Genomic DNA, 72089 nt, shown 5'->3' with positions numbered 1-72089 from the left:
ATAGATGGATAGGGCAAGATATGGGAGAAAGTAGGGAGAAGAGAGCGTTCATGCCCTTTCTGAGTGCGCTGCCCTCCTGGCACACCAATGTGTTCACTGATCTGGAAACTCTCAAAATCCCATTGTTCAAGAGTTTCTAGAGAGGTTTATCCTTGTAGGGATGATTGATTAAATCACCATTGATGATTGAATTCAATTTCCAGCCTCTTTCCCCTCGCTGGAGGTTGTGGGTAGGGGAAGCCAAAAGTTAACTCTCTAATTTCACCATTGTTTTTTCTATTGATCAGCCCCCATTAAAGCTGTCTAACCCCTACCACCATGGATCATATTGTGATGTGGAAGACAGAAAATTCCAAATTTTGGTGAGCTCTGTGCCAGGAACTGGGGACAAAGACCAAATGTTTATTTTTATTATACCATATAAGAGTTTATAAAAACAGAGACACCTGGGTGGCTCAGTGATTGAATGTCTGTCTTTGGCTCATGTCATGATCCCAGGGTTCTGGTATCAAGTCCTACATTGGGCTTCCCACAGGGAACCTGCTTCTCCCTCTGCCTATGTCTCTGCTTCTCTGTGTGTCTCTCATGAATAAATAAATAAAATCTTTAAAGAAAAAAATTGATAAAAACAAACATTGTCTCTTCTGGAGATTTCTACAGGTAGGTTGGGTCTCTGAGAAGTTTAGCTGGGATCATTTGATCTCGGTCTAGGTTTTGCTTTGAGTTGAGATGTATACTCCATGTATTTCTCTCATTGGGGCCCCCAGTTAACCAGTGTGTGTTTTGTCACGAACAGAAGAGGTGGATGGTTAAAACATAAGAAGTTTTAACAGAAATGGGCAATGTTTCTTTATGCTTCATCTTAGGAGTGGTACATGCTCTTGCTGCCCCCTTGTTTTGCTTGGCCAAAGGAAGACACATGGTCACACCCAAAGTTAAGGAGACAGGGAAGTAAATCTGCTTATATGGCATTAGTTGCAGGGAAGGTGTAGTACAGGAAGAAATTCTGACAAATAACACAATGCACTAGAGGCCTGCAAATTTTTATTTAAAAGGTCAGATAGTGAAAAGCATCACAAAATGTACAGCTATGATCTAGCCAGCATTTGCTGCCCCCTGCAATATAACATAGTCTTCCCTATTACTACGATTTCCCCTTCCAAATGAAAATTATGGATACCCCAAGAATCATATTCAATCAGGGTAATATTCAGTATCTCACGACAATATCTGGCATCAGAATCTCATGCCAGAATGTGGCAACTCATGATCCAGAGACTTGTGAATTAAAATGTCAAGCCATCTGCTTTACATATATATATATATATATATATATATATATATATATATATATACACACACACACACACACACACATACACAAAGACGAAAAGAGGCAGGATAACTATAGTTAACATCCTCATTTGGAAAAGAAAAGAATGGAGCCACATAGGAGTCACCAAAAATCCCACTGATGGTAGTAAATACGTCCTAATTAATTAGGCCCCAGATCCAATTCCTGGGAATAACTTTGTAGTCCATTGTTCTCCATGGCTCTTGGATCCACCCTCTGTGATATCTTCTCTTTTGTTATCATTGACCACATTTGAAAAGACCATCAGAGAATACGCCTTTCTTTCTCAGCCTGTTTCTTGCCTGTATAAAGTTGGAATCCCTATGTTTGCTTTTATTGCTCATTCTTAAATCCAGGGTAATGTACTTTTGTCAATAACATATCTCTGAACCCCTTCTCCCATTTTTTATCTATGAGTTTTATCAGTCAGCCATATATGCCAAAGTCACACCCATAATTTTTTTTTGGGGGGGGGGCATGTCTCTTTCTCTCTCTTGACTTAATTTCATCTCCTTTGACCATATCTTCCTTCACTGAAATTATACTCTTAGTCCCCTTGTAAAAGTTATTTTGCCCAACTGTAATGATCTATTGAGCTATATCTTAAGCTGTGCAGAGTTCTTAACCAAAGGTGTTATAGCCACATTCATATTTTGTCTTTGCTCTGAGGCTGTGTCTTTAGACACAAACTCAATTTGGACTTTTCCATGAGTCTGAGTCTTAGAAGGCCTTTTTAATTCAAAATGTTTTATAATCTTATCTGCAACTGGTGAGGACTTGAAATATTTTATTTCACAACCTGAAAATTTCTAGATTTTCTTAGCATTCTATATTCCTTTTCAATTATTTTTTTCCTGAGCTCTTCTTTTCCTTTCACCACCATTTCAAATAAAACCAACAATCAGCTCTTCCTATCAACAATCTGCCTCACAGCTTCCAAACCCAATGCTACAAATTCATTAGAAGAAAGATTAACCAAAGATTACTAAAATATCATAGGTTGCTATTCCCAGGCTACTTAAAACCATTTCCTTACTCTGAAGGCAATGCTCCATATTTTAGGTTGATGTCTTGGCTGTATTTCATTCTTACTAACAATTTTTACATAATGTGTGGTTTTGTTTTGTTTTTTTTGTATAGCTGACACACAATGTTATACACATTAGTTTCAGATATATAGATTAGTGATTTGACAAGTTTATACATTATGTGATCTTCACCACAAGCATAGATACCATCTGTCCCATTACATCACCATTACAATACCACTGACTGTATTCCTCATGCCATGCCTTTTATTCCCATGACTTATTCATTTCATAACTGGAAGCCTATAACTCCCTGTCTCCTTTGCCGCCCATTTAGCCCAAGCCTTCATCCCTTCCCCTCTGGCAACCATTAGTTTTGTTCTCTGTATTTATAGGTCTGATTCTGCTTTTTCTTTGTGTATTCATTTGTTGTTTTTTAAGATTCTATGAGTGAAATCATGTGGTTTTTGTCTTTCTCAGTCTGATTTCACTTAGCATAATATCCTGTAGGTCCATCCATGTTGTCTCAAATGGCACAATCTCACCCTTTAATTGGCTAAGTAGTAGTCCAGTGCGTATGTGTGTGTGTGTGCATGCTTATGTGTACACCACAACTTCCTTATCCAGTCATCTATTGATTGACACTTAGATTACTTCTACCTCTTAACAGATATTCCTAAAATTTGGTGCTTTACAATAATAAATATTTGTTTCTTACTGAATATATGAAGCTGAAGGAGTTTGTTCCTAACATACCTTTCCTATAAACAATGCTAATGGGGGTCTTCAGTTTGAAATATAAGAATATTAGATAGTAAGTTGAAGCTATATGAAGAAAGAGTTTTGGTAAAGGTAAGTTCATAGCTAAACATAAGAGTTAGTAATATTTTTACTTCAGAATTCCTTTTTTTTTGTTTCCTACAATTTAAAAGACAAATGCATAAAACAGCAATTATAAATCTATGTTGATGTGCCCAAGTATAAGGTTGCAACTTGTGACAATAACAATTTAAAGGATGGGAAAATGAAGGTGCAAAGGAGCAGAGTTTTTGTATGCTAATGAAGCAAAATTGGTATCAGTTCAACTTATATTATTTAAATTTAGGATATTAATTAAATTCCGAAGGTAACCACTTGAAAAACAACTAACGAATACACATAAAAGAAAGTAAGAAAGGAATCAAAGTGACAGACTAGAAAAAATTAACCAAACACAAAAAAAGACAGTATTGGAGGAATTGAAGAACAAAAAAAGATAGAGCTTATAAAAACAAATAGTAAAATGGTGAAAGAAAGCCTTAATAGCAGTAATCACTTTAAATGTAAATGTATTAAATTCACCAATTAAAAAATAGAGGTTGGCAGAATGAATACTAAAACATGATCCAACAATCATGGATTTTATCAATATATGACTCTCTAAGTGTCCTATATCAATTTTCACTTGAAGTTGAAGTGCATGCTGTCTGTGAGAGACTCAATTTTGACCCAAAGACAAAAATAGGTTGAATGCAAAAGAATGGTAAAGATATTCCATAGCAGGAACCAAAAGAAAGCTGGAGAGTCTATATTATTGCCAGACAAAATCAACTTCAAGTGAAAATTGATATAGGACACTTACAGAGGGATTCCTGGGTGGCGCAGCGGTTTAGCGCCTGCCTTTGGCCCAGGGCGCGATCCTGGAGACCTGGGATCGAATCCCACGTCGGGCTCCCGGTACATGGAGCCTGCTTCTCCCTCTACCTGTGCGCCCCCCCCTCTCTGTGTGACTATCATAAATAAATAAAAATTTTAAAAAAGGACACTTAGAGAGTCATATATTGATAAAAGGGTCAAAACATAAAGAAGATATAAAAATTATGATCATGTACACCAAAAATAGAAAATACATGAAGCAAACATTGACAGAGTGCAAATCAAAACCACAATGAAACACTCCTTCACATCTATTACAAAGGTAAAAATTCTTAAAAAGAAAACAATTTTGAAAAAAGATGGAGAAATTGAAATCCTATTACATTGCTTATAGGAATATAAAGTTGGAACACAAAGTATGGAAAAATTTGGTGGTTCTTAAGTAAGTTAAATAAAATTGCCATAAGACAGCATTTCTACTTTTAGGTATATACCTGAAAGAACTGAAAACAGGTCCTCAAACAAATACTTGTACATGAACATTTATTGCAGTATGGTTCACATATCCCCAAAGTAAAATTAACCGAAATGTTCAACAACAGATAAATGGATAAATATATAATGGAGTATTATTCAGCCATAGAAAGGAGTAAAATACTGATACATCTGTAACATAGATGAATCCAAACTGAAAGAAGCTAGACACAAAACGTCACATGTTTTAATGATTCAATTTATATGAAATAGCTGGATGACTTAAACCCAGAGAGACAGAAAGCAGGTGGGTGGTTACTAGGGGTTGAGTTAATGGGGAGTGACTCAAGAATAATATGGAGCGATGAAAATATTCTGGAACTGGTTGGAGCTTGTGGTTGCATAGTATTCTCAATGTACTAAATGCCTCTGACTTGCTTACTTTAAAATGGTTAATTTTGTATTATGTGAATTTCACCTCAATTTTTAAAAATCCTTACGACCAAAAAAGACAAAAAGAAAATTGATGCAAGCCCAAGTCTTACATATTAACTCAAGGGAATTGAAAAAAAAATCTTTATTATTCACAAATACTTATACATGAATGTTCACAGCAGCTTTATTCATCTAATCCCAACCTGGAAGCAATCCAAAGTCCATCAACTACTGAATATATTAAAAAAACTGCTGTATATCCATACAATGGAAACGTATCCAGCAGGAAAAAAAAAAAAAGACAAACAACAACATGGATGCCTCTCAAAAACATTTTGTTTTGTGAAAGCCAGATTCAAAAGACTGCATACGGTATAATATCTATTTATATAAAATTCTAGAAAAGGTAAAAAAGCCATAGTGACAGAAAACACTTCACTTGGTTGACAGGGGCTAAAGTTATGAGAGGGAATTGACTGGAAAGGGGAAAAAGAGAACTTGGGATAATAGAACTGTTCCATATTTTTACTTGAGCAGTGGTTACATGACTACACACTTGTCAAAATTCATTTAAATTGAAATATCTAAAATTAGTGAATTTTATTATATGTAACATATACCTCAATAAGTTGATTTTTAAGAGAAGGGAAAAGGTATTTATGCTAGACTTTCTCTGTGGTTGGTTTTTCAAAATGCCCAACTCCAATCTTTTTTTTAGATGTGAAATAGTAAAGTTCTTTCAATGATGGCCATAGAAATCTCCTAGAATCAAGGGAAATCTTTTACCCTCTTTACCCAGGTGCTAAAGGGGAATATTAAGATGGATATGCCGTCTGTGCCAATGGAAGATTGAACCAAACAATATATTCAACCATATGTTCTCATCTCAGCCTGACCATCTGCTGGCTGTGCACTTAAATATATCATCTAGTTCACTGATTCCCATTTGAAGGAAAACTATGGGGTAAAAAAATAAAAATAAAATAAAACGATATATCCAGTAAAATAGTTAGCTAATAGCTATGTTGAAGAAACCTAAGTACACTGTTTTCACAGAATAAACTGTGCACCCTAGGGTAAATAAATTCATTCAAAGTGTCAAGGTAAGGGGTTTGGAGGGGAAAAAATGCTTTCAATCTATAGAAAAGAAATGGAACTGGAGCTGTGTCTCAAAATCTTGACCTAAGACACTCAATGGGGCAAATCTATTCATTTGATATCTCTAGATTGTCCTTAAAAAGATATTAGATTCAAATTAGAGTTATAGCTATGGTTCTATTGCAACCCTGATGCCTATATTTCTGTCCTAAAAATTTTTGTGGTTGGAGTAAGTAGCCAGTATATACGTGTTTCTGACAACTGTGGAAAATCCCATTCCTACATTTTCTTGGTACAAACTACGATATTATTCCCTTAGCACTTAAAGAAGGATCTTGATTCTGATTTTCTTCTTTCTCCACAGACAGAATTAAGTAGTTAAAACATAAACACACACACACAAAGTGGTAAATAACTGTTTTTATTGTTTGCCAACCTAGAAAAGCATATTAGCTCCCATTGTTAAGACTCCTAAATTCATATCCATGAGCATGTTAGTCTTTAACTAAAACTACAATTACAAAGAGAGGCATTATAATTCAGTCTCTTCGTTCACTCCAAAAACATTACCATCAAAGTAAAGGTTCTGACATTTGCAAAGGTAAATACAAGACTGCTTTTTGAGAGGTTTTCCCATCTTCAGCCTCTTGCATATTTCATCTCCCAAGTTCCTCAGACCCCCTTCTTTCCCCTGCAATTGGCAATTGGCGCTCTTCAGCTGGTATCCTTTTCCCAAACCAGCACTTAGTACATTGCAGCCACTGTCAGAAAAGCAGCCTGTCAAAGACTAAATCAGAAAGGATGGACCCTGCTGTTCCCTTCACATCAGAGAGAGAATCCCCTGGGGTGACTTTAAGACACAGTGTTCACCTGTCATTTCTAGCTCATTGGCAGAATGCACTTGGGGTGCTTTTCACATTGTCAGGTAGTCACATTTCTTTCCTTGTGCCTTTTATTGATGAAAAAAGAAATACCCCACACAGAAGGCCAAATCAGGACTCTTTCTGAAAAGAAAATTCGGTGAGGTACAGGTAGTAAATGAATAATCTGCTTGCACTGTACTGCTTTCAAGCAGGCTTAAACCAAAGTGTTTTTATAAGACCAAACTGGAATTACTGTATTGGAGACTCAAAATCTCTTTTTAGGCTGGGTGGTCAAAAGAGTTGTGAGTTGAGCTGGCTTAAGGGTCCCCAAATACAAATTAAGCGTTTTCAGTACCTCCTTCTACCTCCATCACTACCTCTTAGGTTCTCTGGCTTATTATCATCCAGGGAACCTCAGATCTGAGACTGATTACTAGGCACAGGGTTTGAGGAGTGTACATCTTAGTCTGAGAGGGAAGATTTAAATTATTTTCCAGAAGTGCACTCAAATCTGCCTAGTGCAAGTGAACATAATTCTTTAAGCTCATGATTGCCTAAACTGCTAAGTGCCCACTCTAGCCCTCAGAGTTCCTTCCAAATGAGCTAAGTGCTTTCTGCATGCAAATTTCATGATTGGGGATAGGCATTTAATGGAACAATTCTGTAGCTCTATGGTACATAAAAACACTGGAGGAGAGGGGACTACCTTTGATAACTGGAACTGTTGAAAGGTCCCCAAACTCTTTAGTAGGAAAAAGGTTTGATAGGGAATACCTCCAAAATGCTAAGAGAAATAGACCTACTAGCAGTCACCTGCCTGATGCACCAAATATTCCCTCTCTGCTTCAAAGCTCCCCTGCCAGGCCAGGCCCTGCTTAGATCCTCAGAAGTTATTCAGCTTATAAATGAAAGTTTGTACCCTTTGACTTATGCCTCCTCATTTCCTTGACCCTCCAGCCCCTGGCAACTATCTTATCATTCTGTGTTTCTGTGAGTTTTGCTTTTTTCCCCCATCTCTTTTTGGAGATTGCACATATAAGTGATATCATATAATATTTGTCTTTCCCTCAATTTAAGCCACCTAATTAGTCCTACGCATTTTGAGCCCTCCTATTCCATCCACTCTGTGTGCCACTGCAAGATAAACCTTTATAAACTACGACTTTTCGTGAAGATGCTCTCATACTTCATGCTTTCATGAAGATTCTCTCATATTGTATCTAGGCCCTGCTTCTTTAATTTTCTTTCATTTATTCATTTAAGAAATATTTATTGAGTGCCTGCTATGTGCTAGGCACTAAGTCTGTGGTCATAGAAGTTAACATTTTAGGGAGAGGAGACATAATAAACAGACAAATCAGGGAGAAACAAAAAACATAACAAAAGAACAGGGTGATCAGCAGATGCTATTTCAGATAGAGGGGCCAAAGAAGGACTCTCAAATACAGGGACGCTTGAAGCAATACTAAATGAAGTGAAGGTGTAAGCCATGCTAATAAGAGAAGAGCATTCTAGGCAAAGGATTGAGAATTATAAAAGCCCCAGTTGCAGAGGATGCCTGGTGAGTTCTAGAGACATTCAAGAGGCCATTGTGGCGAAAATAGAGTGAGTGCTAGGCAGAGTAGTAGGGAGTAATTTTAGAGGAGGCTATTATCATTATCCTATCCATCCTTGCAGTCAATACTAAGGCCTTTCTGTTTTACTGTGTACAAATGGAAAATTATTGTAAGCTCTGAATTCATGAGGTTTCATTTCCACTCTTATCTCATTATTGGCCCTTTGGTTTTTATCACCCATGCATCATTACTCAATCTTCTTTTCATCCAATCATAAAGTATATTGACTATCAACCTCATGTTGATACTGATCTGGGTGCTGGGCATACAAAGGTGAAGGCCTTAAACAAACAAATAGAATATGTAATGTAAATGTTACCATAGAAGCATGTATGGAAAACTCTGGAAGCACTCAGAAGTCTCAATCCAACCTGTAGGGCAAGAGACTTGGGATGGGAGGAGGTCAGAGAAGTCTTTGCAAGGGAGACTGAGCAATACTATTCTTTTAGCAGGCATTTCCATGCTGTTTTTCACCTTGGAAATCTTCCCCCCCCACCCTTCTTGTCTGTTTATTTGAATCCTGCCCACACCTCAATACCCTACTTGGATGTCATGCAGCTTCTTCTGAATTATCCAATCTTACTGATTGTACTTTAAATTCCTATTCCAGTATCTGGCAGGTCCCTGTTCCTCAGCACTTTTGCCCTGGATTTACTGAGGAGTGACTGACAAATAAAACTGTATGTATATAAAGTATACACCATGAAATGATGACCACATTCAAGTTAATTAATACATCCGTCAGCTTTCATAGTGATTTTTCTCTCTCTTTTTTTATTGTGAGAACACTTATGATCTACTCTCAGCAAACATCAGGTATATAATACCATATCATTATTAGCTATAGTCACCATACTGTACATTAGATACTCAAACTTATTCATCTTATAACTTAAAGTTTGTACCTTTTGACTTATATCTTCCCATTTCTCTGATCCCTAGCCCCTGACAATCATCCTTCTACTCTCTGTTTCTATGAGATTGGCATTCCTCTGTCTCTCTGTCTCTGTCTCTGTCTCTCTCTTTTTAAAAGATTCCACATATTAAGTGATACCATATAATATTTGTGTTTCTTTATCTGGCTTATTTCACTTAACGTAACGACCTTCAAGTTCATCTATGTTGTTGCAAATGGCAGGATTTTCTTCTTTTAATGACTGAATAATATTCCATGTTTGTATATACACATTTTCTTTATCCATTCATCCATTGGTAAACACTTAGGTTGTTTCCATATCTTGGCTATTGTGAATAATGCTGCAATAAATATGGGAGTGCAGGTATCTCTTCAAGACACTCAATTTCATTTTTTTTTCAGTTAGATACCTAGAAGTGGGATTGCTGGATCGTATGATAACTCCATTTTTAACTTTTTGAACAATCTCCATAGTATTTTTCATAATGGCTGTACCTATTTACATTCCCATCAACAGTGTACAGAGTTCCCTTTTTAAATCTCTTTTCTTTTTGATAATAGCCATCCTAACAAATGTGAAGTACTATTTCATTGTGGTTTTGATTTGCATTTCCCTGCTGGTTAGAGAGATGTCGAGCACATTTCCATGTACATATTGGCCATTTGTATGTCATCTTTGGAAAAATGTCTGTTTGGGTCCTTTGCCCATTTTTGATGAGATTATTTTATTTTTAATCATATAAACTCTGTTTTTTGCTATTGAGTTCCTTCTATAGTTTAGATATTAACATCTTGTCAGATATATGGTTTGCAAACATTTTCTCCTTTTCCATAGGTTGCTTTTCATATTCTTGATTGTTTCCTTTGCTGTACAAAAGCTTTTTAGTTTGATATGATTTCACATGTTTATTTTTGTTTGTATTATCTGTGTTTTTGGTGTGATATCCAAAAAATCATTACCAAGACCAATGTCAAGGGGTTTTTTCTTTGTTTTCTTCTAGGAGTTTTACTAGAAGAGTTTTATTTGTTTCAGGTCTCAAATTTAAGATTTTAATCCTTTTGAATTAAGTTTTTGAGAGGTATAAAATAAGGGTCCAGTTTCATTCTTTAGCATATGGATATCAGGTTTTCTCAGTATCACTTATTGAAGAGACTCTTCTTTCCATACTTATGTTCTTGACACTCTTGTCAAAAGTTAGATGCCCATGTATGCACAGGTTTATATCTGGGCTCTCTATTCTGTTCCATTGATCTATGGGCCTGCTTTTATGCCACTACCACATTGTTTTAATTGTTATAGCTTTGTAATATCACTGAAATCAGGAGGTATGATGCTTAAAGCTTTGTTTTCATTGCTTTGTTATATAAGGTTTGCTTTCCTGACAGATTATAAATATCCTGAACGCTGACAAGATCACAGTTTAGACTATTTCCTCATATCCCTCAAATTATCCAACCTAATGCTTATGTAGAACTAGAAAAAGGGAGCTTCGGCTATATAAATAGTAGTGGCCTAAAAGAAACAGGCAGGCCCAGGATGAGGATCTTTTGTTTCCATCTTAGAGGGCAGAGGAAGTATATGCAGTAAAAGGAAAAGTGAATCATCTACTAAGAAACATTTACTCATTCACTCATTCACCAATGACCTAATGAGCATGTGTAAGGAGCCAGAGTCTCGTCTCCCAATACCACACACACACACACACACACACACACACACACACTTGATGATTTTGTTCCTGCAGCAGTAAAAATATCTGGCATTTGAAGGTATTTATAAGCTACTTTTCCTTTGCTCTATTTTACATGGATTCTCAGGAATAAAACTAGCGATTGCAACAGAAATGCAGTTGCAGAGTTTGCTATAAATGAGGCAGAAAGTTCTTTGCTCCAAGCAGTTGCTGACAGAGGGAGTAAGCCGCTTAGTAACTTTACCAATGGCACTGTGCAATATCATCCAGAGTGTGATGCAGAAGCAGGGGAAGTGGTTAAAGGCAGAGTCATGAAGAGCTAGATGTTTTAAGAGGTGGGTTTAGAGCAGGCTGGGATGGGCACCAGGACCACACATTCTTTTATCACCCTGATGTCAGAGCTTCTCCAGCTCCCTCACATGGAGGATGCATGGTTAACATAACCACATTGTGTATAATCTGAAATTTATGGCAAATATTTACATCTAAATTTCCTGTTAGTAAAGTGTACGTAGGTCATTTCGTGACGAGGGCTTAATTTTCCATGTGGCCTTTAGCTGGTCTTCTAAATTTCCAAATTGAAAAGAAACATATATCGCTAAGATAGAACACCCGCTTTGGGTGGACACCAACCACTCTTGGTGACTGCTTTGATGCCCTGATTGCTACAAGGTACAAAGGACTTAAAAAGTTAGAGCAGGGATCTGTTTTGACCTGCTATGTAATCATCCCTTCTCACATGCTATGAATACCCAATAAAAATTGGTTGATTAGAATATCAGGTCTGTTGCTTGATTGAATCAACAAGTTATTGAACTGAAATTTCAATTATGTACCCCAGGTAAACATAGCTCCAGGTAAGACTCTGAAATTCCTACATTGGAGCAGGGAACACCCTTGAAGCTAAGTCTCCAGCAAGCTTAATATTTTCTGCTATTTACCCTGGAGTTCAGTCAAATACATCCACTGTCCCTGTGCAGAAGGCATTGTGATCACCAATGTGATTAATATGCTCCTTTTGCTGTGGCGAAAAAGCTGCCTAAAGCAGTTTTCAATGAACTCTGTAAATGTCTTTTTTTTATGCCCTCCATTGAGCATATGCCTACGAAGTTTAAGTAAACAATGGGTATTTGAAGGTATACATTATATGGGCAAATACATTCCTCCCACTTTTGAACTAGTCTCCCTGTGACGAGGCAAAATTGCAATCCTGCCTGACTGTTCATTGCCAGTATCTTTGAGTTCATGACTCCTTTACACAAACAATGATTAGGTGACATGTTACTTCACTTTACCACCTAAACAATGATGGCAAAGCATGCAGAGGACTTAGGGGATTTTTGCTAGACACACACACAAACTGTTCTCTGCCATCGATTGTGAGTAAAAAGACAGAGCATGCCTCATAATTTGCTGTCCATGTACATCCCCAGGAGACAGATGCAGTTTCTCAAAGTGGCCACACAGTGCTCTAGTTTATGAATGGCTGGCCCTTTCCAAACCGGGGAAGTAGGTGTGGGATATTTTATATGGGGCTCTCTTTTGGTTTAATCTGTCAAAAGAGAAAAAAGAAAAAAAAATGTTAACCTGTAGCAAATCATCCTTGGAAATCAATGCTTGGATGAGCCCTTCGGAAGTGTGAAACAAGATAAGAAGCATTGCGATCCACTCTACAGATTTTAAGATAAACTGCTAGAGTTTGTTGCGCTACAAAGACATTTTACCAGAGTAACAAAGTCCAGGCACAGCACACATGAAAAGGCAGATATTGTTCTGACCTTTTGAAAGTCCTTTGGGGACTCCAATATAGACTTCTTTTCTATTTTGTAAGCTCACAATCCTAAACCAGCTTCATGTGGGGTTTAAAAAAGAAATGCCAATTTCACTTATTTTTTTTGTGTGTCCATTGATTTGTTGCTTAAATTTAATTTTTTTCTCATAGAAATACTGAGGATGGCATCATTTTATAGTAAAAGAAGCCGTTTATTCAAATCTTGTTCCCAGAATCTCACACACTGTGTATGTGTCTGTACATATGTACACGTATATGCATATATGTAGGTTTACATACACATTACCAAGTATGCATTCTTTACGTATAAAGATTCACAGCTACTTACAATTTCCTCATGACCTGGCTCTTTGTGAAAAAAAAAAAAAAATCACAAACAGGGCAAATGACGGTGCCTCATTTTTACCTGTGATGAGACTAATGTATTTATGCTGTAATGTAGCCACTTTTATTTTTTAAAACAAAATAAACTAAAATGAATGATCTTGTTCTCTGATCAAGAATATTGGCTGCATAAACCAAAAATATAGAAAGATACAGAAGAAAATACAGATGCAATATTCTCAAAATATAAAAAGTGACAAGTTACTTAAATAATTGTCTCATATATTCAAAGGATGCGGGAACCGTGTTTGTTTTGTTTACAGAATACTGAATCATATACTTTTAACATGTTAAAAAAATGGATTGATTCCGTGCCACCAAGTGCCTGATCCATTTTAGTAGATTCTCCTTCTGCAAAATGGCCCCTTGGTGACTCTGAGGATGAAAGCTAATAGAGAGTTGAGAGGTTGAAAATTTACCATATGTTAGAACATGTGTACAGCGGAGGTTGCCTTGGATAGAATGTTGTCAACATGGTGATTCTTCAGTCTGTGTCATTTCATCCACACCTAAAGCCCTCAGCAATGTTTTTTGTCCTTTGTTTTCTTCTTATGAGAGAAGCCATTCAAGTGCAGATGTTTGCTAAAACACAATGCATCATACCAAGATTCAAATAATTCACCACTATTAAAGTTTGGTGCATTTTAATGATTCTCTAATACCATTTGCCATACTTTTAATTTTTATTTTTAGCAAAGTAGTATATATGCATGATTTACAAAATAAGACTGCAAAACCGCAGTCGCCTTACCTATTCACCCTTGATTCTTGTTTTCTAAAGGCAACCACTTTCAGCAATTGCTCCTGAAATCTACCTCTATATTTCTAGTAGTATCCTTACAGATTTAATTGTTTTTTCTCCTTTAGATATTATTTTTCAACTTCCTACTGCAGGGAAATAAGTATTTCAGTGTCCTTATATATCCACCCCACGACACACCTATATCTTTTCACTACCACTTTTTCTACGCTACCTTTTCATTACAAAATATGCCACAATTTTAAACAATATCCACAGTTAGTAACTTTCTTGTTTAACATTTGATTTTCTCTAGCATTAATAATTGTGCTGGGTTTTATTTTGTTTTTTTTTTTTTAAATATCTAGCAGTAATACATCCAAGAGTGTGAAACATCATTCAAAAATGTAATACAAGGATAGAGAATTTTTTTTTTTTCTGTAAAAGACCAGACAGTAAACAGCTTAGGCTTCGTGGGCTCTATGGTCTGTGTTGCAGCTGCTCTGCTCAGACTGTAGCAATATAAATAAGTGAGGGTGAGTATGGGAAAGGAAACTTTATTTATAAAAGCAAGCATGGGGCAGGATTTCCCCCAGCTATAGTTTGCTAACCCTGCTCTTCTGGGGGATCCATGAGTTCCTTTAGTTTTCTCAAAGATATTCCTCCTAGATGTTTTCATCTTCTTGCTTCAACCTGGACTTGCTTCTTTCTCCACCTGCTGCATAGCCATCATCCTGACATTTCCCCATTCTTCTATCCTAAGTTGAACTCTTCTTTTCCTGGATCCCATGTCATTCTTGCTTTACATCGTCCTTTCAATAGCTTGCCTAGAAAGAGGGCAGGAAAGTAAATTTTCTGGTTGCATCATTTTCTCAAATGCCTTTATTCTATTCACACACATCTTTGATATCTTTACTGGGTTTAGAATTCTGTATTAGTAATAATTTTCCTCTCAGAATGTCTAACCATATCATTTTCTTGAAGTTTCTAATTATCATTGAGAAATATGACTTTATTCTGATTCCTGGTCTTTTCTTTTTTTTAAAGATTTTATTTTTTTATTCATGAGAGACACACACAGAGGCAGAGACACAGGCAGAGGGAGAAGCAGGCTCCATGTAGGGAGCCTGACGTGGGACTAGATCCTGGGTCTCCAGGATCAGGCCCTGGGCTGAAGGTGGCGCTAAACCACTAAGTCACCCGGGCTGCCCTCCTGGTCTTTTCTATATGACTTATTTTATTCCTGCTGGCAATTTTTTTAGGACTATTCTCTTTTTTCATATTTAGAAATTCTATACTAACACATTTTGTTGTTTTCATCAATGTATTAGAGAATCAATGGATCCTTTCAATATGGAAATGTATATTTATCATTTGTGGGAATATATTTGGAATATTTTTGGTTAATTATCTCTAAAATGATTTTCCTTTCTGAAATTCCTTCCAGTCAAGACCTCCATAATTCATCTTATCTTTCCCCTTCCTCTTTCCCAGCTGAGAATTGCTTCTAATTTTTCTTTATTTCAATACTCGTTTATAAATGCCAACTGGTCACTGTGAAAAAAAATATGAAGCATGAAGTTATATAATAAAATTGGTCATAACAAAGCAAACAAACCAAGCCAAACATTTCCAAGCATGTTTCTCTAGAATAGATATAGAGATTTTGCTTCTCCTTTTACCTACCACCTGGCACAATGCCTGGCACATAGTGAATGTTCAGTGTGTGTCTTGGTTCTATTTTGAAGATAGTTATACAACTTTATTTTTCAACCAGTACTTAAGTTACAGCAGATGATGAAGTAATAGATGAAGAACATATAAAGAATCACAATTAGAGAGTGTAAATGTTCTTTGATGGCAAAGGATCTGGGACCGTACAGAGCCAATTTGCTCAAAGCAGGCAATAACACCATATGGGTCTGAACTGATGTATGCTTCCTAGATCCTTCCTAGGACCTTCCTCCAGAGTAGTGTAGCTTTGGACAACACCTACTGTGCAAAGAAGGATTCCAACAAAGAGCACCCCTGATGTTTAAGGCTGAGATATCATATTAGACATGTGTTAATTAAATTATTTTTTTCTTTGCTTTGTATTTCTTCTTAATTCCTTTGTTTTATTTATTTATTTATTGTGGTCTCTTCCATATCAGATACTTTCCTTAAGTGTTTGATGCTCCTTAGCTATTGTTCATATTTATGAATGATACGCTAGGTAGCTGGTTAGAATGAGGCAGACATTAGTTTGATACTTCTTTTATACAATTCATTTACCAGCTGTGCAAGCCTCAACAAAAATGTAAACTTTGGTGAGCTATACTTTTCTCATCTATAGACTGGAGATACCGAATCTTCTTACATAGCAGTTTGCAATATTTAATGAAATCACATGTGCTAAATGCCTATCAAAACCCAGACTCTTAAAATTTGTAGACTTTTGAAAATTAGCAATCCCTTCTCTGATAATTTGCATCCAAAAGGGTGGTTATATCATTAATTATCTGGCAGATATTAGATCTTAGATCTGACTTAAGAATCAGACAAACTGGAAGATGCTTTCCAAGCAACTTTCTTATTTTATTTATTTATAAGTTAAAAAATATTTGTTGAATACCATCTCCACCTTTTACTAGCTGAGTGAGCTGAGGTCAATTACTAGATGTACCTCATTATCTCTTAGTTTACTCATCTATAAAATCAAAATAAGAATATCTACATATCAAGGTGGTTGTGAAATGGAACAAGACACAAACCTCACAGCAGATTATCACTGAGAAATATGTTAAATGATTAGTTTAAGAAATGAGTTAGTAAGCGGTCACATAGTATGTTTTTTTTTTAAGCTTAGTTTTCTTGGAGTGTGAACTAGAATAATATTAAAATATCTATAAATACACCTCCCTCTAAATGTGCTTGTGTTGAAAATAAATTACGGAATTTATTCAACATATTTGCCTAACATTATGTAGCTACTAAACCTAGAGCTCTGTGGGCCCTTCAAATTTACATCTTCTATGATTATGGGAAATATACATTTATCAATCCTTAGATCATACCAACTGAGGTAAGAAGCTATAGGAAAGGCATTTGTGAAAATAGTATGTCAAGGAAGAGGAGTCTCAGTAGCTTACATTCTGCTTATGAAAGCTGACTTATTTAGCAAGAGTATTTCCCACCTTCACCTTTTTCCTTATGATGTGATTTATCATTAAAAAAAAACTGACTCCTGAGGTCTCTGACCTATTTTAAGACTGTCTTATCTTAAGAGGCATTTCTTTAGTGACTCTAAGAATAAAGCTGAGAGATGGGCATTGAAGTTGTGCCATATGGTGCAACATATGTACAGTTGATATACATGCCTTGAATGGATAACAACATAAAGACACACTTTATATACAGTGTATCATCACACATAAACCTTTCAAAAGAAGTCCAGAATATGTGTGTGCATGCATATAATTATAGGAATACATATGCATAAATGTGCATATATATGCATATGTACATTCTCAGATATGTAAGAGTACAACTAAGAATTTTTTTCATGTGAGAGTTTAAAATATTGGGAGATGCCTGCCTTGGCCATTCTACCAGGTTAATTTTGAACTCATTAATTTATTTACCTAAAAAATACTGACTGAATATTTATTATGTGCCAATATTGAACATACCATTGAATGGCATCACAGGCACTGCAAAGAAGATGATGTTTTGTAACAAAGAGAATGTGTCACCTTCTGCAGAAGATCTTTAGGAAGAAATGGCAGGCTGAATAACATTTTCTACGTTCTCAGTAAAAGTGTTTCTTATCAAATGTTAGTCCCATGGTTAAAGATTGTTAACCAGGAAAAATGTATTTATTTTGTCTACAATTTTTAATGTAAATGTAAAAGGATGAAAAAACTACTAATTTAGTTATGACTTTAAGCCATGACTTTCCAACTACTCTCCAATACAAGGGTGCTCAATTAAACTTTAAAGAATTAAACAGTTACACACATACACATACACACCACATTAACTAAGAGATGATAAAATTGAAGAGGGAACACTGTCTTAGAACTGAAAGTCTCTGTGGAGTGTCCTCAACACCTTCAGAACCCACGTGGTCCATCTTGTAGATAACAAGACACTGTGCCCAACCATCGAGCTCTGATTTCCTTCCTATTTCTTTTCTTTTGGTCTTTTCCTTGTTTGTTGACTATTTTCTTTTACTTAATATTCATTTCCTGTGAAGTAAAGAAAAAATCTCCATATAAAGGCAGTCTATGATACAACCAATAAATACATGAAATCTTGGAGAATGGTGGCAGATGAAGATGTCAATATGAAGGCACAAATGCAGAGTTTGAAAAAGTACCAGCTAATCCAAAAACTCTGAGAAGTCCACATGCCACCCTCATTGTTATATCTGCTGAAAGTATTTCCACCCATTCACAGGTCATTGCGATGAGTTACCTATAAAACTCTCAAATGTGGATCTAGTAGTTTCCTTTGGTGAGATGTGTTCTTCCTCTTAAACATACGAAAACATGTGGATGTGTGATAGAATAGCAAATGAGAAAATATTTTTCTTAAGAAATAAAAATAGCTAGAAAGACAAATGCAGCATATGTCACATATTTCAAATAAATAATTTTAACATAGCAACATATTTTAACACAGCAATATTTCTACACCAAAGAAAAACTTTGAAGTCCATTAGGTATTCAAAAAGTGAAGTCAAGTCCAATTACTTTTTGAGTGATTTTAAGTGCTGTCTTTGCCTCTTATTGACCACAACAAGATATTTGTGATTAATTTGTTATTCCTTCTTAATCATCATGCAAACACTGCAGTGGTTGCTTTGTTTCTCTCAGTATTTATGTAGAGTAGGTACTCAACACATTCATTTAATCAGTCTTCTCCCATCATTAGGTCATACGAGTGGAGTCTCAAGTCTCTCCAACAACTCCTGATCTTCATTTCTCCAGTTAGAGTTGTCATTGCCAAGAGTTATACTTGAGGCCATAGACACAACACTAAAGATCACTTCCAGGTGGTTCCTCTAGTGTAAGAACAGAGTAGAACTTCTATGCAGCCCAAATTATCTGCCAAAATGTCTTCCAAATTACTGAATCTGGTGGCTTTAACTTTTGGGAGCATCAGTGTTAGTCAAAGGTAGCTATGTGGTTAAGATTTTCCTCAAGCTGCATTTGACATATCTCCAGGCTAGACAACAAGACTTAACAATATCAGCAGTGGCAGAAAAATAGCTACATTTATGTAGCAAAATTTTGTGCTTGGCAATGGTTTCTGTAGACAAGATCTGATTTTATTTTCATGGTGGCCTGTGAGGGAGATACATTATTATTTTATTAATGTAGAAATACCCCAGAGAACCAAAGAAGCTTGTGCAAACCATTCAACTAGTAAATAGAAAAATTGGGATTTGAACCCAGATTTATATGATTCCAATTCTATGTTGTAAAACAAAAGGGTGTATTGCCTTTTCCTGCCAGACAGTTCTTGTTAACTATTTCATTTCTGTGAAGATCTGAAACACTCCCCCCAAACTCCCCCCAAAAAGTTTAAAGTTTTGAATTCTTTTTTTATTCTTTCATTCTTCCTCATCAGAGGCAAGTTATTGCCAAATTTTTGCTGATTCTACCTTTAAATACTTGGTTCAGCTATCTCCCCTTTTCTATTTTTACTGCCACTATCTTGTTGAGTTCATTCTTCCTCTCAGCTGGACGCTTTCAATAGTGCATTTAAAAAATTATTTAAATTCAATTTGCTAAAATATAGTATAACATCCAGTGCTCAATAATGCACTAACCCTTGCTTTCCCTTTCAGCAATCAACTTCTCTTTTATTCCATTTCAGAGTTCCTCAACCTCAGTGCCACTAACATATGGGGCCAGATAATTCTTTGTTGGAGAAGGCGTTGTAGGACTTTTCGCAGCATCCTAGATTCTATCTCCTAGATTCTTCTCCTTTTTCACATGTGGTTGTGACAACCAAAAGTGTATCCAGACCTTGAACAATGACCCTGGAGGACAAAATCACCTCCAGTTGAGAACCATCATACACCTTAATCACTTAGTAGTTAAGCTTCCATGTCTTGGTAGTGTTACTCCCTGCTTAGCATGTTTCAACACAAATGTTCCCAACTGATCTTGACTACCTCGTTTCTCCTCTTTGCATCCTCTGCTCCTGCAAATGTATCCCAATTGTTGTAAGATAAATATATCCTGTCTTTATGTTTTTGCCTACCTGGTGCCTACATGTTCCACCTGGATGTATATTCTTATCAGTTTTTCCTCCTGAAATTCCATCCATCCCCTAAGGTCTATCTCAAAAAGTGTCTCCCCTAGAACTTCTGTGATACTCCAGCCAGAAGTGATGGCTCACTTTTCTATACTGTCCCTATTAAGATTTTTTTCTCTTATGGTACTGAACTGATAGAAATCTTCTTTGAATTATAACCACCTATATCCATCGTCCCTAACATACTGCTAGCTCCTCAGGAATAGTTTATAATTCTAACAGTGCCTGGTACCTATTAAGAGTACAATAAATATTTGTGATTGAGTGCTACTTAAAAACAAAAACAAAAACAAAAACCCTCCGAAAGGCTACACTGAAAACATATATTTAATGTCCAAAACTTTCTTTAGTCTATCGACTTACTGGAGTTCTTAGACTCCAAGTAAACTGGGACATGTGCCCCCAAGTTTGCCCCCACACCAAGCTATCTAAGAAACTGGAACACTCATCATGTCAGGGCTGAAGGTTGCAGAGTGATGGAGTTGTGCTGGGAGTGTTAGCAGGTTGGGTGGCAGTCATAAGCAAGGGGGTTCTAGGGCTCTACCTATGATGTGAGGAGGTGAGGCATGGCCTTTTTTTGTGGAGGCTGGTTGTTGATCAAGAAATTCCTTCTGTACAGGCCCTGCTGTGTTTCACCAAGCCAAGGGGTGGACTGATGGAAATTTCTCTGGCATAACATGAGTATCAACTGCTAAGGTCTCATAAAAATCCACCCCAAAATGATGGAATACATGAGCAGTCATTCCTTACATCTTTCAGACCTATGGTGTAAATACTGTGAACGGAGTGGGTAGGGAAGAGGGGCTTTAAAAATGTCTTAAGATCCTAAACACTTGGGCAGGTTCTACTTTAAGGATTGTTATATATAGCCAGCACACAGGTATATGCTACAAATTAGATGAATTAACGTGAAAATGACAACTGGTAAACATGTGAAACCAGTGCCCTTTCAGAGTTTAAATAGAAAAGTGACATTTCACAATGTGCTGCACAAGTCCGCCAGATTGGCTGCAAACCAACCCAAAACACATCCAATACTTCATCCCAGAAGGTCTTCATGAGTGGTAACACACATTTCATACACGTCCCATCAGATGTCTACCCTGAATGTGATGTTGGCACAACATGCCCTGTGCCAGCCTGCCAGGGAACTGCAGGGTTTTGTGGTCTCCAGGCTCTTCTCAGGACTGCCGATTCCAGTTGTCCCAATCACCTTTCACATTAATTATGGATTTTAGTTGATATAAGATTGAAATCTGCCTCATTGCTGGCAAGGTAGAAGGAAAATCTAATTCAGGATTCTTGCATTTTAGATTGTATTTTGGATGAATGTAATGCACACCAATAATTGCAGAATATTGTTTCTCTGAGCCAAGCTTGCAAGAAGAGACTTGCTTATCTTCATTCTTGTCATACACTTTTCCTCCCTTGGCCCCCCTTCTTTTCCACCCACCACGTTCATTTGTGACAGTTGCATTTCCTTTAAAGCACATTTTTTTATCCATATTGTATGTTACTCGAGCTCTTTTATTTGGGATTTTTCACACATCCTTCACATCTTCTTTGCAGCTCCAGTCAATAAGCGCTAAGACCTAAATACGTCTTTGCACTTCATGGCTATTCCCTTATCACATGCATTTTCTGTTGCCTCAAGGAAGACCTGTACAATTTTTGTTATTGGAATCTGAATTTTTTCCCTCCCAAGCAGATGGAGGATGTGTAAATGTGTTTAAAGACTCAGAATAGCATTAAATCTGTTTTTTCCCTCTTCCTACAAAGCCCTGGGAGTCAGAGTATTTCTCAGGCACTCATTAAAAACAAGAGGGGAGAAAAAACAGCAACAATTCTACAACCCAGGGAAAACTGCAAGAGCATGTTACCAAGCCTCTCCTACACATGGACTTTTTTTTTCTGACTAAGGAAGCAACTCCCCATCTTTGGCAAGACAGTATGATTCCCAAGTCATCCATGGATGGAATTACATTATTCCATTATATATTGATTAAAAGATGTAGAGTTTTTATATTGCTATTTGTCAGGGCCCCTTGCTGGGGGATGTATGGGAAATAATGCTGCACAGGGAGCCATGACTTACCCACCTGCTCCACTGACAGTCCTCTGTATAGATTGACTTGGTACATATTAAAATGCATTTCACAACAAATAAAACCATGTTGGGTGGTTAGGTTTTTACAACAAACCATGAAGGCTCAATGAGCCCTTAATAAGATACTCCTCCACTTTTATTTTATACTTCTAGTCCACCAAGCCACTCTTTGGTCATCTGATATACCTGCATACATATAATTCAGAGATAGCTCTTGCTATTCTATACTTTGAAGGCTACAGTCATCCTATTCTCATTGAAGTAGACATCTTTCCTTTCCTTCTTCATGTAAGTAACTCTTAGACATCATTTGTGATTAAGCTTATGCATTGTCTCTTATAGAAAGCTTTCTCTGATTCCTTCCTCACCCACTCACCATCCAGCTGAGTTACATGCGGTTCTCTGGTTCATCATGACCGTGGCAGACATGGTGCCATGCTGTTAGATTAAGATGTTATTAGATTAAGATGTTATTAGTAGCCTTCTCTTTCATTGACTAAAGTTCTTGATTATCATTGTGCCCAAGAAGTAGTAGTTGCTCAATATATTTTCATAAATGGCAACCTAATTGGCAGTCACACAAGTCCTGTCTCCAGGAGTCCTCCTCCAGTACGTTGTCTTCCTTACTTCCTGCCAAACACAGGGAGGTTCTCTTAGAGCTTCAAATTCACTTCTGGAAGACTCTGAGCCTTTATCAGCAAATAAATCTTTAAACTGTCTATGTTTGAAGAAATCCAGTGCCATGAGAGGGAGGGAGAGGGGATTATATGGGAAATCTAGAAGCAGCAGAAGTCCATGCTTGGCAGGAACAGTGGTGATCTTAGATATCTTAAAGTGAACACAGGGTCTCTGCAGAGATAATATAAGGGACACCAACTATCATATACACGTTAATGCCTATAGGTAAGTCAGCTTCTGCGGCTGCACCATTCGATATGGAATGGCGAAAGTTCCATAGACTTTGCTTTAATCTAGGATGATTTACAACACTTACCAACAGATGAAATAAAGATTTCCCATGTGCTAGCAACTCTATGAACCATTCCCTCATAGAGCAATCTCTTCCTCCTCAGACATTTCATAGCTCTTAGTGGTCTTAGTGTCAGTTTATAAATGTTTCTTCCATGTTCCCATGGCACTTTAGCTGCCACTCTTTTGTAGTATCTAACTGCCACTCCCTTACGGCACTCAAAGAGCACAGCATCTTGACATTGGACAGAATCTTTGAACACATCTGGTTTATCCTTCTTATTATACACCTAAGGAAACTGACATCCAAAAAGTAACATGCCTTGCTCAAGTGGTCACAATTAATTAGAAGAAGAGCAGGGATGACAGTCTATATAACCTAATTTCAAGTTTACTATTCTTGCTGTTACATTAACAATCTCTGTCTTGTCACACTTCAAAAATTCTGTCTTGTCATATTTATGTTGAAATATGCCCTATCTTCTTCTTGAAGGCCAGATATCTGTCTGATTTGCCTTGTATGAGTTCAAGTCCAGACAGGAAAGATAGAACATTAAAATTGGTCATTTATATTGAATTTTAGGGACTATTTGCAAAGCCATGGGCAGGGTTTACATTTTCCTTAACAGAAGATAGTGTAGTACTCTAGGACCAGCCACTGTAGGGAACCATTACTACCCTGAAGGGGCAGGGTATGGAGCATTTTCTAGAACATAAAGACGATAGCTCTGTGAGTAAAGCAGCCTATCTAAGATGACCCAGCAAGAAGGGAACCAGGAGAATACCTACCGAACCTTCATTCTTTTCCCACCCTTGATCTCATGCCGGCATCTCTTATTGGCTCAATCTAACAAGAAGCCAGAAGGCAAGAGATCCTGGATGGATATACTCTATGTGCCTTCAGAGGAAGCTGAAAAGAGTGAATAGTGAATCTGGAGGAAAAAAAAATGGGAGGTAAGAGAAAGAAATGCCTGCCTTGTGCAGAGTAGAAGCTCGGAAAGTATTTTAAAATTAAGCAATGTACTTAGTGACACAAAGATTCATATCATTATTTTATATTTTAGGTGTGATGTCTTCACTTTGTCACTTAATTATAAGTCTACTGAGGGTTTCTCACACTGCACGGAGCAACTCTGTGCCTAGCATCAGCATTAAATAAGTATGTGGGGAAAGAAAGATTAACTAGCCTAGATAAACAAAAAGTGAAATCATTTTTTTTTTTCTGGGCAGTAATGAGACAAGCTCTTTAGAAACATGCATGAAAGTCAGACCTAGTCAGTGGAAAAGATTTAACATTCCAGAAACTATCAAAGATAAGACTCTCCTGTTACTTACCAGTCTTCATGGATTTTCCTGCAAGTCATTTCCTCCAACTGTGGTTTCTGTGTTCTCTTCATTTACATTAGAAGTTTGAGGAACAGGAGAGACATAAAGCTACACACTCTTTACAACATTTACTGTCTGATTAAACTGAAACTCTCTTAAATCGCAACACTGTTTACTGTACAACAAGTTCTATTGTTATTCAATTCCCCCAGGTACTAAATTCAACTAAGACATTTAATATGGCTACTGGATGTACATGCACTGGAGTTATTGCTTGGGTAACAGATTCTTTAGAAACTCCATATCTATAGCAAATACTGAAAAAGATATAAAACCTGATAAAAATTGGGGAACTGTTAGAGACATGTTATTTTTCCTCTAGAAGAGTAAATATGTAAAGAGACCAGCTTCATCCTTTAAAGGGTTTTTAAATTTTTATACAATATTGTCCATTCAATTCTACTACTTCTCTTCCCATTAAGCATACTGCCAAAAGTTGTCCACCAGGAAAGATGACCCAGGCAATTCATGACCACAACATTTTCTAGCAGCTAGAGACAGACAGAGGAGTCAAGCTCAAGGCTCAGCTGTGTGACAGTTCACATGGGATGCAAAGGTCTCTCTTTTGAGTTCATAGCATCTTTCCTTATTAGCCAGCTAGAAAAAAAGAGAGAACATTTCAGAGGGTAAAAGGCAAAAGAAGGTGTAGTCATCTCCTGGGTGATTATTAGAGGTAAAAGTGAGGGACTTTGTATGCACATCTCCTTAGGAGACTTCTAGAGCCCTCAGATGGAGGCCTAAGACCTAAGACCTTCTATCCTGCTCCCTTGTCCTGCTCTGACTGAAATCAACAGGATTCATTCAAGCCCTCTGAGGATAGAATCCAACTCTATGTTCTAAGAATCAGGAAACCTACACAGGGCAGAATTTTCTTTTTCTACTTTTAGGGGTATTTCCTCCCCACCAATTGTGTATGCATTTCCTTACCTTTTTCTCTCCTCCTTGTGGATATCTGCTCTCAGGAAGGCTAGACACAAATGAATGAGCAAGATGTATTATATGTGACTACCTAGGGCAAGAAAATGACCAATGTCCATATGAGACAGGCAAGAGGCTCTCTATTCAATGTAAGGAAAGGTTTTTGAGAACAGAGTGGGTAGACTCAGCTTTGTATCTTTTGTTCATTGCCTGGTGCTGGGCTGTTTCTGTCAGAATCTTCCAGGAAAACAGAAATCACTGTAGGTATTCTGAGCAGCAAGGAATTTAATACAGGGCATTAGAAGCTTGTCCAACCATTAGGATGGCTATGAGTTAAGATCAGGGAGATCTCTGCTGCCTTTGAAGAAGTCTAGAAGTACCAGAAATGTAGGCGAGCTGCCACCAAAAATCTCAGTTGCTTGTGGCACAAAAGCAGATGGCCATCAGGAGAATGTTGGTGAAACCCAATGGCCCTGTGCCACCCACCAGAGCCTACTTTCCATTGCTACTCATATGGAGTGATGTTTTCTCTTTCTTTCTTGCCTTCCAAGTCTCACAGAGATGCTTCTCAGTAGGATAATTTCAACTGAATAAGGCGACTGGGTTTGTTACTGAGAAATAAGAGATAATATCTGTCAACAGGCAGAGTAGAGAGAGACTCAAAACATATTTGCTAAATTAATGAATGAATAATTGAATGGAAGAATGGAGGGAGGGATATTTTCTCAAAGAACAGGCCGCTATTGTACAGAGATTGAGTCCAGAGTCAGGCAAAGAATAGGAGTCTGGAAAGGCCCTTTTGTTCTCTCTGATCTGTGGGTCTCATGCTTGAATTGATTACACTTTACCAGGCCAGAGCTCTCTTTTCCTTAGTTCAGGGAACTGAATTTCTAATTTTAGAATTTTAGACATTTTCTAATAGGCCGTGAAAAGTTTGAGAAGGCAATATGGAGTCCTTCCAAAATCCCTAAACTTTCCATGATGCTTATCACCTAATTCCACCTACCAATGAAGAATGCTCATGTAACAAAGCAAGACACAACTGTGTGTGGACACACACACACACACACACACACACACACACAGATTCACATACTCTTCTCCACTTATACTGTGTTCAGAGATTAGCCCTAATTTAGAAAGCTTTATGAGAAATGGTCATCTCACATTAGACACAATTTTACCTTTGTTACACGTAATTATCCATCATGGTTAATAAACGTCTATGGATATGTAGTAATGGGAAGAATAGGTCCTCAGGGCTAGACACATGGATTTCAAATACCAATTATTACAAAGGTTTCCTGAGTGACAATATATGTCTTTCCACCTCTTAGACTCTCAGTTTTCTTAATTTGAAAATTGAGGGGTTTGAAATGTATAATCTCTGAAGCTGCTCCAAGGTTTCAAGAGCTATGTTATTATAATTTAATTATCATCCGTGTGGAAAATGTGACTATTAGCCATTACTAACGCCATGACCTTACTTGAATGCCATTTGCATGACCTCCTAATTCTTTCTTGACCACTCATTCTACCATGTTGGGATTTGTGATGGGATTATAACCTAAGGTTGCTAAAGCTGTTTCAGTTCCTACACAATGTTCTCAGCCTATAAAGCATCCTTAAGAGAAAAGAATGTATTGCTTTGTCACTAAAGAAACCTTATTGGAAGACCACAAATTTCTATCTTCACTCATCTCATCACTGGGCCTGAGGCGACATTAGGTAATACTAGAATAGTATTAAAATGATATTTGGCCAGAGATCAATAGTATAAATATACTGCCTTGGCTCAGGGCTTTGTCCTGTCAACAAGTACCCTAAGGGAAATATATATACAAAGAAAGCTAAAGCAAAGTAACAATTCATTATTTGGAATTTTGATCCCAAACACCATTAAGTTCCACCATGTGGAAGCCTCCTTTTACTTAAGGCTTCTTGTAATTATATAGGCCCAACTACTCTTGAAGCAAAGCACTGCTAGAGAATTGCTACATCTATTTCACTCCTAATGCATAAATCCTACTCTCACATATTACCACTATGTTAAAAGGCTAATCCAAAATTCAACTGCCAGAGCCTTAGACACTAGAACTAGAGGGAGCAAAGACAGGAGGAGATAGTTTGCTCCCAATGCCTGGGGTTAACCCTAGACTATAACAGGGAAACAGTCTAATGTTGGGATTCACAAGAGAGGAGGAGGAAGAAGAGCAGGAGATGGCTGAGACTGTTTCCCCTTGACCTCTGGGAAAGAAGGGAGAGACATCTTGCCCAAATGTGTTTAATCTCTAATCGTTTTGAATTCCAACCATAGAAAACTGTGGCTCAAGCCTGGCCACATATTTTGCAGGGCCCAGTACCAAAGGAAAATATAGGGTCCCCCAGCCAGAGGTAGGAAAGGCAATATCTACTTCCCACAGGCCCACTGCCCTACTCCATGACACACAAGCAACCCCCAAGGGCCTGCGGTCTCCAAATGGGACATGACAGTTACAAATCCCTAGGTGGAGAGCACTAGGGAGAGGGGAGGCTGGGCAGGGCCCTGGGAGTCTGAGGGCAGCGAACAGGTAGCAGGTAACCCCCCTCCCCCAGCCCCAGGGGGGCACAAGAAAGCTTGATACACTGTGTTTTTGCCAAGGCTCCAAACCCTGAGCTCATGTTCCACTGTCCCTTTAGACTTCACTTACACAACATAAATTCAAAGATAAAATTATTAAGAATTTCAGGACAGTGATAGCAGAGCATTAAACCCCAAGTGCAGGGCCCTTATGGGCAAGGGGCGCTGTGTGCCTACAATGATTACCTGCCCATGAAGCTAGCCTTGCCGCAGCCCATCAAACTTCCCCAACTAGGTTAATGCTCCTTCCCTCCCAAGAGCGGTAATGTCTGGCTGGGCAGGGAGGAATGGATGGCTGTGGAAAGCAAAATGCTCTCTGTAGGCCACAAATGGGACAGGCTGGAGAGCTCAGAACAGGCTAGTTCCACCAGCCAGCACCCTTACCTGCTTCTCCCATCATAAGGCTCTGGGCAACTAATGACTTCCTGCAATCTCCACCTTGGTTCTAGTTGGCAAGCCCCATCTAACCAGGGGGAGGTTCTGCAGTGCCAAAAAGGATCATGGACTTCAGAACCAGGGAGATGTGGATTCAGATTTGACTCTGGTTCAACCAGGTATAGACTATTTGACCTCTTTGAGACTTAGCTTCCTTGAATGTTGAATGCAGATACTAATACCTCCCTTAGAGCTTATGTAATAAAGAGCCTGGAGTCTAGTAGTACCGTATCTGTTTTGGGTGGTAGCAACCTCCATCAGCAGGGATTTTGCATAAGGGCTTTCAGCATCATTTCCCACAGCTGATGCCTCCTCTCAAGAACCTAATCCTATCCCAAAATGGCTCTCCAGGGCTTTTAGCAGCTACATCATCAGCCAGACCCAGCCGTGCCCAGCACCTCTCTTGCCTGGGACTTCTGGAGTGCACTGGTGCCTTCTGCTTCCCTGAAGAGCTCTAGACAGATGGAAAACTCGGGGGGGGGGGGGGAAGGGTTGTTGTTGTTTTTTGTGTTTATTTTTTTTTAATATCATCCCTCTGTTCTTACTGAGTTCTGGAAAAGTAGTGACAAGGTGGTATCACCCTTCAAGAAACTGTTGAGAAGGTCTCAGAGTAGCATTAAGAAAGGAAGAAGTGTCTGTCTCATGATGGTGCCACACATCTGTCTCTGTAGTCTCACTGGGCTGGGTTTTGAGTCTCCTGACTCCTGAGTCTCATAGCTGAGATGTTTCCAATCTCTATCAGGTTCTTCTCCTAGAGGATGGATGCCAGTTGTGCTCTTCTGACAGTGTCTGAACTCTGTGTTTTAGGGGATTAGGGATTGGCAAAAGTCCCAAATCCCTCTTTGCATAAGCTCCAAAGAACTCAGGAATGCCTATGCAGATAGGACTTGCAGAACAATCTCTGTATTCTGTTCTTTCCCAAAATAGCTTTGCAAACTCAGCTTTAATAGTGCTCTTGGACTATATTCCGTGTGCCTATATACATATTTTTTCTCTGCTTATGTCACCCTCACAGCTAAATTTCAAACCCCTGAGGACTATTCTGGTAGTCAGCCTTGAACGGACGCCCTTGCCTTGGTAGGAGCTCAGTGAGTGCTTGCTGATCTAGTTTATACAGGTCAAAGCTCTGAAGTGCTCCTAATCTGAGAGATAGGTTGTCATTTCACTGTCACATTCTTTTGTTTTGAAGAGGATCTGCCATTGTGGATTCACTCTTCGGCATTTGGACCAGGGCCTTTTATACCAGAGCATAGATTAATGTGCGTAGAAATCATCTGGGGATCCTGTTAAAAGTTAGATTCTGACTCAGTAGTTCTAGGGTGGGGCCTGGGACTGCCTTTTTAATAAGCTTCCTGGGTGATACCTATGCTGTTAGTCTGAGGACCATGAGGATTTTGATAAAGCTCATTCGACAGAAGGGAAAATAGAAACAGTAAGAGGAATGGAGCAAAAAGGGGAGGCCTCACTTGTAACTCAGGCTCCCATCGTGCTCGCTGAGCTTCAGGGTCCTCTAGATGGGGTTTCTGGCCCCTTTCTCTCCTCACTTCTCAACTCAGGCTCTAACTATTTTCTTTGGCTCTCCAGACCCGATTTGGAGACTCAAGGCCAAAAGTCGACATTTTCATGACAGTCCCGCTGGAGCCCCACCAGAGTTCAGAGTAAGGTTAAATTTGCTCTGGCTGGGTTGCTGACAATCACTTTTGGGTGCCCAAACCCCCAGACTTGAAGATGGAAATATAATATCTCCCAAGGAAGCACTTTTCTTGAGTCCATGAATAAGACAGCGTGTATTTTGTTGGGTCTAATTTCAACTCTACTCTCTCCATGAGGCATGCCTGCAAGGCAACAGTGCTCGTGGCTGAGTGATACCAGAAATGTAGCAGGAGTTAGAAAAAAGTTGGAACCTGTGTTAAAGTAGAGAGCTATTCATAGCAGCATAAATGGCTACACTGAGCCTGTGCTTCTTTTGCTATTATCTAGGATTTTTAAATTATGACATTATTTGTTTAAGAAACATAGTCAAGAGTCTCTCTCTCTCTCTCTCTCTCTCTTTCTCTCTCAATTCCTTTAGCACTTAAAGGAAACTTAAAAATAAAATACAACTATTTACAAAGTTATCATTGGCGTGGAAAGATTGGAAAGGGATGCATCTGCCTGGTTTTAAAATTTCATCCTAATGTTCACTGCAGAGAAACAATATAAATAGTATTAACACAGGTGATGTTACCTAACAAGGCCATGGGATTGAAGATATTTCCCTAGGATTGTTTTAATAAAAGTCTGCCACATTATTATTTTAGTTGCTGGAGGAAATTTTCTCCCCCATGAGGAGCAATAATTATTGGCCCTGTACATTTAATAGAATCTGTAGAGATTTTGCTTCCAGGAAGCCCCAGGGAAGAGCACCTTTTAAAAAGTGGGTGCACTAAAAGAAGTGCAGCTGAAGCAGTTTGCAAAGATGCAATAATTCAATACTAAATTTAAAAAAGTTATTCTGAATATTCCATGTATGTAAACTGAGATGTGAGAAATGTTAATACTTAATTATTCTACCTTTGAATTTACAGTCTAATCCCAATCCATAATATAGTCCAAACAGAATAAGGAGGATATAGCAATGGGATAGTGGGAAGTTCAATTTATTCACTAATATTTAAAAATGTATTTTCTCTCTCCTTACCACGCATAAAATGTAATGTCTGATTTTTATATTCCCAAACACTTAAAAGTTTTCTCTTTCTCACTCCTCTTAATTCACATACCAGCTGAATTTTACCAATATAACCACAGGAAAGAGCTTCCGTTTCTGCATGGAAAAAATCTTTAAAACAAATAAATAAAGGGAGGACATACATTTTCACAGCACCATAACAGGTGCTTGGGGGTTCATACATCTTGCCTAATTCAGACCCTCTGTTTGAGTGGTGGTCTTTTTTCAGCAATAATTTCTAATCAATGTACAGTTTACTGGAACAGAAAAAAATTTACATTGACTGGACAACCACAAAAAGAATTATATGGTGTTTTGCTACCTGTGAGTAAATAAATATGCTTTTGGCATTCCTGGATATCTGATCCATTAAGTGAACCAAAACAACCATTCGTCCTGCTTTTTTTATGGTTTAAATAAATTCTAGAAACCTATAACAGCACTCAAGGGTGAGTACTTCTGTGGTTTAAGCTGCAGGAAATATTACTGTGTAGCATAAAGTATAGCAAATGAGATGTCAGGAGATGGGAGTCCCCCCCCATCTACCACTTACAAGTGGTGTGACCCTAAGCAAGTCACTTTGCCTTTCTTAATTGCAGTTTTCTTATCTGCAAAGAAAGAAATTTCATTCATTTATTCATCAAATATGTACAGTTAATCTTTTAAACAAACTGGTTTGAAATGTGCAGGTCCACTTTTATGTATATATATAATATATATATATTATATATATAAATATAATATTATATATTAAAATTTATATATATATATATAAATATAATATATATAATATTTTTTCTGTAAAATATATATATATAGGGCAGCCCAGGTGGCTCAGTGGTTTAATGCTGCCTTCAGCCCAGGGCCTGATCCTGGAGACCCGGGATCGAGTCCCGTGTCGGGCTCCTTGAATGGAGCCTGCTTCTCTCTATGCCTGTGTCTCTGCCTCTCTCTCTCTCTCTCTCTCTCTCTGTGTGTGTCTCTCATGAATAAATTTAAAAAATTTAAATAAAATATACATATATTTTACAGAAAAAAGTACTGTAGAGTACTGTAAATGTATTTTCCTTGTGATTGTCCTAATTACATTTTCTTTTCTCTAGCTTACTATATCGTATGAGTACAGAATATAATACATATAGAACATACAAAATATGTGTTAATCAACTGTCTATGTATTTGGTAAGACTTCTGGTCAATAGTAGGTTATTAGTAATTAAGTTTAGGAGGAGTCCAAAGTTTGTGTGGGTTGGGGCCCCTGACCCTCACAATGTTCAAGGGTCAACTATATGGAGCTCCTATTGTACCAAGTAAATTTATGCTATAGGAACACTTTAGTGAACAGAAAAACATGGAGTTTGAACCATCTTGGTATAAATATTAGACTTTAGAACCTACAGTCTAGATAATCCATAATTTTTTTCCCAGAACTGAGACTCAGTACTTTATTTATTCCCAGAGCTTACTAGAAGGTGAGCACATGAAGTGGCAACAATTAAGGTAGAGAGAGTTTGGGGGGGGTGGTTAGTTGTTTTATGTTTTTGCAGCTTTACTCTTGCTTTCGCAATTGACAGTATGGGAATATCTGTGCACACATATGGAAAACCAAAAAGCAGTGGAAATTTTTTCTTTTTTTGTACCTCTGATGACTCATTTCCATCCCTTTCTTTTCTACATCCTGACCCTTCACCGTAAGTCTCATAAGACCCTTGAGACCTTGCTATTCTTAAGCCTCACCTCTTCTAAACAGGACAGCAAATAAAGATTGTTATTTTGCACTTGTAAACAAGGAGATACCTATTTCAAAATGAGGCAAAGAAGAGACTTAGAAAAAGTTTCCAATATCAGGAGAAGTCTTCTTTCATTAAGACCATCTTATTTCTCTGCTACACCACTCAGCATGAGAAAATAAACTGGGTTTTGTATTCTTAAAAAATTAAATAGCAAATGGAAATAATCTGGCACCTCAACCTGGTACCAACAAACGTTGGGAAGTAAGAGATCCTATCCGGTTCATGCCAGGTACCTATGCTCTGATGCAAAAAAAGAAATTGACTGAAGTCCTTCCTCTTATAAATATTCTGACTGGTGGTGGAAAGATGTGGAGGAAGTCAGAATATAATCTGACATTTGAAAGTCCGACGGGCACTGAGGTGGACACTTGACGGGATGAGCACTGGGTGTTTTTCTGTATGTTGGTAAATTGAACACCAATAAAAATTAATTTAAAAAAAAAAGAAAGTAGACAAATGTGAAGGGTGCCACGGTAAAGGGAAAATCAAAGCAATTCATCCTGAGAGAGTCAGAGAATGTATGACAGTTAAATTTATTTTTGAACTGGATGCCTGTGTCATGTCCCCAGTGTCTAATGGGGTAAGTTACACTTCCTAGAACATCAGTCCAGGCCCTGGACTCGACTGGCCACCCTAAGACAGAATCCCAATGAGAACCAGAGGTCAGTGTGAGTCCAAAGCTCCTTTGCCCATTTCCATCAGCTCACAAAAAAATCCCTTTGAACACTAGACCCAGACACCATCTCAGGATGTTCGGGAAAGGGAGTAGAAATCTGAAAGGCCAAATTTATCCCCAAAGAGACTGAGGAAAATAAAAGATACCATTTATACCAGGCAAGAACTGAAAGATATTATCAAGTTAAAGTACTCCAGCATCTCTGCTGCCAGGTGAGGGGAGTTTATGATGAAGAAAGAATCAATTATAAAAAAATAAAGGAGCCAAATGTTCTCTATATATCTGAATTGCGTTTGTTACATTTTAAAACCTGTTATGTCTCCTGCCACATTTTAAAAGCACCTAAAATTGCACATGCCCAAAACAGAAGTCATGAAGATTTCTCATCCACAAACTGGGGCCTTGTACATTATTTTCTCTAGCAGTGGCACCCCCACCCATCCAGATCTAAAATCCTAAAACCTATGAGTCACTTTTCCTTTTATGAGAAACCCACCCCATAATGATACTGAGTTTATTTACTAACTACATCTTGAATTTTTCCATTTTATCTCTCTTTAGAATCACTATATTCTCTCTGGCATTTATTTCTCTTTTTTTCCATATTCCAGCCTGAGATAACACTAAAAATGAAAATTCGATCTGATCACCGACCACAACCGTGTATCCCCTTCCCATCTCCCTTAGAATAAACATGAAATCTGTAAAGCCTCCCTTCCCACTACTACTTCCTACTAGTCTCCTCTGCTCTGTGCACTCACGCTTCCTTGTCTGTCCTCTGGTGTCTGCAACCTCACACTACACTGTGTATCTCACTGTGGAACACCTTCCCACACTATCCCTGGTCCCCTAATTGTTATCCTTCCCTGAGATCCCAGCTTCCTCAGAGAAGCCTCTGGATCTCCAGCCCAGGTGAAATATTCTGCTACGTGCACTCATACTGTGAATACTTGAACCCTCCTTTCACACCATCTCTCATGGAATAGGATGAAGCCACATCTAACTTCACATCCCACACCCAAGGCTGGCACTCAACGAATAGAGAATTAATGAAAGGATTTACTCTCTTCCTAGTGGATGGACTTCTCCTGAGGTTGTCTCTTACATTTTATAGTACAAAATTGATTTTGGAAAATCCTAGCTAATTTCTCCCCTCCCCCACCACCCTCTCTCCAAACTACAGATTTAGGTAAATAGGGATCCCAGTGGGAAACAGGAAAATAATGAATACATTATTGTCTATTTCCATAAATTCTAGAGGATAGCTCTTAAAAATATGTTTTTCCCCTCTGTTAATAACTAGACGATAAAAGATACAAGTCTGAAAGGAATTTATGTCTGTCTACAAAATTGTCAAGGAGGCTGATTGAGGCTGAAATTATAGCACAAGAATTTCAAATCTAACTCCCCCACACTGAGGCAACTTTCCCTCCTCCTTGCAACCCTATTTTAATTGCTTCCTTCTAAAGTTTCAGTCATTTTCTCCGGCATTACCCAGCTCTTATACTAAATGCTGAAATGAGTATAATACTTCGTTTAACCTTGGTTAGTAATGTTCAGGCAATCATTTCCAGTTCTAAACATTAAGTGTTAGTTTGGTACAGAACTGCATGGTTGGGTAATTCCAGTACCGCCAGTGATGAGGGCTAGCTGAGAACTTGCATTCATGCTTTGACCAGACTCTGATTTATATTTGTATAAGTGAGTCATATCTCCAATTTTTTATTTTAAGCTGCTATAGTCTTGCAGGCACACTGAAAGCTTGGGTCCAGTCTCACCCACAAAGGACCTGATTTCAAGCGAGGAGAAGCAATAACTGCACCATTCCAACCACACACACCTCATTTACTTTATTTCTATATGAAAATGTGTTCCACGCTCTAGCAATAGATGGATATCAAGACGGAGGAGTCTTGCATTTCTCATTGAGGTTAGCTCTTTGGGCCATAAGGATGACAGGAGATAAGCAAAGAAACCATTCCTGGGTTTAGTCTTTGCAACTACTTTAAAGTTTTGAAACTCTCCACTTCCAATGAACTGTCACCACTACAGAGTAAAATTCTGAGTGCTCTGGATGAAGATCATGCAGAGGCAGAAATCCCAGGGCAAATTTGCCCCAAAACTTTTCCAAGGTTCCTGATTGAATGTTTATGTGTAGAAATGTCATGGCCTGAATTCAGAGACAGGTAAGCCCACGCACTAGCCACAGGTTTCCCTCAATCGGTGGACTTTCTTAAAATTAATCCCATTGCTCCCAATGCCAAAGTGATGTGTGGGGTATTCAGAGGACGTTCATGGTAACAGCTCATAATGGCCATTGACATTCATTCCTTCATAATGAGCTCATCTGCCCTCAGTTGCTTCAGATGGTAAAGCAGAAATATCAAAGTCTCTTGCTATACCCACCAAAAGTTTTGTAATTATGACTAAGCTTCAGTCAGCTTGCTTTATAATAAAGCCATGGCTGAAAAACGACATGCAAAGACTGAGAATCACTTACTTGGGCAGCTTCATAGAAGGAAGACTTCAAAGTTATGCTAATTAGAGGTATTATAGCCTCAAGATAAAAGCCTTCTAATGAGCTAATTTTATAGACATAGAACTCTTCAATGTTGAATCACTCTGCACTCAGGCTGCATACTTGGGGCTGTGTGTATTTGTTTCTACATCAGCACCTCTTTTACACCTCTTTTATACTAGAGAATTTTTCCTGACTACCAATCAAGATACTTTACCAGAAAAAAGTACATAATAAAAAAAATGCAAAAGAAAGGACTTATCAATCCTGACATGGTATTACCTTTCAGGAAACAGGAAAAGTCAGAGTCAGACAGCCCAGAGAAAGAAAATCATGAGTGGTAAAAGTCATTCATTCTTCCCTCATTCAAGGATTTGTTGATATTCAATTACGTAAAAGTTATCATAGTTAGCTGTGTGAGCACAAGCTCCCCAAGAAGCATGAAAGGTTCAACTTATCACAGTGAAAGTTGGTATACTGCCAGGACATCCTGCAAAAGAACCTGAGAAGAGGTGATTAGAAAGGAGAGAAATGTGGGAGGTGAGAAGTGGGAGCTGAAGAGGTCAGGGCAGAGGAGGGAGACCGCCAAAGAGGTGAAATCCATCCTCTCCTCCAACCTCACCTCAAGAACACGAGGAAGAGCTCACCACGGTGTGCAATGGAAAAAAGTCTCTGCAACCACAACCAAGAAATATCGGGAGACGAGAAGCAAGAACTAGAGAAATGTGGGGATAGACTGACACTGTTAAAGGAAACCTGTTTCCAGATGGTATCAAGAGAATTTTAAATATCATAAGAAAAAAAAAACCTGTTCTCCAATATGCATCTCAGACCACATGTTGAATAGGATGAAAATAGAAACTTATATCCTTTTAAACAGTGATTCTTTTAGCTTGATCCAGGCTCAGGCACAGAACTGGGTGTGGGAGAATCTAGGGACCCTAGAGTGGAATTTGGACAAGAAGTAATTCCTCTGCAAGGTAGTTATAAGATCATTCTGGGTTTAATTTTCTACTCTTTAACTTTTTGAGGAATTCTGATACTATAAATTTCTAAGGGTGGAAAAATAGCCCTGTTGAAATGGTAGCATATGGGGAAAGAATTTTGATTATGCTTTCTTCAAATATGAGAGTGCTTCTTCAGCTGCAACATTCTGGACTCTTGAAAATGTAGTTGATTCTTATAATGTCATGAGAAAGGAAACTGCAACAGATTGAAGCGAGACAAGTTTTAGCATTATTTGAGGACTTAACAGATCAAGTATTTTAAAAAGGAGTTTGGACCAATGCCAAAAATGCAAGAGAGAGGGAAACAAAGAGAAAAATTATTTTAAAGTGTATTTAGGATCCATGTCTCTATAAGCATGCTCTTACCTGTATTTTTTGGTTGTTTGGGGAGTTTATGAATCTTAGCTGGTCCTAATTGTTGATCTGAGGTTTTAAAAACACTTTCAACTGTCCCCACTCAAGGGAGGAGTTGGCATGAACAGGGAGGGATAGAGACTTAGGAGGATAATCAGAGGTGTAGGTAAAGTGCTTTGAGTTCAATATGCATCTCAAATTAATGCCCACCTCAAAGAGAAGAGATTTATTGAAGACACAAAACCTTTTACTGAAGGAAAAAATGCACATGAGATTCATTTACTACTTAAACTCTCCCACCTCTGAGTCTGTATATAGAGTAAAGCATTTTGGTAGCAAAATGCAATCATTTGCTCTCCCACATCATATTTGCTCTTCAGGGGGATTGCATTTTAGTATGCAGACAGCCAGGAAAGAGATAAACCCAATGCAGGATGATGATGATGATGGTGATAAGGGTAGAGTTGTGTACAAGGTACCTTGGAGCATAGAGCAGAAATCTACATGACTTGGAAAAGACAGGGAAACTAAACAAAGCAGGTGTCACTTGAGATGCATTTAGAAAGAAGAGTAAGTGTTTTCCAGTTGACCAAGAGGAAGAGAAGGTCATTCCAGGCGGCAAGCATAACACAAGACACAGAGAAGCCTATGTGGTTTAGGGTAGTCAGAGAATTAGAAATGGTTAGATACAGGAGGTTGAGGAAAGGCAATGACAAGAGATGCAGGTAAACAGATTGGTGGGTAGAGCCCAGATTATTAAAATGATGCTATGGATCCCTGGGTGGCGCAGCGGTTTGGCGCCTGCCTTTGGCCCAGGGCGCGATCCTGGAGACCCGGGATCGAATCCCACGTCGGGCTCCCGGTGCATGGAGCCTGCTTCTCTCTCTGCCTATGTCTCTGCCCCTCTCTCTCTCTCTGTGTGTGACTATCATAAATAAAAATTAAAAAAAAAAATAAAGACAGCTCTTCTTTAAAAAACAAAATAAAAAAAAAATAAAATGATGCTATGCAGGTTGTTTTACTCTGTAGATGATATTAAGATGTGGAAAGTTCTTAGAAAGAGAATAACATGCCCACATTTTCAGCTTTGGAACACACTTGAGCATGTGTCTGTCAGAGCCAATAGATTTCCCATTATATGGCTCAGTCAAAGTAAGATTTCTCAGTAGCCTTTGAGTTTACCTTCAATGTGTCAAATGTTCAAGCTTTTCTCAGAAGTTTATGAATCAATGTATATGACTTGCCTCTAGAAAATTCTTAGCCTTGATCTCTTTAGGTAAATAAATGTAAGCAGACACTGATCTCCAGAGGAACAAAAAATTAACTATTGGGAAAAACATATTTAATTTTATATTCTTACCTACTAGGAAAGAGGGACCATTTGCAAGATCATTCATTTTTCTGGCTCCACTATTAGGAGTACTCAGGGTGTCAATACATCGGTAATGGGCCTCATTTAATTTAGCCGACTGTAACAGTTATCAGGAACAACACGTCTTTATAAAAATCATCTTACTGGCAAGTCCCTAGAATTTGTTGTTGCCTCAGGTTGTCATAACTAAGCAAGAAGAAGGAGGTTAAATTAAGATGGTGAGCTATTCTTAAATGAGATTGTCAGGTCAATGACATCCCCAGAACCAAGGAAAGTGTTCATGAGACTGGGAAGTACCATATCGCTGCCCTGTGGCTCTCAACTGTAAGTTATGTCATGGGGGCCATAAATGCCCTGCTCATGACTTCTAAGAGTGGGAAGCAAAGTGATTTGAGGATTACCAAAGAAAGCCTCTCTACTTATGAGAGGAGGAAATCAAGTGTGACAGTTAGATATAAGTATTCTTAGAAACAGGCTCACATGATTTGTGTAGAAGTTATGAAGAGCTGTTAGTGAAGTCTAGTGTTTTTCAATCTCTCCGGGTGAAGTGTAAAAACTTCCTCACCTCGAGGATAAGTGGAAGTCTTCCTACATTATATCTGAGTTAATTTGGGAATTGCGTATCTTCTTGCGGAGAGGTACAAGATTGCCTTTGTCTTTACAGTTTCAATGGTTCTTGAGCTTTGGAGTTGGATCTGAAAGTGGAAAAGTGAAAAAATCATCAGTCTAGGGATCAGAAAACCAATTTCAGTCCTGGTTATGCTACCTACAAGTAGTCTTGTGGGGCCATTGTATCTCAATTGAACTTGGGGATTCTGATTTTTAAAACTGGGACATTACTCACCACTCTTGTTAGATTCCTTCTGCTAGATGATGCTATGTGGGTCTAGAGACAATGCACAAGTATCAACCTAATATTTTAATAGACCAATAAATATAAGCATCGGTACTAGTAATGGCCGAGGAGGCCTGTTAAGACAGTATCTGCTTAGAAGAGGATATGGGGTCATGGAGTTGATATTAATGATTTTTGATGACCTGGAAGAATGAGGAAATATTGGAAGGTTTGAATTTTTCTCTTAAGAACTGAGATCTTGGCAGGAGACAGTTTTCATGCCTTCTAATTTAATGAAACTACAACTTTGATGTGGTAATAGAAGCTAATTTTACAGATTGGCCTTGAATTTCCACTATTCACAAAAGAAGCTCTTAAAGATACTGTGGATAAGAAGCTACTGTCTGAAGTCAGGCATCAGACTGAACAATGATTATTTCTGGTAATCAGTTTTTGGTTGGCCCAGGTGACAGCAATCTTATTCCCTGATGTTTACAGTCAGAACATCAGCACGATGATATCAAACTGAATGGAAAAGTCCACATAGATAGGCTGGGGAGAAAAAACACACAATGTGAGACCCATTAAATTTACCATATACAAATCAAAACATGATATCTCCTTGTCAACATAAGCTCCCTCTCCTGAGTTTTCTTTTAAGCATATAAATGTGCAATTATTGCTGACCTTTTTATCTTCTTCCTTTGCTCCATTATCCAAATGGTTGTTGAAGATCTACATATTATTACTATAAGTCCTTTCCTTTTTGCCTCCTCCCCTCAAAAGAGGGAGGATCCAAAGGCCCCCAAGGACTCACAATACTGTCAACAGTGATCCAAACTTGAGCTCCAGACCCAGAGAGCATCTGAAACTATTTTCTGTTGCATTGTGAAGAATTCAATAGACCAATGAACTAAACTTGGACACTACTCCCAAACTTTGTTTCCACTGAGAAGCCCTCTTCTTGCCATCCTGGCAATCACTGCCTTGCAATGACCTCCTTCCTCTTCTACCCATCAAGAATATATTCTTCTGTTTGTGTCAACTCCCCAGCTGCCTCTTGGTTCAAAGTGCTCAGACTCTCTACCAACAGAATAAAACTTTCATTCTTGCCTGTTGAGATTCTCCCAAGAGCTGCAGCAGTTTTAACCACAGAAGTGGTTTTGTCCATAACTTCAGCTACTCACTCTTGCTTCAAGGGTCTGGGAAAAGGTCAACTAGATTGTTCTCTACTCTTACTTTATAGTGCTTAGTTGCAATCTGGTTTCCTGGCCACCTCCTTTTTTCCTTCCCTGGTCTCATTACCAAATACTGGGTCTGGTTTTCACTGCATAAGAATTTGGGGTGGGGTAAGGGTGGTAATATTACAAATGACCCAACAATGTTACTGTTAGAAGTATTTTCCCAGAATTTGAAAGGTTACAAATCAAGACATGTGGTTACTAATTGTAAAAACAACTAAAACCAGATCTAAATTGCTGGATCCAAATTCTATCATTGTAATCAGCATAATCTGGTCCTTCCTCAAGTTCCTTCTGTCCTCTGGAAGTACTTGGGAGATTCCATTATACTCCCCTGGACAGTTGTCCACATAGCAGTATGTTTCCAGGCCCTGTCTTGTGGCTTCCTAGGCCTGTGATACCATCTACAGTGTGCCCAGCAAGCTTCCACTCCAGTTTCTCCTTTCCTGTACTTACTGCTGCAATAGCTTCCCATATGTGGGACCACATTCCCCAAAGAAAGATTTGTGGACTAAGTCTTGTTGCCATTAAAGCCAACCTGTAGGTAGACTCCGGCCACAGTCCAAGAACTGGTTCTCCTACTCACTCACTGGAGTCCTCATACCTGGAAAATGAACAAAACCATACCCATCTTGATCTTGCAGTATTTTTATGAGGATCTAGTAAGTTAACACATGAAAAAGTTTTAACGCAGGGTGTGTCACATGGCAATGACTCAAGAAGGAATATGAGTTATTCACATAGTCATCAGGGGAAGCAATAGAGAACAGTGTTTATTAGCACAGACTCTGGAGCCAGATACTCTGGGCTTGAATCTTGGTACTATGGCCTATTAGCTCTGTGACCTTGGTTAAGTCGTTCAATCTTTCTGTGCCCCTTTCCTCATCTGAAAAATGGTGATAATGGTGATGATGCTGATGATTCAGATAGCAATGATGATACAACTCACCTCATGTCATGGGGATTAAGAGAACAAATATATGTACGGCACTTAAAAGAGTGCTTGGCATACACATCATCAATGGTGATATATGTGTTGGGTCTTATTGCTATTGCTGTTTTTCTTCACAGGTGGCAGAGGGCTTCAGCTACTGTTCTCACAAAGGATGTGAACACATGTCCTGCTCTGAATCAGGTTTTCTCCATTATGCATTGCTCCACCTTGGCCTCCTAACCATCTTTCACCATGTTACCACCACCACCAGAGAGTAGTTCAGGATGCATCAAACCACTCACATTTCTACTCCTAAGAAGTACAACATCCAAGGACTAGAATACACACTAAGTACATCTGTATGCACTACAAACCCAGAGGGCCCTCTCTGGATACTGAAGGAGAGAATTGAGCATTTCTTCCTCCAACAGGACTACCAATGCTCCAAGATGAGGGTCTCTTTCATCCCACAATTTGCTTCTATTTTCACCCTAGCCAGGTGCCTAAAGCTACATCCCCACTTCACCTTCTAATTAAGCTGTTTCTTTTATACCTAAAGATGCAAGTAAGGTAAGAAAAGTGACTCAAGCTCCTCATAAAAATACTAATGTTAAGCTTCATATATTTTCCCATTTTGACAAGTGGTATAATCATTTTAAAGAAATACTTTGGCAAGTCACTGAAATCTACAGTAGCCAAGAGCCCCAGAATAGATTGTGATCCCATTGCTAGCATTCTTTTCACCTAATTCCTGTTTAAAGCTCTGATATTGCACAGACTGAGCTTCTTTAACATGTAGTATAGATTAAAAGCAAAAAAAAAAATCAACAAAGCATTACACTTAAATATCTAAATGCTAAACAGCTGGAAATTCAACCTAATTAAAATGGCTGAATGCAGAGTCACAATTAAACAGTGAGAGAATTATGGAAAAGTAAATATTTACACACACATTGTACACTTATTAGGGTTTACAAAAATGCTTCTCATCTGCACAGCTTTCCTTGTAATGATATTGTTATGAGGCAATAAATGTGGTTATAGTTAATAACAGATGTTAAATGGCATAATTCATCCACAAACCTCACTAATTACTGCAGAAGTACAAGACAAATGTACAGCATCATATGGGAGGTATTTCTTATCTGTTAGTTTATAAACTGATAAAAGAAAGGTCACTTCTAGAAACGGAGATACTTAGAGTAGAGCCTTAGCTATTTTAATGAAAAATTTAAACACTGCAAAATTACAACAGGCTTCCCCTTCTACAGAGTTCATGCTTCATTCAGAGACAACAAATTGGCCTAAATGAGTTTGAGTTAACTTGGCCACTCTAGTGGTAATCATTTTCTAAATTAGTTTAGGGAAAATGTTCCATATTTTAAGCTCTATTATGTGCTGTCTTTAGAATGATGCTTACCATCAATTATTTCATTTCCCTTCAACCTAAACTTCTCTCTTTACAAGGGCATTGAAACAAGTAAAGGGGGGAAAAAGCAGAGTATAAGTCACCTAGAGTAATTTTATTTTACAGAGGTCATATAAAGAGCTGTGAACTACAATGCTTAAAATACTTTTTCAAAATAAATTTGGGAAGGCCAATGGAAAAAAAAATAAAATCCAGGCATCTTTAGTCTCCCTCACAAGAACTCAAAATTCAGATAATCATTGTGAAAGTCCAGGCCCTCTTACATAGTTGATTTTAATTTTAGTCTGGAATGTTATTCAGTTGTTTCCTCCACATCCATGCTGTCTTAATAGTGGAGCCCTTTGAAATGTTTGTGGTTGATTTGCACCATATTTTACAAAGCTTTACTTCTTGGATTTAATTTCTATTGTTCTTCAAAACCAAAGAGCTTGCTTTCCATCTTGATTCAAACAAAGCCAGGATGCTGAAGTTAAAACAGCACAAGTTTCCCAGACTTTTTGGTTATACAAACACACATCTGTGCACACATGGACACACAACACACAATGAGAGAGGGGACAGAGGAAGGGAGGGAGGGAGAAAGAGAAGACAGAGGCTAGGACAGAAACAAAGAGAGACAAAACAGTGCTTTTCATTTTCTATGAACTAGAAACCATTATACCAAACCTCAATTTTCTTCACAATGTTAAATTGTCCCTTTTTATTATGGTAAGTCTGATGGCCAAGCGATTTTTTTTCTTTAATGCCTTTGAGGAAGACAACTTTGAGTCTCCTGTTTTGATTCCCTGGAGAACAACTTCCCAAATACAATAGAAACTGGACAATAAAACTCAATGTATATCCATCACTCTCATCATTTGAGTCAAAAGAGAATGTTTTTATTTCTTCCATATTATCTTTTGAAACAGTTTGGAGAGAAAATTGCTTAGGAAAAGGCAAAGACAGTTTATGCTAGGGATAGACACAATGGCCTGGAACAGTGCTTCTCAGACCTCAATGTACTTATGCATCACCTGGGAATCTTCTAAAGGACAGATTCTGACCCAAGGGCTCACATACCTAAGAAGCTCCCAGGTGATGCTGGGGATGCTGCCCATGGACCGCACCACGAGCTGGAAAGGCCCAGAGCAGTGCTGGCAGTCTCATCTAAATCTGGTACCTTACACCCTACTGCTTGACTCAACAGTCACAGAATTCTGAAAAAGGAAGCAAAGCGAAAGTTCATATTGAGCCTTAAATTAGAAAGCTGGAAGGGTACTTAACGGGTACCCTGATTTATTTCCCATCACCTGGTATCCTATAGTATCACATAGAAACTATTCCAGATGGCTGGAAAAAGTATGTATGTAACAGTCTCCCTTGAAGACAGCCTGCAACATTGCTTGGTAAATTTATTCGGTTTTTAATAACCTCCATCACATTTAGCAAAAACTCCCTTTGCTATATCATCAGTGAATTCTTTATGTCCAGACGTCATGAAAGCAAAAAATCCTTCTAAATAATAACCTTGTATGAACCCCAAAACTATTCACTAATATATAATTTTATAGTTTCCACTTTTTACACTAAGCTATCTCAGATGGTTTAGCCCTTTCTCAATGGGGTATTTCTCAACTCTTTAATCATTTTGGGTAATCTTACCTAAGTGATGTCATTCCCCCTAGAGAGTAATTTATTTTAACCTCAGTTTAAAAACATCCATCCTCTTTTTTGTTTTCATTCTTTCAATCCCTAATGGACTGCTTCTTTTCAAGAACTTCTCTATCATCTTTATAAATCAATGCCATCTCCTTAATTCTTAAAATCTTTTAGTCATCTCCAAAATCTCAGTGTTTTTATTCACCTGCAAAGTAAGAGACCACAGTTAAGAGACAAAATTATCATCATGCTGCATCTTTGATATTTTTGGTTTATTGTTATCTCTGAAACAGTCTAATAGTTCCTAAATCAAAAGAGTTCCTAAAATATCCATATATAAGACATATGAACCAAGGTAAAATATAGGGACTTTTAAAAGACATTTTAACCTTTTTACATTTAGCTTTTTAAAAACAGCTTTATTAAGGTATAATTAGTATACAAAATACTGCACATATGTAAATATACAATTTGACACTTTAAACCATTTTAACCACTTTTAAACGTGTAGTTCAATAGTGCTAATTGTGTTTTTAGCTTTTTAATATAAAACTTAGCATTCAGTAGATATTCAATAAGTAAATGCATATTAGACACAGATACAAATTCCTCTTACTAGCTCTGTGACTTTAAACAAGTTAACAACTGGGATTAAAAGTTTTCTTATTTTTACTTATTTTTTAAAGACTTTATTTATTTTAGAGAGAGGTGAAGGTAGCATGAGCGTGGGTAAGGGCAGAGCGTGAGAGAAAGAATGTAAAGGGACTCCACGCTAAGCTCGGAGCCCTGGAGCCCTGGAGCTCTGGAGCCCTGGAGCTCTGCTGGAGCCTTACTCAGGGCTTGATCCCATGACCCTGAGATCATGACCTGAGCTGAAACCAAGAGTCTGATGCTTATCCAACTGAGCCACCCAGGCACCCATCAATTTTCTTATTTTTAAAACCGAGATATAATACCTGCATTATAGTTGTTCATACAAATTAAATCAGATTATATATATATATATGTGTGTGTGTGTGTTCCTTGCACACAGAGGGCATTCAATAAATAATTACTTTACTCTTCTCTAAGTAATGAAACTTATCAATTAGACTATCACTAGCATTTTTCACATTGCAAGCATTCAATAGATGAATCAAAATCTAGAAATAATCAAGTTGAGTGTTTGGACAAAGAAAAATCACTGGATCTGGTTAAGTCCCACTTTCATTATATTGATAAATTCCTATCAATTTCTCAGAGTTAGCTTTTAAAGGTTTCATTCCCAGGATTAAACACTGAAACAAAAACCAGATACCAGATTTAGAGGAGACTCTATCTAGGTCATGTGAATCATATTGGTATAAAAAGCCATATTAGAATATCTTAGGATTTTTTAGAGAAAAGATAATGTAAATGAATTGTATTACATAAGGATTATATTAATTTGGTGGAAGTCTTTAATTAGATAGGCGAGATTATGACCATTTTACCTAAAGGGGTTTTGTTCAAAATAATATTGTCACAGTTAACTGACAATTAAGGGGCAAGCCTCAAGAAGGTGGTAATGACCAAGCTCATACTTCTCAGTGCTCATATAGACTCCTAATCTCTGAAAGAACACTTGTATCTTAGCATAGCCACTGGTTAGTGGGGTAAATTTGGATGTTTTGGGCTACCTAAAGCTTTTAATTTCTAGCTACCTAAAATTTTCATTTGTAAGGTAAGAATGAAAATACAATGTTTTATTAGAGCCTTTATCAGTGTCCAATACATTTTTTCAGACTACTTGTTTCTTCAACATACATGTAGCCTCCTTTTATTAATGACTTTATTTATTTATTCATGAAAGACAGAGAGAGAGAGAAGCAGAGACACAGGCAGAGGGAGGTGCAGAGTCCATATAGGGAGCCTGATGTGGGACTCGATCCCGGGATTGGAATCATGCCCTCAGACAAAGGCAGATGCTCAACCACTGAGCCACCCCGGAGTCCCCATGTAGCCACCTTTGTAAAGAAGAAATTAGAACTCTTGAACTCTAAATCTGCAAGATATTATATATCCAACTATATTTCTATCTAAAATGTGAATGAATGGATTTGTATTTGTGGCTTCAGATTGAGTGATGGTTTATGACATTTATTTTCACATAATAATGCTATTATTTCTAGGGTTTAATAATAAGCCTAGATGATTACATGATTATCATGTTAGCAATTCTAGTTATAATTATATAAATAATATTTCCCTAAAATGAGCATAATTTTGTTAATAATCAAGTAGCATTAGTATTGATGATAAATGTATTATTAAAAGTACTGAATTCATAATTTCAGGAAATGCATGTAGATTTTAAAGTAAATTTGGAATGGTTTTGTCATGAATTTGGCATTAGCAAAATTGCTGGCAAGTTCTTTTAGTTAATATTTTAAGATTGTATAGACACATGGTTTAAAGGCAAGTAGCTAGTTCTATGCTAGGACAAACAATAAGTCTTCTAGACAAACACCCCTTCCCCAAATTCCAGCTCTCAGAACACTTTTAATCTTTCAGCTTGTTCTTTTGGTGTTTATCTTCATATCTTTAAATAACTGGTACAACACACTACTCCAGCTTTTTACATTTGTGGCTTGATTTATTGACATTACTTTTGAGGCAACTTTATTTCTCTCCATATCCTTTACACATATATACATTTCCTCAGCCCTCTCATGGCAATAGAGAAAAGTCATAATTTTGGCTAGATCAATACCCAGTGCTTACATTGTTATGACTAAATACTATGCACAGTTGAGTCATGTAGTTTAATATAATTACTTTTATATTTTTCTAATTTTGTTATTTTTGTTGTTGACATTTATATTTCCTAAGATATTAATGATTGTGTTTCATTGCTTAAGTTTCTAAACATTCATCACTAACATATCTAAACTATCCTGCAGTTGAAAAAATCTTAATATACTCAGATTCATTAGGTATTTGGTCAATGTTACTAATTAAATAAATCTCTCAGAGCCTTTTGACCAGCTCCCTTTTGCTGTGGTTGCTCTCCAGACCTGCTGTACAGCTCTCATCCTGGGAGTTTATTTCTTCCTTTTTAGGATTATGTTTGTCTATCTTTTATGTTAGATTGCTCGTCTTCTGGATTTAATGTGTTGTATTGCTTTTGATTTACTTGTTTACTTGTAGATCACATAATTCCATAACTTCAATAATTTTTGAAAGGTAAATTCTTGAGAAGTTATCTGTCACTAAATGAACTTATGCTATTTCTACATTTAATTGAAAGTTTGGTTGATATAGAACCATAAACCAGAAATCATTCTTCCTCAGATTTTGCAAGTATTGCTCTATTATCTTCTACTATCTGGTGTTGGGTGCAGAGGTCTGAATCCAGTCTGATTCTTGTTTCTTGTATGACATCATCATTGTTGTTGTTGTTACTCTCTGGAATTCATTTGACTCCTCTCTCTATCCATCATATTCTGAAACTTTACAGTGACATGCCTTGGTATGGTGCTATTATCTATTTTCAAGGCACTGTGCAAGCCCATTCTTTCTGGAAACTGATAACTTTCAGTTATAGGAAATGATCTTGAATCATTTATTTAATGATTTTTTATACATTTCATTGTCCCTATTCATTCTCTCTTTTGAAATTTTTGTTATAAACCCTCGTGTGTTTGCATCAAAAAAAAAAAAGAAATTTTTGTTATTCAGCTATTAGAACTTGTAGATTGGTCCTCTTTTTTGCTTTGTCCTTGTAGGTTCACAATTTTATTTTTTTATTTTTATTTTTTTTAAATTTTTATTTATTTATGATAGTCACACACAGAGAGAGAGAGAGGCAGAGATACAGGCAGAGGGAGAAGCAGGCTCCATGTACTGGGAGCCTGATGTGGGATTCGATCCCGGGTCTCCAGGATCGCGCCCTGGGCCAAAGGCAGGCGCCAAACTGCTGCGCCACCCAGGGATCCCTTTTTTTTTTTTTTTTTTTTGTTCACAATTTTAAAGATATATAGATATATATCTTTACTGTTGATTTAGTAGAGGGTTAGAAAGGAGTGAAAGTAAATGCATGTGTTCATTCTACCACTTTTAACTGGAAGTTTCTATAACTAGTTGGTAACTATGTATTGAAATGGGATATTTTAAAACCTCCTCTGTTAAAGTTTTATAGTCAAGAAGGATCTATCATCTTTTTTTTGTTTTTCTTATATTTTAATAAAATATCTTCTAGTGTCATTCTATGTGGAAAAAATTATCAGTGATAATGGCTGCCATACTATAAAGTACTGTATTTTCCAAGTCTATTGAATTGCTCCACAATAAATAGTTAACAAATATCTATTGAGATCTTTTAGCTTTTTTTAAACCTAGACTTTTTTTTTTTTTTAAACCTAGACTTTATATTATAAAACCAACCACAGGGAAACTCAATTGACCCTTCCAGGTCACAGTGATGAGACTTGGTTGTGTTTTGTTTTCTGTTTATCAACCAAGAAGGGTCCTGGTATGGAACATCCTTTACTTTATAAATAAAGTCAGAACTGCCCTAGAGAATCAGCAATATTCCAACTTCTTAAGAAGACTGTGAGACAGATCCTTATTTAAGAAGAAAAATACTTTGACAAGTGCTACAACTTTGCCTACTTGGTCTCCCTGGATGACCCCCTTGGGCCCCTACATTTCTGAGGGGTAAATATGAGGAGATCCTATTTTCTCTTGAAGTGTCACCGTTTATGACTTTCCAGTGGCATTAGGTCCTGTAATAACTTGTTGAAAGGTCCACAGGTAAACATAAAACAACACAAAACCAAAAAAAAACCCACCATCAATGGACTTTTTGCTGGATGGCAATTCATGAAGTAACTTGAGCCAGATGATTTTCAGGTTTGCACTGCAATTTTTTTTTTTAAGTTTTATTTAGTACTGCTTGTTTTCCTTTCAATCCATACTCTACATATCTATCTTGTTTACCAACATCTCAAGTGTGGTTTCACAGATCCGTCAAAATTTACAGTAAATTAGAAAGGTAATGTTTCCAAGAAGATTTAAAATTACTGGTAGTAAAATAGACCACAACCCAGATTGGACCCTCTGGAGAAGGCTGAGGTTTGCTTTTCCTGAAATGGTCAATTTTAGATTGCTATTGAGGCAGCTTCCTGAGTGATGAGTGAGTTAAGGAGAAGGACTTTAGCTAGACCATATGTTTCAAGTTCTGTAATTTCATCCTCCTGGTATAGATCCATCATGTTTTCTGAAAAGGTATTTTTATGTCCTTTTTCCCCAAGCAACATAAAATACAAAACAACACAAAACACCATAGTGGTGGTTTTGTTTTTGTTGTTGCTTACAATTAAACATTTGTTAAAATAAACCTGCAGTCTTCCGAAGGTAATTCGAGAAAATGTTTTACATGACAACTTCAGAGGTTTAATTATCTTACTGTTACAGATGTAAAGACCTCTTCCAAATCCTCTCAAGGAAAAAAAAAATCTAAATGATTCTTCCATTTTCAATATATAACCCAAATACAGTGACATACTGCTTTCAATTAAAAAGACAGCAAGCTGTAAGTGAATGTCAATTATTTGTTTATTTACAATGAGGCTGAGAGAAGAAAGAAAACAAGGTTGGGGTAAGGGCTATAGCCCAAATACACCAATTTCCCAGGTGAGTGCTCTATTTGAATTAAAATATTGGTTTTGCCAGCTCAAGTCAATAGAGACTCCTTTCCCCACAATTCCATACAGTATATAAAGAACAAACCTCAAAGCAATTCAGTGGGTACATATTTGGTAGTTGAAGCACTCTATCTTGCAAGGCACATTAAAAGAAAAATAAAATCCTCACTACATTCAGACACAGCTCCTTCCCAGCTGAATATAATATGACCACAACAAGGTGTATAGAAACTAGTTACAGGTGAACCTCAAATGGCTTGACTATTAGGTCAGCATGGACTTACTTACCTGCCTCCATGATTTGTAAAATTGAATTGACTTCTCAATAAACTACAAGGCCAAAGTACCAATTGAATGTGAAATGTCTCTTGAAATGTAGCTGTACTTCACCCACCTAATTTTGAAGTTAACTCAATAAAAGAGGTATCTAATCTTTAGTATTCTTTATAATCAAACTTACTTATGCAATTTTAAACTTTAACGTGGGGGGAAAATCCACAACTTGAGTTTTTCCATACTCTCTTCCATAAATACTTTTGCTCTATAACAATTTTTGTGTGCAAAATTACATGTGAGGTCATTTGTTTTTTAAACATTTGATCCAAGATTTGCATGAGGATTCAAAATATTAATCAAAATTTCCCCCTACTCATTATAAAAAAGAAATCCAGACTTAAATTGTAAGTAGAATTTTAGCTTAATTAGATGCACATGTCCCATTTTGTTGCCTAAAGCCTAATATTTCCAGCTTTGGATTTACAGAATTATTGTATTTACAAACACAGCATACAAACTTAGACTTGCTTTAATGGAATGGCATAAAAGAGTTCGGCTGACTGAGTAGACACAAAGATTTTCTCCAAATGTCTCCAGACCACTGGTATTCTCACATATGCCTACCGGACAGGAGGCAGGAATAAAATGCTGAAAGCATGGACCATGGATGGACATGGGTTCCAATATATCACAGAACAAGCACACAGAAGGAAGAGGGCTGATCCAAACAAGAAGCTGCTCTCAGCATCTTCTTTCTGGGGTCTGTCTCTGGAAAAGCATGTGAGTAACACACAAGGTTTTTGGGGTTTCTTTGCCTCCTGCCAGTAGACCCAGTCAGTTGAGACCAGCATCAGAAGAAAAACTCATTCAAAGCCTCCAACCCACAAGAATGAGAAATAATCATGCACAAATTCTGCCCTCAAATCTTCCAGCAATGCTTTATGAGACCAGTGATGTACAGCATTAACCTTCAAGGAACTCAAGGCAGAGCATATAAGAATGCTGAAAAGGTCAGACCTTCACACCATAATTACTACCAAAAATTCATAGGATACTTTCTGTGTTAAAATTCTCCAATTATTCACACTTATAAAAACATCTAACAGCATTAAAGAGGAAAATGACTTTCTCTTCCAGTTTTTAGATAATTGGGCAATGTTAGTTGTGCTTGTTAGCAAACAAGCAGGGTATACTCACTGTGTTATTTTTTTTTTTTTACATAAATTTGAAGTACAATAGTGGCAAGGGTGGTTTTATTTGGTCTGAGCATTATAAAAGCCTTTACATTCATTTAAGGCATAACAAGAGAAATCAAGACAAAAGCTTCGGAGACCACCTTGATTTTCTATTCAGGTATATGTTCATTCCACAGTACTTGGAGCCATATGGCTTGAAGTGGTTTCATTTTAATGAATTTGTCCCATTCTCGTTCAGAAGACCTCTCATTTTCCAAGACTCCCTGACACTGGTTTAAATTCTCTCTCTCTTCTTTGCCCAGTATTCAGCAAACTGGACTTAATTCTGCAGAGTGTTGTAAAATTGTGTCCACGTTTTCATACTAGATTGCATTTTCCGCACACCCAGGACACAAGCAGCGGGGATGCAATTTATATCACTAATATCCAAGGAATGGCAGGAAGTAAATCTATTTGACTTCTTGGGTCCTTGTGGACCATCATTATTTTAAAGCAGAAGCTTAGACCAGGATTGCATAGATACTATGACCTGCAAGGCAATCTGGGCTTTTCCTGTGTGGGAAGGGCAAGGAAGGGAAACAAACAAACATGTATTTCTATAACATTTAAAGATCACCTAGACTTTACATGAAAATTAAGTCTGTTATTCCAGTGTGTGTGTGTGTGTTTGTGTACAGTATTTGCTGATGAGAGAGCAGAAGGCAAGCTGAGGACAAAGTACAAGCTGATAGCTCACAAACCACTCCCTTACTCCCAGGTGGGATATGTGTGACATTCAAAAAACAATGGAAAAAACAAATGGTTAATTTATAGAGATTCCAGTCCAGCAAGACCTGAGTCTCCCTCAGTTTGTAAATGTCTTAGTGATTTACAGGAAAAGAGCTTCTTATCAACAACCTAACTCCCAGAAGGAAGCTCCCAACTTTCTTAATGTTAATGCTTTTCTAGAGGGAAAAACAACCTTAACTTGACAATGGGAAGACCTCCAGTATCTTGTAGGTCCTCTTTACCATACAAAAATTCTTTTGAAAACCTCCCCTTTTCCTTATCCCCAACTCACAAGTATATAATCAGTCATCCCTCACAACTCTGGTGCAGCAGCTCTTTCTGCCCATGGGTCCTGTCCCTGTGCTTTAATAAAAGCACCATTTTCCACCAAAGATGTCTCAAGAATTATTTCTTGGCCATCTACTCTAGACCTTACCCCACCAACAGTGCCATACCTCACCTATATTCCCAAACTATATCATTTGCTTTCAAAGACATTATACACTATTAAAGAAAATAGATACCATAATGCTCTATCATTCAAGACAAAACAAAACCACAGTGATACATTTATATCAAAAGGTATCAGGGAAGCCTGGAGCTCTGGAAAAAAAAAATCCTTATTTAGGGCTTTTAGGGAGGCTTCCCAGAGGAGCTGAATAAGATTTTGGAAGGTAGAAGCTGGGGTGGAAGGAGTTAATTAGCTGAAACTCCACAACTAAATAGAAAGCCACTCTTGCCCACAGGAGAGTTCTTCTGTTCCTTATTCAAATTCCCTCCCAATGGTCACCAACTTGACTAAACTCATAAAATGCCACCATTGTCAGTTTCTGAAAAACATTACTGCTCCTATCTACAAAGGTAAGAAAGCAGAATTACATTCCTTGCTATTTATAAAATATAAGAGCAATTCTTATCAGATTGGAGCTACAAGAAGAAAAATTTAATATTTGTAATGTTTATATAGAGATTTATCTCTGAGACGCTCCTCTCATATACATTATTTCCTGGTATAATCTAATATTTGCTAGGAATCTTCCTCATGTTCAATACTTTTTAGAACTGTAATAAATAATCCAATTCAATTTAAAAAATAATAATGTTTTCCTCCAAATTCTAATAATACTGTGATACAATCTGTCCCCAGTTGTGGTTACATGTAGTAATTTCCCCTCCTTTTCAATTTCTTTGTCAAATTTCTTTCTTTGTCCCATTAATTTTTTATATGTGATCTTTTGGTTCAAAGAGGTCATGAGAGGTGGGTCGGGTTCTTTAGAATTCATAGTTTCATGAGATCTTTTCAATTTATTTATTTAGTGTTCCAGATATTACTCTCTTGAAATATTACATAGAACAACTAATGGACATCATTGCTGACTGGGTCAGATGTTTCATTTGTACATTTAACTGAACTCTAATAAATCTTATGTGAGGTTATTGTTTTATTTATTTATTTATTTTTTAACTTTCCTTGATGCTAGAGGAATAGGTATGGGGAAGCAATGCTGTCCTTATATATTAAAGCTCTCTGCAAAAGCAAACCTCTTTTCTGAAGTGAATTTTCTTTCTCAGCAGAGGGAGGCTTCCTTTGAAATAAATATTTAGTTGCTGTGAGCATTTGCCCTCATAATTTTTGGTATAGATTTTAGCTATATTCATATTTGGATTTTAGTGTCAGTCTTTTACAAGTCTAAGGAGAAAATATTGGTATGTCCTGTTTAAAATGAGCTGTATATTTTTTCTTGTTAATGAATATATAAGTACACTATTCCTCAATTTCTCTTCCCAGGAGCACCCTAGTTATCTTACAGGAAGTTGACTCTCTGCTACTTCACATATGGTCTTGGGGGTTAGGTATTGGTCAAACCAACTTTCCACTATGACCTCTCACTCCTGATGATCAAAGTCTGGATCCTGGCTGAGTAGCTATTCATGTTTCCTGCATATTTTTACATTTTGGTTCTCTGGTCTTTTAGTGATTCTATGAATCTTAATATATTTCCTATATTCCCCTTTTAATTTTGATATTTTACTTAAGATAGACTAAGATAGTTTGAGTGGCATACAACCAAGAATCCAGACAGATAGAGGAAGTATCATTATGAAAACAAATCCACAGAAAAGACTAATGGTATCAAGGTTTTGTTGAAAGGCTGAGAAGTTTCAAAACACACCTGTTAGAAGAACATTAGAAAACACAATCCATTTTTAATCATTTGACATAAAATAAAAAGACTCAAAGTGACTATACAATATATAATAGATATAATAGTTTTTTTATCTGTGTTATTTTCCTAGCATTTTTAATTATGCTGTGGTATGTAACATAATTCCTTTTTTTTAAAGAAAATACACACTGAAGTATTAGGAGTAAAAGGGTATCATGTGTATAATTTCAAAAAAATTTAAAAAGTATAGCTAGGTGGATAGATAGATATAAAACAAATGTAGTAAAATGTTAACATTTGGAAGTTTGAGGTAATGAGTATTGGCAGCTAAGATTTCTTTGTATTATAATTACAGATTTTCTGAAAGTTTGACATATTAACAAAATTTTAAAAATTAAGACCTTTGAATTTGTGGTGCTTTATAGGTTCATCTAATCCACTCTCCCTTTCTTTCACAATTGGGGAACTGTCCCTGAGAAGTTAAGCAAGTTGCTTACAGTCACACTGTTTGACAGTGGTGAAGGTTTATCCAGGGATAAAACAATGCAGAGAGTAGAATAGAGGTCTCACTGAATTTCCAGTTGGGGAGGTCAAAGAAGAGTCAAGTATAGTCCATAAGGAAAAGGTAAGAAAAATTAAATTGAGAAAGGATCCATTATGGAGAGAGAGAGGATTGAGAGTCCCACATGAAGATTTGGGACTGGAAAGAGGGTGTAGGTGGCAGAGTGGCAGAGACAGAAGTGCAGCTCAGAAGGATCCCAATATATGCATTTTTAATGAATTTACTTGTCCTTGAAAACTGACACATTGGTTGCCCTTTATCCTGGACAGAAGCTGCAAGAGTCAAATGTCACAACATTCATAGACACAAAAGATTGTAATATAGATCTTGTAGCCTTGGGCAAGTTTCTTCACTTATGTGGCCTCAGTTTTCTCAGTAGAAAAATTGGGATAACAGGACCTCATGGGCTTTAGTGAAGATTAAATAAGCAATTACATACAGGTAAAGTGCTTATAATAATGCCTGGCACATAGTAAGTGCTCAATAAATACTAAGGGCACAGTACATATTAGCTATTAGTTCTGATGTAAGGGTAGGTATATACCCTTGTCTTGTTTCTTCTAAGTATGTAGTTTTATTTAAAGTGTACATTTGCATATACTTATGTATGTATAAAAGAGTGAACACTGGAAATTTTGAGTAATTCAGAGTACTAGAAAAGGTATGAGCTATCACCTGAATTGTAAAAATTAATCAGTTCCAGTGAACACACATAATGGCTGTGTGTTGCAAAGAAATGGACTAACCAAAAAGATTCAGGAATAAAATTGAATATGTATACCTTAATCTCTTATCTCCTGAGATATGCTTGTTCTGAATGACCTTATTAATTATAACATGATGATAATGAAAGTATACTGATTGAAATAAAGAACTAATGCAGAAGAATCTATGTTCCATCTAGGTTCCAGGTCCTGGGTATTTAGTGGCGAAAAAGAGAAGTTTCTGCCTTCATAACATTTATATTCTAGATAGAGAGTCAAATAATAAATTAATTACAGATGCAATACAGTAATAATAGTGTCACATAGTAATACATTCTATTTGGAAAGATATAACAGGGTGAAGAAATAAAAGTTGGCCAAAAAGTGGTTTGTAGATAAAGGGAACAGAGAAGAGCCTCGAAGATGTGACATTTGAGCAAACATGAAAGGGGTAAAGGGTCAGCCATGTGAAGTTTTTTGGAAGAGTGTTCCAGGGAGGGGAAAACAGCATGTGAGAATGACCTTAGTGTGTTTGTGGAAGGCAAGAAAACCATATGTGTCACATACTGCAGTAAGGAAGGAGATAGGCTTAGAGAAGAGATTGGAAAAATAGCTAGGGGCCAAGTTGCATAAATTCTTATAGGTCTGACTATGGAGTTTGGCTTGTATTCTTACTGGGCACAGAGAAAAACAGGACTTGATATGTGTTTTTCAAAGATTGCCCTGGCTGGTTTGTGAAGACTTGACTATCAGGAGACAAGATGGCAAGCAGGCCAGGTTGAAAGCTATGTAAATGTGGCTAGGGCAAGGTGACTGAAGCAGTGGTGAAAAGGGATCAGAATGTGGAAATATTCTGAAGGATTACTGGATTAGATGTGGAGTATAAACAAAAGAATGGAATAAAAAATAATCTTAGCTTTTTGGCCTGAGCAAAGAGTCGAACAGTGATGCCCTTTTCTGAGAAATCAAAACTTTTTTTCTAGTCAGGGTAATTGATGTGCTTCCTAAACATTTGGTGAGGATTGTGAACAATTAGTATAGAAAAGTCTGAAATTCACAGCAGTCATACCTGCTCTTGAAGAGGGAGAGGGGAAAGGCATCTCTAATTGTGTCTAATGTTGCTAAAAGATTGAAAAGATGGGAACTAAGAGTTGATTACTGATATCAGAAAAATGAAAATTCTGTTTGGAATAATAGAAATACTGATTGATGGAATAATCCAAAATAACCCAAAAGCCTGATTGAAGTAGCTTAAGAGAAAGAAGGAAATAAAAAAGTGGAGATAATGATATGCATCTCTTTCCATAACTTTTGCTAAAAGAGGAACAGAATCATGGGATGATTTTGGGTAGGAAGTTGAGGTCTGATTTTTAGTTCAAGATGTGAGATATTTTTGCATGTTTATAAGTTGATAGAAATGCTCAGTAGAGAGAGAAAAATGATGCAGGCAAAATATAAGATACTTACAGAAGCAAAGTCCTTGAGTAAGAGAGAAGAACTTTTAGAAGCAGGACAACCCATCCATTTGAACAGGAGGAGAGACAAACTGTTCATAACAGAGGGATATTATATAGCAGTGAACATGTATGAGCTCAGTGTCATGGATGGATCTCACAAACAAAACGTTGAACAAAAGAAGCAAGTGAAAATACATGCAGTATAATCATGCAAATGCAAGGAAACAAATAATATATTGTGTAGATATAATCTCAAGTAAGAAATTTTTTTGAAAACAAGGAAATCATAAACAAAATATAGAATAATGGTGATAAGTTAGGGCAGAGTGAGTAGAGGTAGCCTCAATTTTACTAGTAAAGTTGGAGGTAGGATCACAGGTCTTCATATTTTATGTTTCTTAACTTAAATATTTTGTGTTAAATAATATATAGCAGTTTTAAAGTATTCTGCTAGGATTTCAAAGTGGGTACCCTTGGGAAAATTCTATATGACTCTATAGCACAAGATGGTATCTCCATTGACTTCTGGGAGTCATTAAATTTAGAACATCAATGAGAACTCTGTGTTTGGAGTAATTGAGTTTACAGACCCTCCAACCATACTGGAAATATTTTAAATATATTTAGCTTTGCTGATAAATGATCAATCCTACAACAAACCTTATCCCGAATCATATTTGTTTGGAAAGATTATTTTCCAGTCTTCTCATTCATAGCCAGCTATCTTCCCTAGTTAAAAATCTGAGACAACGTAGTAGTAACTACTAACTTTATTTTATTACCACTTTAAAGGTTTTGCTCCTATCTTAACTAATATGTCTTGGCCAAGACTCAACAAAATATGAAATCTGCTTTTATAAAATTAGGCAACAAATACTCCCTTCCACTCCTTTCCTGCCCCAACTTCAAGATCTACACTCTCAAGCCGTATTCGTTAGATTTTTTCATTGTTCTCAACATATCATGCTAAACCATATTCACATTTCCAAAATAAGTATTACAGCAAAACTATTTTTTTCAGGATACCCTATTTTAACCAGCTCTTTCAATAAGACAAAGTAAGAACCCAAACTGCCTCAGACAAGGGTACTCACTTACCTCATAAAATTGTAGCATAATATTCCTCAAGTGGAGGCCTAAGGATCCAGACCGGCTGAAGAAGGGTTTAGGTCAGAAGTCTCCCAGCTGAGAGATGTCAATTTAAACACTATGGAGGAAGATGCAGGAGAGAAATCATCACAGAGGGTCTGAGTGTTGACTGGCCTATGCAGTTGTCCATCATCACCAGCCAACAAATGAGCTTAGCTCCAGAGAGGTTTATGTCAGAAACCCAGGACTCCTTGGGAGATTCTAAGGAAAGCAGGTTAGGGAAGTCTTAACATTTTTTCCTCTCAATTTATTTAAACTAAAAAATAAAACACAGAAACAGTTCACCCATATCCACCTATGGTAAACACCAATCCATTCTTTATATCTATGAGCTTGGTTTGTCTGTTTTAGCTAGCTATTTTAGATTCCACATATGAAAGGTATTTGTCTTTCTCTGACCTATTTCACTTAGAATAATGGCCTTGAAGTCCATATTGTCAGAAACAGCAACATTTTATTCTTTTTTGTGGCTGAGTAATATCTTTCTATCTCTGTCTCTTTCTCTCTCTATATATGTAGATATACATATATATAGATATGTATATCTACATATATATATCTTAGTAGTATCTTACTATATATAGTATTTTTATACTAGTAGTATATATATATAGTACTTTTAATACTAATAAATACAGTTATATATATTTTTTGATGGATTATTTAGGGTTTTCTATAAATAATATGATGCCCTCTATAAACAGGGATACTTTAAATTTTTTCTTTCCAATCTGTAGGCCTTTTATTTCTTTTTTCCTGACTCATTGCTCTGGCCAGGGCTTCTAATACTACGTTGAATAAAAGTGGCAGGAGTGGGCATCCTTGATGTGTTCCTGATCTTAGAGGAAAAGCTTTCAGCTTTTCACCAGAGTATGATGTTAGCTGTGGGCTTGTCATACATGGCCTTTATTATTCTTAAATACATTCCCTGTATATTCACTTTTTGAGAGTTTTAAACCATAAATGGATGTTGAATTTTGCCAAATGCTTCTTCTACATCGACGATCATATGATTTTTATCCCTTGTTTTATTAATGCAGTGTATCACAATGATTAATTTGCAAATGTTGAACCATCCCCATCCCTGGAGTGAATTCTGGTGTATTCATTATGCTGTATGATTCTTTTAATGTATTGTGGAATTTAGTTTGCTAATATTTTGTTGAGGATTTCTACATCTTTGCTCATGAGGAATATAGGCCTATAATGTTCTAGGTTCACCAGATTTTAAAAAAGTATTAAAACAGTAAAGTTTCTCTCTACCTCAATTCTCTCCTTCCACACAATACAGTAATCATTACCTTACATACACTCACATCTTTTCCCTTTCTTCGTCCTTCATCCTGGACTAGAAAAAGACCAAGCCTGGTTAAACCCCACTTTTGGTCTACTTCATGGCTGTAGCTGGACATGACTGGTGAAATCTATGCAAATAAGAACTACCAATCATTTCACTCTCCTCATGTTCAAGATGAGGTATTTCACACTCTACTTTCTCTGCTAAAATATCTTATTTTACTAAGAGAAACAACTGGAAGAATCTATTTTCCATCAATAAATTTACGCACCTATCTATTCCTTTTTCTTTTTTTCCTGACTTCTGCCAGTTTGTGTTTTATCTTCTGTTACACCTACTTCTTGCTTGAATCTGTACATTTCATTTTCAAAGAGGTAAATTAAAAGAACATAATTCAATCACAATTTTTATAGCCTTCTTGGTAAGATTTTTCCTTGTCATTATTCTAAATAGATGAAGGTACTGCTTTTTTTCCATTTTATTTAGATATTAATTTTTGCCTTACAATATCTTTTTCTTGACACTTTTCTTACTTGTCATAGAATGAGTAACATTTCCCCATTAGGAGGGGCAAGAGACTTAGGTTGCCTTACACACTTCACTACCCTTTATTCCACAGACATTGCTTCCCCCAAATATGGCTACTTAACATGACAATTTGTATAGCCTTATTTGCTATATGTTTTTGATACAAATCACCGAGTAAGTCTTCCTCTGAGCCCTCAGGGCATTTACCTATCCTCATTTTTGGGAGAAAAAAGGCAGTGGAAAGATTTTGCTCTTCAAAGAGACTCCTTACTTTCTGCCAGTATATTTTTTGTTGGTTCTTTGAGGACTTCACCACTGAATATGTTCTCTTTACCTCCCCTATGTAGTGTCTGCACAACCTCAATAGCTTTTACATGGTTTTATTGTATGAATTCATATGCTTCTTACTTTGAAAAAAGATGTTTGGAAAGAATTTTTTGTGTGAAAGAATAGAGGTCCTTTTTGTTCCTTTTGTATGATTTTGGGAGGGGAAACACAAAGATGTTGACAGCTATAGTCATCTAAAATTGTGTTGTTACTCTTTTTTTTTATGTCTTAATTGGATTCTAATCTTATCAATTTGTAGCCATCCTTCTCTACTAATGTAAGCATTTCACACTGTTTCTGAGTATCTTAAACTTCATCCTGAAAGCTTTATTATATTTTATTCTTTTAAAGATTTTATTTTTTTATTCATGAAAGACACACACACACACAGAGAGGCAGAGGTATAGGCAGAAGGGGAAGCAAGTGTTCTGTGGGGAACCCAATGTGGGACTTGATCCTAGGACCCCAGGATCACGAACTGAGTCAAAGGCAGATGCTCAACTACTGAGCCACCCAGGTGCCCCTGAAAGTTTTAAGTAACGATTTATTATCATTCAGTTAGAAGAATTTTAAGGACCACCAGGTGGTTCAGTGGGCACTTCATTTTGGCCTAGATCATGATCTCAGGGTCATGGAATCAAGCCCTCTGTCAGGCTCTGCCCTCATCAGGAAGTCAGCTTGAGATTTTCTCTCTCTCCTTCTGCTCCTACCCTGCTAATGCTCTCTCTTTCCCTCTAAAATAAATAAATAAATCTTTTTTGAAAAAAAAAAGTATTTTAAATGTTTCAATATCTTTGCTTTTTGTCTCACTTCTTATTTATAGGGGTTTTGTGATTTAAATTTTTTTTTATTTTAACTTTTTCTTATAAACTTGCAACTTAATTACAATGTGACCATATAACATAATCTGTATAATTCCTATTCTTTGGAAATATTAAGACTTATACCATGGCTGGTACAGAGTCAAATTTGGTAAAAGTTCTGTGTATGTTTGAGGAAAAAGAAAACTCATAATCCTGCTAAGCATAGTATTCTGTATATGACTATTAAATGAAGCTTGGTACTTGTGCCCAACTCTTCCACAATTTTATTTGCTTTTGTCTGCTTGACCTATGAATAACTGAGAAGCAGTTGTTAAACTTTTCCAAAAATGCTGAATTTTTCTTCCTGTGTTCCTATAAATATTTTTATTTCTACATTTTAAAACTATGTTATTAGTTGCTAGTATGTTTAGGATTATATTATTCTTCTGGACAGTGGCTATATATATTTTTTCTATGAATTCTAAAGTAAATAAATATCTTGATATATCTCTTGAAAATCTAAGTACCTTTGAACTTTTAGTACCCTCCCAAATTCACGGTTTTTGTCTATTATTTTAGCTCTATTTCTAATCAGAAATATTGAAAATACTTACATATGTCTTTATCAGTTTCTTTGTGATGCCTTTATTTATTGCATCTAAAACTTTTTTCTGATGTCATTATTATTCTTCCCGAGGTACATTTTTTTTTAAGTTTCTTTAGATAAAATTTGTTACAGGTGGTAAACTATGTTAGTTACTCTGAAAAAAACCTATTCTTTTCTCAGTATTAAAAAAGTTTCATTGTGTACATAATTTTAATTTCACAGATATTTCCTCTCATCCTTTTAACATATTATTCTACTGTTTTCAAGATTTTGTCATTGGTGTTGAGTCTACTGTTCCTGTTATTTTTGCTAGGCAATTGGGGGTTTTTTCCCTCTAGCCATTTAAGACTCTTTCTTCTTTCCAAAGTTTCTGTGAATTTCTTTTATATATTAGATTTGATATTTATTGTACTTCTTTTAACTAGATTTTTTTTTTGCAAAGAAGTGGATTTAAAAATGTAGTCAATGAAGCTCAAGTCAATGAAGCTCAAGTCCTTCATTTGCATGGATGATTTCCAAATCTCTGTAAGGGGCATCATCAGCATGATGTTCAAATGTTCCTATGTTGTGAATTTTCAAAATAAGATATTTAATCACAATTGGCTGAAGTTATTGTCTATCTCCATTTCAATTTTCCTTCCTTTACATTTTCTTAGCATTGGGTAGCACTGGAGAAGCTGCAGATATTTTGGGATCTGGCGTACGGCAAGTTGTCAGTTAATTTGGGTTTAATGAGATATATTTATATAGTTTGCAAATCATTTCTATGTGCAGGTAAGTTATTACTAGCCATTTATCCAACCTAGTGTAGTCATAGTTTCCAGAAACTATGTGCCTGTCATGGCTACCTCATTTGGCATCATGACATGAGAGTGTAATATTTAACTAAAACTCATAAGATGCCATCACAATAAAAACATTAATGACAAACTGGTAATGAGGGTCATCAGTTCAAAGAAAACTTTAAAATACTCTGAAATCTTATAACTCATAATTAAGCTTCAAGTTTCATAAATATGAATCATCCTTTGGCTCTTTATGTATTACCTCTCATCCAATTGTCTGTATTTTCTTACTCTGGGACTCCAAGTACATATTTATTAGGACTTCACATATAATCTTTCAGATCTCTTAAACTTTCTTTCGTATTGTCATTTCCTTGTCTTCCTGCACTGTGGTATATTTTTTTCCAGATCAATCTTCCAATCCACAAATTTTCCCTTTATTCATGTATAATCTGCTGTTTAACCTTATGATTAGGTTTTTAAATTTCAAATGTTAAAAGTTTCTAATTATAAAAGTTCTATTTCTTTTCATTTTCCTGATCATCCTTATGGAGTTGTGTTACTCATTCATTTTTGTGATTCCATTTTTATTTGTGTAGATATGCATACTTACATTTTATTCTGTATTTGACCATTCCAATATTTGAGAAAATGAGCAGCCTATATCTGGCATGTTGTTTCTGCTAACTGCTTTTATCTTGTGTGCTTGATAACCTTTGATTGTGAATCTACATTTGGTTGATTTTAGAGAATGAACTCCTGAAGGCTTAACTTGAAGATGTTTTCTTCCAAGAAGGATTTTCTTTTTCTTTCTTCAGGATCCAAGGCTATGGGCAATCTGAGATTTCTTTAGCCCCCTCCATTGATCCTAGTTTAACACCAGAGTAGCAGATCAGCATTTGTGTTAATCTATGCTCCCTTTGGCCTTTCAGCAGATTATTTTTCCTCTTTCTGTATTTTGAAGGTTATTGATCCTTAGTGTTTTTTGTTTAGTTCCTCCAAAACCCTAAGAATATATTATGACTTCGATTTTGACACAGGGCCTAATTGTAGAAGGACCCTTCAAAGTATGTAGTACTGGACATCCTGCTAGAGTCTTCTAGAAAAAAAATGCTTTTTATATTTTAAGTGATTTCTCAAAATAAGGGAAGTACCTTTCTTGTGATCTAGGGGATCTTTATCAATAAGTTATTTAAGTATATTAATCACAGGATGATGAAACTGAAAAGGAATTCAGAAGTAATTTCTCCAATCCTCCTAATGCTTTACTCTCTTAACATTCTGATATAACTTGTTTGACCACAAATTTATCAAAGTATCACTAAGATGAACTAGGATTTCCAAAAGGTATTCATTCTTCAATAATGGATTCTGTGTTTAATGCTAAACTTTAAAAAATATCTCAAATGCTTGGTAATTTGGATATTTTTCCTAGAAAACTGTTTCATGTAAACATTACTTATCTTGGTGTCATTTGCCTAGAATTAGTTTTTAATGGATTTATATGGACTTAAAAATTAATTATGAATCTGGAACTTTTTATCCACAGATCCTTTTAAGGAAGGATGTTATTTTGATGCAATTGAAATAAAATGCATGTTTTATAAAAGGATGTATCTTTTAAATGAATCTAACCTGTAGAAAAAAATAATTAATATACATCAAATTCAAAGGCAGTCCTTCATGTTTCATAGAAAGTAGTATGGACAGATGGATCATAAGAGACACTCATTTTGCCTTCCTCAAAAATATTTGTAGCAACCTTAATGTAATCAGATGTCACTTTTCACCAAAAACTTCCAAAAGACAGTCTATAAATCAAGCTCTAAAAAAAAATTAAAATAAATGTTTCTTCACTGAAATGAGAATAACTTTGTCTTTTCAAATATCTTGTCAGAACTTTATATTGGTTTGGTTACTTGGGATGAGAAGTTAGCTATTAAGAGACAACCTTTTTTTCCCCCTTTTAACAACACAGCTTTGGATATCAATGCTATAGGAAATATTTCTCCACAGAGGGAAATTACAACATTGAGACTTTTCCTTCCTCAAAATGTCAATTCCTTTTAAGGATTGTACTAAATTATAATACGTATTTCTTCTCAAACTTGAAGGTCAATGGAAATAAACATGATCAAAAACTAAACCTAGGTAATATTTAAGTAGAAAACCTAATTTTAAAAAGGCAATATATGAAAAAAAGGCAATATATGGTAAAGGTGATTTTTAATAGCAATATGCAATCCTAAATAGGATGGCCTAGGCTATGCTCAATGCTAAGAGGAGTACATGTTGGCATATCCTGGGAAACAATTGTGGTATATGTTCCCAAAGCAGTAAAAATGTGCATGCTCAATGCTAAGAGGAGTACATGTTGGCATATCCTGGGAAACAATTGTGGTATATGTTCCCAAAGCAGTAAAAATGTGCATGTCTTTTGAGCCAATAAACTTACTTTTAGAACAATGATGTTCTAAATAGTGAGATTACACTTTCTAAATTTATACCTTAGTATATTTTTCCAATTTTTCTGTGATTGCCACAAATTATATTTTAATAATTTATATATTCACTCATAGAATCTTTCCTTGAGCAAATTGAGACTTATTATGTACAGAATACCTATATCAACTTGACAATTTGCCTTCTATATACTAATAGGCTATCATAGCTGATTTCCAAAAGTGTTACCAATGTTATTGATAAACTTGCTATTCTTAGCACTAGCTGTTTAGGGCAGAAATAGCACTGGCATAATATAGAGGACTGGGCTGGCTAATCTATGATGGGCCTTCTAATTTTAAGATAATTCTTGTCTTTTAAAATTTTTCTCCATAAATTATAAAGAAACTTCTCTGTGAGTAGATCAACCCACTGAAGTTAGAACAATCAACATTTTCATACACAGTGGATAAAATTTATTAGATCTACACCGACACTTCTGTTACACACTTTTGATGAGCTAAATATGTAAAAATAAGATAATGAAAAGCTTTTCAAGCATAATGAAGTAAAAAGGAGAAAAGGGAAACATACATATAAATATTCTGAAGAGCAATCAGAATAAGTATTGTAAAATATGAGGTAAATAAATGTTTAGGTGATATGTAAATAAACCAAATGTTATGAAAATGACAAATGAACAACTTATTTAGGAAACTCATCATTGATGTGTTGTGCACATGTTGTGTCTGTGGTTTTTGTGTGTGGTATATGTATTTTCTGTGTAGTGTTTATTGTTTGTGACTATCATGTTTTTGTCTATGTGTTAACATATATTAACTCATGCATGTGTGGTGTGATCACTGAGTATATATGTTGGGTATGTTTGTGTGTCACATGTATTTGTGTGTTGTGTGTATTGAGTTCTGTGTGAGTTTCATTCATATTTTGTGTATGTATGAAATTTTGTATGTTGTAGTTGTATGTGTCTGTGTGAATCCAAGGAAGCTGGATCAAATAAAGATTGCTAAGCAAAAAAAAAAAAAAAAAAAGAAGAAGAAAAATGTTGACACTCTGGCTACATATCAAACATTTAAGTTGCATGCACATCCATGGAGATTGCAAACAGCATTAATAATAAGACTGAGCATGAAGGATGAGATTCTAAGTGCACTGTGCATCTGTGTGATGTGTGGGAGTGCATGCATGCACTCACACATACACAAAATGTTAGAAGCCTGAAAGCATAGGGTGGGCCATTTTACAAGGATCATTAATTTCATGGGCTCCTCTGGGCTTTCTTTTCCATGGATCTGGTTTTCTGAGCTGTCTAAAATTGTAGTAGGTGTAGATTTCTGCCAACACATTAATAGTCTCTGATCTCTGCCCTATCTGTTGTAGATGAGAGAATCAAGAGTAATTAATTCTCTTCGATGCTTTCTTCTTATTACAATAATAACTTACTATTGAATGATAAACTATAGTTTGAAAATGATTTCACAATCATTAAAGTGTTTTTCCTTATAATCCTGGAAGGAAAGTATTCTTCCCACATGCCCCCCTCCCCAAGAAAGAAAAAAACTTGAAAAGAACATAGAACAGTTAATTTTGTCCAAAAAGGAAGCTGAGGCTTAGAAAGATTAGTGATTATGTCTAAACACATCTGACTTTAAGTGTAAAGCTGAGATTAGAAATCACATTTTATGATTCTTAACCAAGTGCTAGAAATACCATAATATACTAACCATGTTTCCCATCCTAGGTATATTTTCATTAGCATTTTATAATATCTGATGGTAAGGAATTTCCTTTAAGTTATCCTTGAAAGATTTCAATCATTTTGTAGGTTAACACTTCCTTCTCTGGAAGATCTAAGACCTTGTAGGAAAATACATTCAATAAAATGCTATGCACACAGTTCTCATCTTGGTTCAAACCATTTTAATTAAGGCTATATATACACTGTGTATATATTCCATGGCTTGATTTCCTTGCCTTGAGTCTCACATTTTTTTCTGTTGTACCATTCTGAGTGCTGCCAGGAGTATCTTTTTTTCTTTTTTTTAACATTTTATTTATTTATTCATGAGAGACCCAGAGAAGGGACATAGAGAGAGAGGCAGGGACATAGACAGAGGGAGAAGCAGAATCCCTCCAGGGAGCCTGATGCAAGACTTGATTCCAGGACCCCGGGATCACGCCCTGAGCTAAAGGCAATTGCTCAACCACTGAGCCATCCAGGTGTCCCTGCCAGGGATATCTTTAGAAAACGCAAATAAGATCACTCTTTATCCTAGACTAAAACACTTTGGCTGTCTCCACTGCCCCAGCAAGAAATCCAATGTCCTCAGCAGGCTTCTCTTAAGGAGCCTGGAAAACTCATTTCTTTCCAAATTCGTTTTTTACTTTGTGCTACTTTCCATACTATATACCTCAGCTATACTAAATCATTATTTGGTATTCAAATTTGCCAAACTCTTTCAAGCCTCCGTAACTTATTCACAATTTTCCCTTCCCAAAATGCCATTTTTCCTCTTGTGTACCTGAAGAAATTTTCACTATGTGAAATTTTACTATGTGAAATCTGAATTAAGAATTCTCTCTCCTGCACTGTCATGTTACCCAAAACAATATATTATATTTATTTACTTATATGTGCATCTTCTCCTACTAGTTTGAGTTCTTTGATTTCAATCATCAGGTGAGGTACATTTCTGTATCTCTAGTGATGAGCACAAGACATGGCATGTAATACATGATCAGTGAAATAACTGAAGATGTGGACTTTCAGAAGTTTGAAAAATATGCCCTACAAACCAAATATAGTCCACTTCCTGTTCTTGCAAATGAAGCTTTATTAGAACATATCTCTGCCTATTCATGTACATAATGTCAATGGTTGCTTCTGTGTTCAATGACAGAGCTGAGTAGCAGTGATGGAGACAGGTTGACCTGCAAAGCCAAAACTATTTACTTATCTGGCCCTTACAGAAAAACACAAAAAATTGCCAACCCCTGACCCAGATAATCTCTAATGATCTAAAGGTATTGCTTTGATTGCATGACTTTTAACATTATGGTCTTTAAGAAAAAAATCACATAAAAAACAAGAAGCATATTTAGAATTTATTGCATTGTACTTACTGAAATACCAGAAATTTTGCATTAATCCTACTTAGTTATTGTTATTATTGTTGTTGTATATTCTGGCTGCAGTTTAAATCTATGTCATCTCACTAGTGTGCAGTTCAGATAACAAAGAACTAAACTGCTAGGTAAATATGGATAAATGTTTAATTATGAAAAATACAGAATATATTGTTTACTCAGAAATTTTAAGGGATAAAGGGCATTTGAGCTTTCAAAAAATATAAAAGCATACTTGAATACCTTTAAACACATGTTTGAATTAAAAAAATCAGTCAAATAACTGGATAAATTCCAGTCACATTACTGAGAGAATATATTCTTGTGGTTTAAATTTAGCTCACTAAACAATAAATTTATTTTTTATTATGGAGACCAAATTTATTTTCTGCAAAATGACTAATAATTTTGTAGTGATATTTCATTTTCTTCCTTTAGAAGAAAAGAGAGGGATATTTTATAATTTGCTTTCTCTAATTTCTTTTGACTCACAATCTTGGTTTTATTATTATAATGTAAATGTATCCCCCAAACACAGCCTTATTAAGAAAATGCATAGCTTCTTAGCTTTCATGGGGCTTAATTATATTGAATGATACTGTATTAAATATTTCTCTATATTGCATCTGGAAATGGAAGGGATGGTTCAAAAAGGATGATACTGTTATTTTCCTTGGATTTATAATAATGTACCTTTATCATTGTATTAAACCCTATCATTGTTTCCTAAAATTCATAACCCTCCTGAAGTCAGCTACCATAAATAAGCTAAATGGCATTTAAGTTAAATAAGTCTAACATAAGTAATCTCTGAGAGTTTTTTTTTAACATATCTTCATATCCCTTGAGCTAGTTGGAGGTGTGCTAGGGGATTATAAGACCAAGGTTAGGAGTTATTCAGAGTTGGACCTATAGCATACATCACTCACTTTAATTGCCACTAATTTAAATATGCTCTTGAATAAAGAACATATTCCCTGTCATTAAGCCCAAATATGTTTTCCTGACACCTCACTTGTTGAAGAATAATGAAAATAATAAAATGATAAAAATAATAACAACCCAACAGCAAACAAATTCAAACTCAAAAGCATTTCAAGGTATTACTTTCATAGTGGTAAACAATTGCCATCTTATGTTTCCTTAAAACACAGGTAAACATAAATGACAAGTGACATAATCAGTATGTTTATGTGCCACACAATACTGTGATAGTATATAGAGAAAAGAAGCAATTCCTGAGAGTAGTTATCATCTATTCTGAAATGTATCCTGTTTTCTCATGATAATAAAATATTTTACAAGATAAGAGACAAGATTTTTCACTGCTCTTCCTTAAAATGTAGGCCATCTAAAAGCTTATATGAAGGAAAATTTCAATATGGAATGTTTCAAAGGTTTGGTTTATTTAAATGCTAAACCCCAAAATTTGGCAAAAGAATTTCTTCCATAAAGATGTCCCCAAATTGACATTTTAGTCATGCTGATCAAGTCAAAATACTATAAAGAATTTTTATATTGTTTATGAAGGGAGCAGAACTGACACCTATTTAAATTTCGAATTTTCTGTATCATGACTGAATTTTATTTACTTATTTTATTAATTTACAGGAGAGGGGTGTTAAAGTTTCTTCCTGTAACTTCATTTGTCTCTATTCTTAGTTCTGTCATTTCTTGCCTTATGTATATTGACACTATGTTATCTGGTGAATATAAATTTAGAATTCTATCATCCTGGTATGTTACATTTTTATCAACATAAAGTGTCTCTCTTTATCTATAGTAATGTTTCTTATCCTAAGATCTACCTTGTCAGGTATTTATATAGTTACACCTTATTTTCTTTTCTCTATTGTTTGCATGGCATGTATCCTTCCATTCTTTTACTTCCCATCATACAATGCTACTATGAGGCATGACTCTGGCAAGCAAGAGTTGGTAAAGTAATATTGCTTTAACTCAGTGTGAAAAATGTTTGTATTACACTCAGTGTAGTTACAGATACATCTGAGTTAATATTTAGCATCTTATTTGTTTTCTATTTGTCCCACCTATCTTGTATATTTTTTATATTCTCTCCTTGCTTTTCCTCTCCTGGATTAATCCATATCTTTAAAGTTCCATTTCCTCTATCTATTAGCTAATTAATAATGCAATCTTTCACTATAATTTTAGTGGTTACCCTACAGATTATAACACATACTTTTTATGTTTTTTATTAATTTTACAAGCTCCCAGACATGTTAGGGCTTTAGAACACTTCAACTCCATTTGTTCCACTGCCCCTTCCTTTAATGTTGTATGTTAATGTATTTTAATTCTGCAATAGATGTAGACCCCAAAGGATGTTAGTGCTGTTCTGTTCAGATGATATTAAAATATACCTGTCCACATATTTTCACTTTCTGTTACTCTTTGTTCCTTCCTGCAATTTTCTGTTTTAATTATTTGAGTTTATTTTTTTCTGTTTAAAGACTTCCTTTTGTATTTCAGTTAATGCAAATCTGACAGGGATGAAAATTTTCAGTTTTGTTTTCTATAAATGTCTTTTTTAAAGGTTATTTATTTATTTTAGAGAGAGAGAGAGGGAGAGAGAGAGAGAGCCAGAGAAGCAGACCCTCGGTTGGGTGCAGAGCCCAATGTAGGATTTGGTCTCATGAGCCTAAGGTCACAACCAGAGTGAAAACTTAGGAGTCCAGATCTCAACCAACTGAGCCACCCAGGTGTCCTTTCTGGAAAGGTTTTTATATTGTTATCATTTTTTAAAGGATATTTTCAGTGAATATAAAGTTCTGGATTGGCAGAATTTTTCCACTGGCACCTTAAAACCTTAAAAGATAGTCATCATACTATTTTCCAGGTGCCAATATTTGTGTTGAGAAGTCAGCCAATAATTTTGTTGCTTCTTTGAAAGTAATGTGCCTTTTTCCT

At 36.4% G+C, this 72089-nt stretch overlaps 2 long non-coding RNA genes across 2 annotated transcripts; both read right to left on the bottom strand.

Moving 5' to 3' along the window:
* Positions 1 to 13542: 13542 nt before the first annotated feature.
* On the bottom strand, positions 13543 to 25517 carry LOC140599610 (uncharacterized). Its single transcript, XR_012002454.1, has 3 exons — positions 24200 to 25517; positions 18131 to 18254; positions 13543 to 14852 (listed from the first exon to the last, which is right to left on the bottom strand). It is a non-coding gene; the product is annotated as an uncharacterized lncRNA (long non-coding RNA).
* A 14253-nt stretch (positions 25518 to 39770) lies between these two features.
* LOC140599609 (uncharacterized) lies at positions 39771 to 59273 on the bottom strand. The gene is made up of 3 exons (XR_012002453.1): positions 59172 to 59273; positions 41814 to 41879; positions 39771 to 39894 (listed from the first exon to the last, which is right to left on the bottom strand). It is a non-coding gene; the product is annotated as an uncharacterized lncRNA (long non-coding RNA).
* Between the last annotated feature and the right edge of the window lie 12816 nt (positions 59274 to 72089).

The sequence above is a fragment of the Vulpes vulpes genome, chromosome 1 (genome assembly GCF_048418805.1).
Source record: "Vulpes vulpes isolate BD-2025 chromosome 1, VulVul3, whole genome shotgun sequence".
In the NCBI taxonomy this organism is placed as follows: Eukaryota; Metazoa; Chordata; class Mammalia; order Carnivora; family Canidae; genus Vulpes; species Vulpes vulpes.
Note: the sequence above shows the minus strand (reverse complement) of the source record. Positions and strands in the feature narration are given on the sequence as shown.